This window comes from Arachis stenosperma, chromosome 1 (assembly GCF_014773155.1).
Source record: "Arachis stenosperma cultivar V10309 chromosome 1, arast.V10309.gnm1.PFL2, whole genome shotgun sequence".
NCBI classification, from domain to species: Eukaryota; Viridiplantae; Streptophyta; class Magnoliopsida; order Fabales; family Fabaceae; genus Arachis; species Arachis stenosperma.
Window position 1 is genome coordinate 107,600,792 of NC_080377.1, and position 72,089 is coordinate 107,672,880.

Here is a 72,089-nt window from a genome sequence, read left to right on the forward strand (position 1 = left end):
TTTAGAGACTCATGCCGTCACAAAGTATGTAATTCAAATCTGAAAATGTCATGAGGTACAAGATAAGTCTGTAAAAGTTGTTTAAATAGTAAACTAGTAACCTAGGTTTACAGAAACTGAATAAACTAAGATAATTGGTGCAGAAATCCACTTCTGGGGCCCACTTGGTGTGTGCTGGGGCTGAGACTAATGCTTTCCACGTGTGGAGGCCTTTCCTGGCGTCAAACTCCAGGTTATGACGTGTTTTGGGCGTTCAACTCCGGATCATGACGTTTTTCTGGCGTTTAACTCCAGACAGCAGCATGAACTTGGCGTTTAACGCCAAGTTACGTCGTCTATCCTTGCGCAAAGTATGGACTATTATATATTGCTGGAAAGCCCTGGATGTCTACTTTCCAACGCCGTTGAGAGCGTGCCAATTGGACTCCTGTAGCTCCAGAAAATCCATTTCGAGTGCAGGGAGGTCAGGATCCAACAGCATCAGCAGTCCTTTTTCAGCCTAAGTCAGATTTTTGCTCAACTCCCTCAATTTCAGCCAGAAAATACCTGAAATCACAGAAAAATATACACACTCATAGTAAAGTCCAGAAATATGATTTTTGCCTAAAAACTAATATTATTTAACTAAAAACTAATTAAAACATGCTAAAATCTACATGAAATTACACCCAAAAAGCGTACAAAATATCCGCTCATCAGAAACGACGACCACGATGGGCTCTGCGGCGGCGACACAGCGGTGAACGATAGTGGCTCTGCCGGCGTGCTCTTCCCCCTCTCCTTTCTCTCCTCTTTCTTCTCCCTGTTTCTCTCACTCCCCGATCTCCATTTCCCTTTTCTTCCTTTCTTCAAATCTGTGTGTGAGCGGTGGTGTGTGGGTGCCATTGGAGAGGGTAAGGGAGATGAGGGTGTGTGCGCTGATAGTGAGAGGTGAGTGAGTGTTGTGGCGTGTATCTGGGGAGCGGGTGTGGCGGTGGCTAGTGAATATCAGGGTTAGGGTTGTTTTGGGGGGATTTAAGGTTTTGATTTAGAAATTAGAGTTTTATCTATGAAATTTGGGATTTTGGGTTAATCCGAAATCTAATTAAATTTCTAAAATTATTTTAAAATATTATTTATTATGTCAAAATATTAATTGATTTGAAATCAAATACTCTAATAAATAATATAATTAATTTTTTTATTTATAAAAATATTAGTATTAAATTCCAAAATCTCATTTATTTAAATTAAATTATATAAAATTCTTATTATTTTATATTTGCTAAATTTTATAATTTAAATATAGAAAATAATTCGATAATTATAAAATTAAATAAAACTTTAAATTAGTTTAAACTCAATTAATCAAAATTTGTTTTAATTATCTTTAATAAAATAATTTTTGAAATTAAAGTACTTAATGAATAATTAAGTCAAAATTAGTTCTTAATAAGTTTTTTTAAATTTTGGATCTTACAATAATAACATTTTATATTATTTAAATTTGATTTAATTAAATTATATGTAAATTATGATATTATCCATACTTTTATATAATATATAAAATATAAAATAATGAGCAAATATAATAAAAAATTTACTAGTGGCACATATAAAATAATATGGTATATATAATTATAAACATTACATCTATTGAAGATTCACTTGTCACAATGAGATGGAAACTTTTACTCACTCTCAGGTTCAAGGATTGAACCTTAAAAAGTCACTTTTTGAAGGGGATTCAAATAGATGTTTTTACAGTGATCCACACTTCGCTGGCCTATGTGTGGAGTGTGTGGATCAAGGAGGAAGTGTGGGTTAACTACCTAAATCGAGTCTGATTCACAATAAAACTGTCCGATTTCAACTTTTGACCGCTATTGATTGAGTTAATTGCAAGTCCGATCATAATAATGAACCGAACTGGATAGGACATCAATTCACTATTTTTTCAGTCGAACCAATTGGTCCAATGCGATTCGATTCGGTTATGATAACTATGGCAAAGTCGTTTAGACTTGCATTTTTTACGAGTTTGATTTTAGAGTCAAATATCCATCTTTTACTCATTCTTAGGTTTAAGGATCGAACCTTAGAGATGCCACTTTTGAAGGGGATTCAAATAGATGCTCCTACAACGATCCACACTCCCACCGGTCTACGTGCAAAGCACGCGGGTCAAAGAGGAAGTGCGAGTCATCAACTGCCTAAACTGAGTCCGGTTCGTGACAAAATCATCTGATTTTTAACTATTTGACCGCTATTGACCGAGTCAATTGTAGGTCTGGTTTTAATAATGAAACGAATCGGATAGGATATTGGTTTATTGGTTTTCTGGTCGAACTCGCCGGCCGGTCTGGTTCTGATAACTATGACTAAGTTGTTTAGACTTGCATTTTTACGAGTTTGATTTTAGAGTTAAATATCCATCTATTTAAGCCAAGTAAACAAGCTAATCCAACAGATTTTGCTCATTTTGACAATCCTAATTAATTCAAGAGCTAGCTCAAATTAATCTTTATTGAATGAATTTTAAAATGATTCTAATTAATAATAAAACTTGTACGATCATATAAAAATAAATTCTCATTTATAATAATTTAGTTATCTTATCTATTATATATTTTTCTAGTATATTTTGGGTAAAATACTTAAATAAACCAAATGCATGCAAATATTACTAAAATCATCCAAACCAAGAAATGGTATGTGAATAGGGGTGGCAAACGAGTCTAAATCCGCGGGGCCGTCCCGCGTAACCCGCCAAAAAAGGCAGGCCAATTGCTGAAAAATCGAAACCGCCAAATAGAAAAAATTCGCCTAACCCGCACTGCTTAAACCGTAGGCTTTGGCGGGGCAGGCTTCCCCGCCGGGCTAAAGTAATTTTTAACAAGGGAGTATTTTTATAATTTTTTTGCCAAAATCTAACTTTTCCGAACCTAACTTACATGAGTATGAAGATAAAAATGAAGTGTTTTGGATTATGTTTATGTCACTTTGGAGACAATATTTATAATTATATTTTGGATTATGTTTATTTTATTTTGGAGAGAATATTTATACTTATGTTTTGGATGAAAACTTGGTTTATAATTATATTTATTAGATATTTATAATTACAAAGACTTTAATGTTTGTGAATATAAAAAATATATTTTTTTATGCCATTAGAAATTATAAATTTATTAATATGGTTGTGAAATTGTATATATTATTTAGTAGTTAATAGTAAAAAAAAAATATAGGACCGCCTCACTAGGCGGGGCAGGGCGGGCTTCCCTGCTTGCCACCTCTATATGTGAATCTCCCAAAGGCATTTTGTATATAAATCGAATTAGGGTAATTAGATTTACAAATTTTAGTAGTAAATCAAATTAGACTAAATAGATTTACTAGGTGAACTTTAACTACACATAAATCGAAACAGATAATATCGATTCACACATTCATATATTTTCAAGTAAATTTAACCAGTCTAATTCGATTTATATAGGAGGGAAGACTTTATATAAATCTAGCTGTCCTGTCTCGATTTACATGCCATTGATTTATTAGGGTGATTTGTCCTAACAATAAATTATTATTATTATTAGTATTATTATTATTATTATTATTATTATTATTAGGGTTAGTTTTTTTCTCGGTTTACTTTTTTCTTCGCGAGTGAAAGTTAAAGGGTTGAGTGAGAGTGTGTGTAGCTGAGTGAAAGATAACGAGGGATGAGTGGGGTTAGTAAAATTAGGATTAGAATTAGCTAAAAGAAGAAGTTTAATGTAAAATTTTTTATAAAATTAGAGGTAGAATAGAAATTTTCTTTACGATATATGATCATTTTAATCGGAACGTTTTAATTAATATGGAAGCTAGATGATTTTATTGGGCGATTTTAATTTAAGTCACGTAATTTGAACTGTCCATTTAAACATATAATTTGAAACTATCAATTTAATATTAAAAATTTTGTAAGGTTATTTTTGTATTCTATTATTTGAAAGGTTCAAATTATATCGTTTAATTTATATTAAAATTTTTAAATTTTTTATAATTTTATTTTTTTGAGTACTAATAGATGGTTTCTAGAAAAATAATGTGAAGGCAGTTTTAAATTACATAATCGATCACTACAGTTTAAATAGATAGTTTTAAATTACGCGTTTAAATGGACAGTTTTAAATTACGTGTCTTGAATTAAAACAGTCCATTAAAATCGCATATCTCTCATGTTAACTGAAACTTTCCCATATTAATTTAAAACATTCTCATATACAGAAATAAATAATGAATTATTATAAATATTATTTATGATTATTTTAAAAGAGTACTATATTTAATAAAATTATTGTCTCATAAGTGTTATTGTGTGATATTATTAGATTAATTTTATATTGTATAAATACCATGTTACCAATTAACCTCATCAAACTGGTTAATTTGATTCAGTTTTCAGAACATTGTATATCATAAAAATTAATTTTTATGTTTTTTAAATCATACATTTGAGATAAAAAAAAATTGTAAATAACAAATTATTAATAAATAAAAATAAAAATAAAAAATTTATGAGTTATTTAATTTTTTTTAATGTATAGAATAATGAAATTTGAATTAATTTAAGTATAATATTAAAAACATTCGTTATTATTATAAGTAATAATCAAGATAAAAAATTTATAAATGTTTGTTTATTTGTTATTTTTTCAATTTTATTTAATTTGAAACAGATATAAAAATTTAAATTTAAAGAATTCTTTTTTTGTATAATTTTAATTGTTAAATTTTTTTTTAATTTTAGATTTAATATCTTACATCTTTAGTTTCATTATTCATTCAAATTTTTTAATTTTTATTTTCATTATATTTTTTTATCATCCTCTGTACACATATCTATCATTATTTTTTTCACTAAATATAAGAAAGATAGAAAAGAGTACTACATGTACTCAACAAAATAAGAAAAAAGACAACAAGAATAGAAGTTATGTGTAAAATAAAAAAAAGGTAACTATAAGACAAAGGAAAGAAAATTAACTGATAATTATATTTTTGACCAATTTTTAAGATCACAGTTATATTAATCAGAGACAATAATAATTATACATGTTAAAGAAAAATAAGAGAAAATGATAGTGTATAATATGATGAGATGATAAAATAAAAATAAAAATTAATAATTTTAAAAAATAATAAAATTAAAAAATTAAATATGTTCAGGATAAGATTGAAGAAATATATTTTTTTAGCTATTAGAATTATGGATGGATATAAAGGATAATTTAGATATAAATTTTTAAATTTGTTTCTAATTAAACAGAATTGCGAAAATAAATAAATTTAATAATATTTATAAATAACTAATCTTTAATATTAGTAAGTGTTTATATTGATTTTGTTACACACGATAACAACAAAATATTTTTTAAATCTTGTTTTTTAATTTAATTTTATTTATTTTATATATTTTACATGTTAAATAATTTAAGGTATTTAATCTTTTTTATAATTTATTTTTAATTATTAATATTAAATTTATAATTTTAAAAATAAAAATATAAAATTAATTTTTTAAACTCAATAGAAACGTGGTTGAACAGGCACGTGAACCACTAGTTAAAGTAGTGACGGAATAAGGACTAACGTATTTTCTCACAAATTAGTAGCAACTTGAAATCAGTGAGGAAAGTCTATCAGTTGTTAAGCAGTCGCTAATTCCTCACTAAATAAGCTTTTGATTAGTGACTCAATTGCGACCAATTACTTCTAACATTCTCTCGGTTAACTTTGGATTTGTTATAACTCTGCGACGGATTTCCAACGAGATTAGCGGGTAATTTGCTACAAAATAGGTAGGATATAGCTTTTGCTTTGCAGCAATATTGCCATTGACAAGTCGCTCACTAAATTAAACTTGCGACAACTTAGCGACAAATGTATTTCGCTCGCTAATCAGCGACTTGAAATCAGCGAACGAAGTGTGTCAGTTGTTAAACGGTCGCAAATTTCTCACTACTTACGTCCTAGGCATTCAATATCTATATTTTCTCTTTAGCGACTAATTAGCAAGGAACACTTTCCTAGCTGAATGATTTTCCGTTGCGATGAGTTAGCGACGACTGTTTTCTGTCGCTACCCTAATTTTGAATTTTTTCAATATTATGCGACAAATTAGCGAGAAACTTGTTGCTCGCTAAAAATAAAAACTTTGGTGACAAATTAGCTAGGAATTTGTCCATCGCAAAATGCATTACAACTCTTTGTGACGGATTAGCTAGTAACATTGTTCCTCACTAATTAGCCTTTTCGCACAAAGTTTATTTAGCGACGGAATAGTGACAATAGTATCCCTCGCTATTTTTCTTTTATTCGATTGAACTTCTAAGTGACTGATTTGCTAGAACATTGTCACTCGCTAATTATTTTGTGACAAATTAGCGAAGAAATTTTTCTCACTCTTTTTTTAGCTATGAAACTGAATTTGCGAGAAACAAACTTACTCGTAAATCTCTCGCTAATTAGTCACTTTTCTCAAGTTCAGATATTTTGTGACCGCTCATTAATTTTGTCGTTAGTGCGTCACTATTTCCTCGCAAGTTAGTGATGGATTAGTGATAAAAAATATTTCTCGCAAAAATTCGTCGCTAATCTGTCAAATTCTTGTAGTGATGAGAACGAAAATGGAGACGGAAATGGTGATGACTTGGGAGGTGCTCTAATGACCTTGGCTAGGTTTCTGAAAGTTCACCCACCGACTTTCAGAGGTTCAACCAACCCTACAGAAGCGGATAACTGGTTCTAGGCCATGGAGCGCGCGTTGCAAGCACAGCATGTCCCGAACAACCAATATGTTGAGTTTGCAGCGTATTAGCTTTTGGGAGAGGCTCAGCATGGGTGGCAAGGAGAGTGCCGCTTGCTACAGCTTTAGAATGCCGATATTCCTTGGGATGTATTCCAAACGGCCTTTTATAAGAAGTACTTTCCTGAATCTGTAAGGGAAGCAAAGGAAATGGAACTTATGCAGCTGAAGTAAGGTTCCTTGTTTGTGGCTGACTATACTAGCCAATTTAAGGAGCTCTGTAGGTTCTCTAGGGCTTGTCAGAGTGCCCCGAAAACCTATGAAAGTTGGAAGTGCATCAAGTATCAAAGGGGCTTAAAGGATAACATCATGACTGCTGTGGCTCCTTTGGATATTCGAATTTTCTCTGATCTGGTGAACAAGGCAAGAGTTGTTGAGGAATATGCACAGATGGTAGCCTCGTCAAGGGACACTCGTAGAGGAAATACTAGTAGGAAACATGACGAGTACCTTGAATCAAGGGGATAAAACTTCAAGAGAAATAGTGAAGGGAAGCGGTCAAGAGCTTACTCCCCGGATATGAAATGTCAGGAGTGTGGGAACTACTATCCGAATAAGCCATGCCAGTTGAGTATGAAAGTATGTTACAAGTGTGGCACACCGGGACATTTGGTTAGAGACTGTCCACACCGAGGAACACATGAGGCGGGTCAATTACAACAACGGGGTTGAGGTAATTATGAAGCTGGTAACCGAACCTTAACTTATTTTCATAGTATAGAATATCACCGTTCGTGTTTAAAAGGTTTTAAAGCTTAGAATGATTTTTAATTTTGGTTCGGAACTTTGGTTTAAATGATTTGGTTTTGAAACTAGGTTGGAACTTTTTGATCAAATGATACGTTTTACAAAGAAAAGTGAGTTCTATGATTTCGTTAGCCTGTGATTTTGGTTTGTAAGTTGACTTATCAAAATGGATTCAAATTGAAAGATTCTTATTTAAGGATTTTAATGAATTTGGGAAAATCATACTTCAAAGTGATTGATTTACAAATAAATGATCTTTGACTCTTTTGAGAAGGTTTTAACAATGAACTCATTTGGATTGAACTTGTTTTAAAGGTTTTGAAAAATATCACAAAATTGGTATTTGGTTTTAGGAAAATTTTGGATTCTTAGTGACGATAATCAGAGTGACGCAGCGGAAGTCGAAAGAGAACATCGACACGGTAGGATGATGATGAATAAGATGCTTTGGCAACTTGTTGGGTTGACAACATTGATAGTAGAATGCTTCGTGGAGAATATATATATATATATATATATATATATATATATATATATATATATATATATATATATATATATATTGCGTGATTCAAATTTTTGAGGGTGAAAATTTTATTAGGAGGGGAGAATGTAAGAACCGGAGTTTTCACGTAAAACCGTTTTAGTAAAATAATTTTAGTGCCCGGAATAGATTCAAAATTTAGAAGTTTTAATTTGAAAATAAAAAGGTGAAATTTGATTTCAATGAATTTTTTTGAGTTGGAAAATGTATCTTTTTCGAAAAGATTTTGTAAAACTGTGTACTGGCACTTTAAGCTGGAAGTACCGGCTCTAGTCCGTCCAGTACCGCGTATTTTTGAAAATAAGATTTTGAGAAATTGATTTATTGTTTTGAAATGATAAAAATAATTTAGAATTGAAAACCGAGCGTTAGTTTTAAAGGTTTTGGCCCAAAATGGGCCAAACGGACAAAAAACGCTAACGAATTAGACTAGGCTCAAACCGGGCCCAAGGCCCAACATATATAAGCTCACTAAATGAGCTTTGAGCTCATTTTTTCAGCACAAAGAGAGGGAGAGGCGCAGATTGAGAGAGAGGAGACGGTGGTACTATTCATCATCACCTTCCGGGAGCCATAACTTGAGCTACGGACCTCCGATTGATGAGTCGTTTGCGGCCATACGAAGCTCTCGTCGAGCTCTTAGATTCTATCTAAGAAAACCTGGTAAGAAATTGCATCTAAATCCCCAATTTCCAGCCCTAGAAATCTATATTTTTGAAGTCATGGTTTTGAGTAGATTTTGTGATTTTGCTTGTTTAGGTGATCTCTAGTAGCGGGTAATTGTTGGATTTTACTCCCTAATCTCGTTGGTTAAGATAAGGTTTCACTAAACCCTTGTGTTTAGTTGTTTTGTGTATCTTAGGTTTTGATCTTGGTATATATATGATGTTAGTTTGAGCTTTGGTGGCTTGTTGGTGAGATTGAAAGCTTGTTGGACTCCAATCTTGGTGCGGTGTGCTTTTTGGGGAGTGGCAAGGTATGGTTTCAGTCTCCTCTATGTAATATATAATATTCATGGACACTTAAGCTAATTGACCATAAGATATTGAAAGGTGTGATTATATGGTTAATTCTATATAAATGTATGTTTGATGATGATTATTGATGAGTTGTGTTGGTGGGTGTTGAGATTGGAAGATGGGTATTGATGACGATTTTTTATTGTTGGTTGTTATTGATTATGGTGGTTGATGATTATGGTTGGAAATTATTGGTGTTGATAAGTATTGATGGTGATTGATTATATTGATGACTCATGAGGATTATGAAAATTCATGGTAATATGTAAATGTACAATATTTATGATGGATTGGAATTATGAATATGTGACCTATTAATTGATGAATAGACGGTTGGTGATAATGGAGATTATGATGATGTTGTTGAATTATGATGTTGAATAGTGATGATTGTGTGGAAGAATAACAACTATGATTTGTTGATGTTGCGATTGGATTATTGTGATTATGTGAAATTATGATGAGATAGGGTAGAGGATGCCTATGAGTAGTGGGATTATGTTAAAGTTGATTATGTTGGATTCTTGATGTAAGAATTGTGTAAATTGTTGATGATTGAGAATCTTGATTGAGGATTATGGTTTTGTATTGGTTTAGGGTGAAAATGTTATGTGAATTAGGTTGGATTTAGACTTGTTGAATGGTTTAGGAGGTTGTGTGATTGAGAAAATGGTTGAAGCAATGCTTGGTATGAATTTTGGGTTGGTTTGGTATGGGTGAAAAGTGTTTGAGTTGGTTTTTGGATTGAGAGTTAGCTAAATTTGAGTTTTTAGTGTTTTTGGTAAAAACATATTTTTGGTGAATTTTGACGGATCATAACTCGAGCCTCAGTTTTTAAAATTTTGTTGAAATTTGCTTTAAATTAAAGTTTATTGAAAACTCTTTAAATTGATATAAAGTTTGTAAGAATTGGAATTTTGTAGAAGAAGTTATGATCATTCAAAGTTGGGTGTCAAAATATAAAATTATGCAAAGTTACAGAATTTTGTGATTTCTGGTATGTGCGCATACACAGCTTTGTGCGCACGCACACGTTGGAAGGTGCATTCTATTTAGGGGGTTCACACGCCTTGTGCGGATGAACAGAGTTAAAATTTTTACTACCTGTGCGTATGCACACCTCTATGCGCATGCACACATTTGAAAACTTCCTGGGCGTGCGCGTGCACACCCCTGTGCGTACGCACACACCTTGTTTTTCAAACTTAAGTTTTGTTTTCAACTATTTCACCTTCTCAACAAGATTGTAAGCTTCTGTGACACCATTTTAAGACTCTTGGGCTTATTTTTGGGTATTAAAACATGGGAAAGGTCCTGAGAGGTTTGGTTTGGTATTATTTTGAAAAGTTAGAGAACGGATGCTTAGGTTTCTTGTGTACTGATGATGGGTTTGGTGGAGTGCGAAAGAAGAGAGATCTACGAATTGAGAAAATTAACAAACTTGTGGGTTCGGGATGGAAAGTTATGAATTGATGATGGTTGTGATGAGTTGAAACTTGGAAATGAATGATTATGGTTGATGAAATGAGTATGAGTGGAGGTGTGCTATGAGGAGTGGCCTCTAAGATTGAATACATGATTATGATATGCATTGTTATCCGTCGTAGGTATTGTGGCAGTCTCCCGCCTACGTTCGGAAGTGAGCCTTGAAGTTGGGCTTCTCACTCATATTATTGCTCGAGAGGACGGTGATAGGGCACTCTCCCTCGGAACGTTTCCCTTTGAAAGGAGAAGGTGGTAGGGCACTCTCCCTCAGAATTTTCCTCCTGAGCATCGGTTTCTCTCTGGTTGCAAGGTGGTAGGGCACTAACCCACGAAATGATGCAGCATCCAGAGGAAAGTGGTAGGGCACACTCCCTCAGAACATTTTCCTCTGAAAGGAGAAGGTGGTAGGGCACTTATCCATCGGAATTATTCCTCCTTAGTATGTGCAATAGAGAGACTGATCCGAGAGTTGCCGTCCAGATTTTCTGTCGGGTTTGGCACAATAACCGACATGTGATATCACAGCCAATAGGACAGACATTCATCATATGCATCTTCTTTATGCTTGCTTGCTTTGTTTACTTGAGCTTGCCTAATTGTATAACATGTCTACTTTCTTCTTGAATTACTTGTTATATATATGTATACTATCTGTGCTTTCCTTGCTTGCATTATCTGTGGTTGTTCGGCGTTGAGGAGGTTAGGTAGGCGGCGGCGATGGGATCGCACGAAGGGTAGGTTGGTGAAGGCTGTGGGACAACGGTGGCTAGTTTTAGATAGAAATCCCCTAAGTTTAGATACCTTTACTTATTGGTTACGGTTTAATTTATTTATTTCGTTTAAGCTTAAATATCTGTTTAGTATGAAGCTCTAGGATTGTCTCTGGCATCCCGGGATCTTACGTCTTACATTACTAGGTAGTGTTACCATACTGAGAACCTCCGATTCTCATTCCATACGTTGTTGTTATTTTTCAGATGCAGGTCGCAATCCACCTCAGTGAGTTGTTTGATGGTAACAGAGGGGAGGATCTTATTCTATTTTGTTGCTAGTAAAGTTATTTTGATTTGTACTCTCACTTTTGCTTTGACTTTTGCCTAGAGGCTTACTTTGAGAGGAAAAACTTGTATAAGCTGTTTTAAATCTTCAGATTTTTGTATTGTCTGTATATTTCTAGCCGACTTAAACTCCGCGAGCCGTGGCAAGATTCTTATGCTATTATACTTTTATATTTTGTTATATTATATCTATATCTTATGCGTTAAGTTAGTAGCTTCGTGAGTACGTTTTAAGCTTTTCAAATCCTGTATTTGAGTTATTTTCTTCATCAGGCTTCTAGAATTATTATTCCTTCTATATATGTATTTATGTATGAGCCTTAGAATTATCGTATCCCTTGATTAACTTTTGGTTTATGGCATGAGGTAAGGCTTAGGGTAATTAGGGTGTTACACATAGAACGTTTGTGGTTCGAACTCATAAACATTGTAGTCAACTCCTCTAGAGATAGTGTAACTTCTAATTGCTGTGACGACAGACTTTCTTAAAGTATACTCCATTCCGATCCTGAACTCTCCGTCCTCAGGGTCAGCAACACCTACAGAAACCAGAAATCATCATTCATTGATCCATCCAAAATATAAAAACACAAAAACGTATTATTCACTCATCACGTACCTATGTTTGCATATTCCAGGAATTCCAGTGCATTCATCGCGTCAAGATCCAAGTTACGCATAAAAGGTGGGACGTTCATCGGTTGACTAACTGCGGGATGAACGACTACATTCTCCACTACTGTCTCAACTCCCACATCACCATCCTCGTCTTCATCGCCGGCTTCATAAATGGCTTCAAAGTCCTTTTCACTGTCATTGTTCATTCCTTGGTACACTGCAGCTCTATCATCCTCTATATGTAAATCATTTTGAATCCTATCTACCTCTACGTTTTCAAACTCAACATACAGTTCAATCTGTGGTTGTCGCATCTGAGTCTGCCGGTGAATTTGGAACATATTCTGCATACTCGCTTCATCAATGATCAGCATAATATCAAATTGTATTAGACCACCAAAAACTAATTCCAGTACAAAATACTACTCACTCTCGTCAATATACTGTTCTCCATGCTTTGCCAGAGACCGTTCTGAAGCTCCATTAACGTCATGGTGCATGGAACCACAAATGAAAATGGATTTTGACACACAAACCTCACTCCTTCATGAGTATTCTGTATAATCTCACCATTGCTATACACTACCAAGTTTGCAGTACCCTCCATTACACTAGCAACACACTCAAAGAACACTCTTCCTCGCAATGAAAATGGTACCGAGCTTTGCCGAGTTGAAACCCATTTTGGCCCCTGAAATTTTTGACCGGCCTCAATTTTGACCCCCAAATTTATAGTTACCCAATTAACACCTCCAAATATTGGATTGTGCCCCACGCTTGCCCTATTAACGGAGATCTGATGTGGCACATTAAGTTGACAGAGTGTGTATCCACATGGCACCCAACTTGCTAGAATGGATGTGTGATGAGTGAATGATGTAGCAAAAGTTGAATGAACTCAATTTACAACCCTCTTTTCCCAATGTGTTCGAGACTTTACTAGAGAAATTGAGTTCATTCAACTTTTGCCACGTCATTCACTCATCACACATCCATTCTGGCAAGTTGGGTGCCACGTGGATACACACTTTGTCAACTTAACGTGCCACATCAAATCTCCGTTAACGGAGATAGCTACAGGGGTAAACGTGGGACATAATCTAATATTTGAGAGTGTTAATTGGGTAACTATAAATTTGGGGATCAAAATTGAGGCCGATCGAAAATTTCAGGGGCCAAAATGGGTTTCAACTCGAGCTTTGCCATATATAGGGGAGCATTCAGTACGCCCCCCACGTGCTAACTCAGCACGCTTCCCGCCCCCTTCCCACTTTTTGATTCATCAGCCAATGACAGTTTGCCACGTGTAACACACTCTCTGTGCTGACTCAGCACCTCCTCATATGCTGCAACTCCATGCAACCAAACTTTGCCACATGGTAATTACGGCCCCCACGTGCTGCATTCAATACGCCCCCGCGTGTTTAATCTTTTATCTGACATTTCCACTAATTTGTAATATATACATTACATCTATTTCTAGCTAAAACACCACTAACTATAACCAAGTTCTTTAGCCTCAATTTTGAACTTATAATATTTTCCGCTTTAGGATGCGACGATTAATTGTGATAACGTATTCGTGTGTGATTAACGACTTACAATACTTATTTTCTTTATGAACTTCTAGTTATAATATTATCCTTTTATAATTATATATATATATATGTATGTTTTTTAAGTGTCGTAACATTTTACTATCATTAATTTACGATTAGAACATAAAATTTTGTGTAACACGGTGTTACATTTTTTCACTACCAAAATATCATGGTTGAATAATGAACATAACGATTAATTTGTAGTTGATTATAAGTATTTGAGTACAAAAATTATAGAAAATTTAAAAATTTTTCCATATTTAAAATATATGTTACATTTATACGATTTTAATTGACGATGTCTACTTTTATTTTATTTTTGTCTAAGAAAAAAAAAGGAAAAAGAAGAAGAGAAGGGAAAGAAAGAGAGAGAGGTGAGTGGGTCAGAGGCACACGTTATGAGCAGGCAATTCCATGTGCCCACATGGTTCAGAGAAATAACAAGAAACACCAAAACACACCAATAACCAACTCCTCAAACCTCACATATCTCTCTCTCTTTCTCTCTCTTTCTCTCTCTTTCATTCGCTGCTTGTGATTGTGTTTGAAGAAGAAGAAGATGAAAGAGGGTAGTGAGGGGTTCGTGAGAGCTGATCAGATTGATCTGAAGAGCATAGATGAGCAGCTCGAGAGGCATCTCAACAAGGTCATCACCATGGACAAGAAGAAGAACCTCGACGACGACCTTCACCACCATCACAACCTTCTTCCTCAGCTTCACACAACCACAAGCGCTTCTTCTTCTCCCAAATTCAAGAGTCCCGTTAGTAGTCCTTTCAAGAAGCAGAGGCAGGATTGGGAAATTGACCCTTCCAAGCTCATCATTAAGTCCGTTATAGCGCGTGGCACTTTCGGCACTGTTCACCGTGCTCTCTATGATTCTCAAGATGTTGCTGGTTAGTTTTTATTTTTATTTTATCTGGTTTAGATGTTCAATTCCCCTTTAAATTAACTTACGCAATCGTAGTTTTTTTTGTTCTTGCGATTAAAGATCGATTATTTTTTTGTTTGTTTACTTGTTTTGGTTTTGGTTAATGAACATGAATTGTTGCAATTGTAAAGAATTCTGATTTCTAAGCAAGGTTTTTGCTTCAATTCAACTTCAATTTCGCTTTGTCCCTTGCTCTTTTGAATTCTTCTTGAAAAGAGTTGACTTTTAGTCTAATTGATGGTACTGGGTGCCTTCCTATTGCAGCGTCTAACTTGCAACATGAAGTTAGGTAATTAGGTTCAAATTGTGAAAAAATGTTGGTGATTTCGATGATGATTTCTGTGTCTTACTTTTTCATGTGACCCCCCTTTGGTGGTGGTGTTGGTCTTTAGGTGTGGTGAATCAAATGAATACAGAATCTATTGTTTGGTTGGTTGTTGTTTTGAGCCGATTTTTGCTCATCATAGTTATTTGTGATTACTTGCTCAATGCTCAGTCAAATTGCTGGATTGGGGCGAAGAAGGGCAAAGGACGGAAGCCGAAGTTAATTCTTTGAGGTCAGCCTTTATACAGGAAGTTGCTGTATGGCACAAACTTGACCATCCCAATGTCACAAAGGTTAATTTGAATACCTTTTCTTGTTTTGTGGTGTTTGTGCTGTTGTGTGTAACTTTTTTTGAGCTTGTACATTCCAGTGACGCATATGCTAGTATGATTTGCATATTACGTTTGTATATATCACCTTTCGGTTTTGTGTTTTATTTTGTTGTTGTATTAATTTTTTTTTATAGAGGTGTCAATGGTCAAGTGTTTAGGCCTTTTGTAATTCTTTAACGCCCAAGGACGCCAACTTAGGTAGTTTCAGCTTCTGAGGGATTAGTCTCCATTTCTGTTCTTACCACCTTATCTGCAACCTTTGCCTAAGTTTAACATGAATTTGCTTTCTGTTGTGGAAACAAGTGTCCTTTGTTGCTGTTATTCATGTGATATTTTTTCATTTCTGAAATACAAGAAACTCAATATTACTGAAGCTTATTTGCAACACAGGAGCATGGATGCCCTTGACCTTGATTTTATTTTTTCCTCTTATTCTCCTGGACTAGATTTCTAGTATTTAGTTAGGGTATAGAAGATTGAAATAATTTTGAGGTTTAGGAGAATGTAGGATGAGGTATCCATAAGTTGGAGGAGGATAAACAGATGTGAATAGGCACTTCCTTTTGGCTCAGCATCTCTTTGTTTTGAAATCTACTAATCATGGAAGCTTTTTGTTACGGTCCTACAATTCATGGTGAATTTTTTCTTTGGAACAGTTCACATGTTTAGTAATAATGTAATAGTAACAACTCTTCCCTATATGAAGTTAGTCATTTTCTGATGCAAGCAGAGATATGCTATATATGCATTACATTCAAGTCCATTCACATGCTATGTTGGGTAAGTTGGGGTGTTTCATGGTCTTTGTCCTAGTCGTTCAGTCTTTTGTTGGACAAAAGATGGATGCAAGTACAGAGGACAATGACAATCATAATGCCTCATATGCTCTTTTTTTCTTCTTGAGATCATCTCTTTCCTTCAATCGCATTGCGTGATATTTAATCGTTGATTCTCTATTTCTCTCTCAGACTCTCTTCAAAGTTATTATGCACATTTTTGCAGCCGTTTTTCTTCCCCACCATATTAAACTATTTACTTTTTCATTTTTTAGTTTATAGGTGCAACTATGGGGTCTTCAGAACTACAGATACAAACCGAGAATGGTGTAATTAGCATGCCGAGCAATATCTGTTGTGTTGTTGTTGAGTATCTTCCAGGAGGAACACTTAAATCTTACTTAATAAAGAACAGGAGGAGGAAACTAGCCTTTAAGGTTGTCATCCAGCTGGCACTTGATCTTGCAAGAGGGTATCTATCCATTTTGATTGTGATTTAGCATGTTCTGAATGTAAAACTCTCTCGTAATCTGGAGAATCATCCAAATTGAATTCACTTCGTTCTGCTTTTGCAGGCTGAGTTACCTTCACTCGCAGAAGATTGTCCATAGAGATGTAAAGACAGAAAACATGCTATTGGATAAGACACGTACAGTTAAAATTGCCGATTTTGGGGTTGCACGAGTGGAGGCATCAAATCCTAACGATATGACTGGGGAGACTGGCACTCTTGGTTACATGGCTCCAGAGGTGTGTAGTTAGTACTCTTAGTGCAAAGAATTGCACTTATCCAAATATAATTCATCCAACAGGGAATGGAAATATCTGGCTTCCATGTTTCATCCAAAAATGGGGATGAATGTTTTCAATCTCTGGTTTCATATCATTGGATTCATCAATGATGAAAAATACTGACCTTAATGTCAGCAACTAGCTTGTGAATATGAAGACAAAATGATCTAATGAAAATTTTTTATTTGATAAAAAACAAAGAGACAGCCTACGTAATTGACTGTTCATGGTGGCTTACAGGTTTTAAATGGCAACCCCTATAACAGGAAGTGTGATGTGTACAGTTTTGGAATCTGCTTGTGGGAGATTTATTGTTGTGACATGCCATATCCTGACCTAAGTTTCTCAGAAATTACTTCAGCCGTGGTTCGCCAGGTACATTTTCCTTCTTTATCTGATTCCTTGTCTCATTTATTCTATGTTTGAATCCATTATAATATAATCCATCATTTCCTTTTGTAAATTTAGAATCTGAGACCAGAAATACCAAGATGTTGCCCAAGCTCTCTAGCAAATGTGATGAAGAAATGCTGGGATGCGAGTCCCGATAAGCGGCCAGAGATGGACGAGGTGGTCTCGATGTTGGAGGCCATTGACACATCCAAAGGCGGAGGCATGATTCCCGTTGATCAGCAACAGGGTTGTCTTTGCTTCCGCAAGTACAGAGGTCCTTGAAAGTTTTATTCTTTAGTCCAAGAAAACAATTGGGGTATAGTGATTTTTTCACTATTTGAAGAATGATTTTGTATCTATGGAGAAAACAGAAATTGGAAACCGAAATGAGAGGAATATATATATAGGTAGGAGTTGGTGACATGTCAATGATTTTCTTTTCATATTTTTTTACCTATTCTTGCCCATTTGATTTGGGTTCTGTTGGTATGTATGCTATTAGTTTTCAGCCTGGCCTTGTAACATCCTAGCAGGATATACTGCTGCAAATTTGCAATCATAATTGATGTGATTATATTGGATCCATTTGCTTTTGTATCCTAATCTCTACTCTATGTATCATGTACTCATGTTCACTTGATAACTTCTCATATTTTCCAGAGGAATTTGGATTCGGTAAAGTATAATCTATCATTATTTATTTTATAGATGGGATCAAGAGAAAATATAAGAGAAAATATAAGAGAAAAAGCATTTAATGGTGAGAGATCTTACTTTATTCTCTAAAGTGAAAATATAAAATTTAGAGAATCCAAATTCTTTCTAGAGTGTGTCGGGGAAGCAATGATGTTTCGAATGCTCTACTTGGTATATAATGGAGAAAAATATAATCAAAATAAAAGTTTAATACCATTTCTTTTTGCTCTAGGCTAGTTTAGTTGGTCTGTTCAACGGTTTATAATAGTGGCACTATTTTTATACGGTGATACTACGTATATAAATATTTTTGTAATCAAGTTTAATAAAGTAAGTACAAGTCCATCGAAAAAAACGCATATGCGTTATTGCATCTTTATCTCTGTGCTTCTTCAGCAAAAAAATTTGGTTGTAAAGCACATAAACTTATAAATATAGCACAGGAATTTTTGCATGTAGCACAAATTTATTGATATAATATAAAACTTTTTGCATATAGTATATGAATTTTTGTTGCAAATATAATTTGTTGATTGGGTGAGTTGATCTCTGGACATCAGATGTGGTCTTTTAAAATTTTTTGTAGTGTACTAAAATTTCTGTATGAGAAAAGCTCAAAAGCCAACATAATTTATTATTTTTGGCCAACATTTTAGCAATTAGCCCAGTTTTTTTAGTTTAGCAATATAATAATATACTTTTTACCCACACTTTTAAATATTGTTAAGGAATTGCTTGTAAAAAATAATGAATTTTATTGATCCCCTAACATTTCTTTTGTATTATGCTACTGTACACCAAAATTTAGGTATTGTGCGTATTTTGTTGGTTGTGTGTCAATATTTTAGATATGTAGTTCTTCAAGTATTGTGCATCAAAATTTTTGTGTTGTGTATCTAAATTTATGTGTTGTGTACCGAATTTCTATACTACATATTTTGTTGGTTAGATGTCAATATTCTGAAAATGTAGTTCTTAAAAAATTTTTGTGTTGTATATTAAAATTTATGTAGTATACACCAAAATTTATGTATTATACATCAAAATTTATGTGTTCTAATTTTCGAAATATATATAGAAGATGAAGACGTGAGGAAAATGACGAAGAAATTAAATAACAACAACAATAATAGCAACAGTGCAGTAACAATATTGAAGAAAAAAGCGCACAATAAAAGAAAAAGATGACGACAACTACGATGATAATAAAAAAAAAGGAAAAAGAGGAGGGTGAAAAAAAGCAACAGAAGTAACAACAATAGCATCTGAGTACGGACAAAGAAAAAGAAGTACCGGATGACTTGATTGAAAACTTGGTTTAGAAAATATTTAAACGCCTAGACTTGTTGATTCTTATAAAGATTATATTTTTTCCGAGTAAAGTATCGTTTTTGTCCCCAATGTTTGGGGTAAGTCCTATTTGTGTTCCTAACGTTTAAATCGTCTTATTTGTATCCGTAACGTTTATAAAAGTGATTCAATGTTATCCTGCCGTCAATTACACATCATGAACGCTTTAATTTAAGTTTTAAAAATCTTTTATTTAAGTTAGAATACAAATGTCTAGGATAGAATCGATGATCTACTTCAAAAAATAGCTCATCAAAAGTTGAAACTAATTCCTACAATATTTACACAATTGACTTTTATAGGGACATAATTGAATCTAAACACAAATAGTGGGTATAATATTAAAATCTAACATATTCAAGTGAGACCTAATTAAGAATGAGTACATCCAAGTGAGAATAATTGAAAAATATAATCTGATTTGTTAGTATAATTGATAGTTGGATAACATTGAATCACTTTTACAAACGTTAGGGATAAAAATAAGACGATTTAAACGTTAGGGACACAAATAGGACTTACCCCAAACATTAGGGACAAAAACAATACTTTATTCTATTTTTCCCCCTTCAAACTATAGATTAGTAGTTTGCGTGGCACTATATTTTCTTCAATACTGCTATTATGCTACAAGACAACAAATGCTGCTCTGTTACAACAATCAGATAAAAGGAATAAAGAGAAAACAAATAAATTTATTGCGGTAGAAAATTAATTAACGAATAAAATTAGAATACTAAACAAAATTGCGGCAAAGAAGCAGATAACACTAAACTAGAGTATGCTATCACTATTCACTACATATGTACTAGCAACTGATTGGATGAAAGACACCCAAGAACTTGTTAAAAAAGGGGGAAAATGTAGAATATATTAGCTTAAGCTGAACGACCTAAATAAACAATAAAATTACACAGAATATACATCACAACACAACATTTACACAGAATTACATTTAAAAAAAAAAAAAAAAACTTAAGCTAGAATTCTGTCAATGTATGAGCTTCTTTTTCCCTTCAATTATCTGTGTGTGTTTCTTTTTCTTTTAACTGTGTGTGTCTATTTGCTTTAAATTAAAAGCATGCAGAAACTATACTTCGATTGCGCTTTCTTGGTCCCAGTTAGTTGATCGGTAAAAAACGGCATAGAGAATAAGTTGCACCAATCCTGAAAGTGCTCCTAAGGCATTTGGAATCTACCATTCAAACATTTAATCAGAGCACTCATAATTCATAATAACCTACAGCAATCAAAGCCATATAAAAAAGCTTCCAAGTTCCAACACATTTGTTCATTGTATGATCCCTTAACATATTTGGACGGTTTCAAGAGAAAATGTAACACAATAACAAAAGCTAATACACAATCTCAAATACAATTTAAGTTTAACAAATTATCTAATTTGTTGAATAAATATATGTATCTAGGAGTATCTATATTAATTAGCTTTAGTATATATCTTCTTTAATGTACCCAATGAAAAGTATATACATTTTTTTTAATGTGTTACAGCCAGGAAGCAGGTTTTTGGTAATAACTGAATCGCCTTGTAGCAAAATAGAAGTTCAATAGCTCTATTAGTGAAGTAATTCAAGCAAGAGAAGCATATAATGTAACAAACAATATATAGCTAAAAAATTTAAGTAAATAAAATTAATACTATTAATATTAGATATTTACCAGAATGAAAAGATCCCATTTAAGACATGCATATACCGTCCAGACGACAGCGTTGCAGAAGTTAGCAAGGGAAAGGCAGAAAGGCATGTACTTCACACTTTTGTCTTTGATTACTTGACGCTGTTCAATTTTTTAAAGGAATTACTTCATAAATAAATAAATAATAAATAGGGAAAGTAGTAATGGGTGTTATTTTACTGCTACTCTTTATTTTGAGAACACTATAATATTAATTAATACATTGATAGTAACCAAATTTTCATACTAGCAATGTAGTCAAATTATAGTATTCTTAAGATAAAAAAAAAAAACAATATTTTCTTCTCTTTTTAAAAAAATGAAATAGATATCGCACGTACTATGACGGTCAAGGGTGAAAAGTACATAAGGATGTTGACGAAGATGCATATGAGTCCAACAATTAAGGCTCTTTCCTTCAAGGATTCAACGAAATACAACACAAAAAATACCACCAAAGCAACGAAGATGGCCTCGGCTAAAAGGGCTAGCAGAATCTTCCTCTGAAATTTGTTAAATTTAATAATGATCATCACCAACATGGACCAAGCAAGTAAATATAGAGTTTAATTAATTCTTATGCATTGTAAGAATTAAAAAGAGTTGAATAAAAATTAAGTCCAAATAATTGAGAATTAAGGATTCTCTTGTTTAATTTTAGTTTGTTTCTGACCCTTTTACCCCAAGGTGAGAATGCAAGGAAGATGCCAGTGTAGAAGAGCTCAAGGAAGAAGCCAAAGCCATTGATTGTGAGAACAAGAACGTTATTTTTGGTCACGAATGGCATTCCATAGAATGACCACATTGCACAATTCAGTACTGTCACTACATAAGGATCTGGCTTGAAATCTTGCACTGATTTTGCTTTGCATATTTGCACAAATGTAGGCCTGCAATTCATAATTATATTTGATTTCATTATCATATTATTATTAAAAAAGAAAGAGATATATATTATATAGAGATAAGAGATTTACATTGGTGACATGAATAAGCAAAAAGAGATGACATTTCCTGCAAATTTAATATCAATCAAGCACATATTATTAGAAACTTTCCATGATCAAACATAAATGGCTATATAAAATGCATGGCTTCTTTTGAGGTTTTATTAATGGAATTCGTTCCATTTTATTCTCATTTTCGTTATTAAATTGCATACATTTCATTATTACTGACTTAAAAACATTTTCTGAAAATTAAACAAGTGTTGTTTATACATTCACATATTTGTTCTTTTCTATGCAGTGAAAAAAAAAAAAGAATATAATCAATCAAATTAAGATGGAATTGTGGGAAATGAAAAGTGGAAGAAAAAGGAAAAACATGGAGGATTTCTTGTACCAACCAATTATTCCGATAATTAGTCTTGCTAGATTAAGGTCAGCCATATCTGAAGTATTGAAAGAACAAACTGAAGGAAGAAGGGCGAAGGGTGAAAGGGTGAAAACACTAGGAAGAAAGCAAATATGTGACCACTAAGTAAACTTTAATTATTTGTAACAATAATTCATGATATGCGATAAATAGGTAATCAATCATATATAACACAACTAATTTGGGATAAAAAAGTGGTCTAAATCTTAACCGCAACATATAAACAGGTTGAAGAGTTGACCTCTGAACTCTCATCAGTCCTAGCCACAAGTAGCCTCTCTTTCTTCGGAATAACACTGTCTAAAAATAACAACAGACATAAAATCCTCAGACGTATTGATTATTTATAGACTTTGCTTTGAAATGATTTTGACCCGGTTGTAACATTATATCAAACATGAGGATATGATTTCTTCAATAACTAATTTCACACCATTTCAAATTGATATATACAAAACTTGTAACGTAAACTAGAGAGGCTTACTTATTGAAATTTAGCTCCTGGAGTAAAAAAGTACAAGGAGCTAATTTCACAAATCTAAAAATATGACATCAGCAACCAATGTTGCAATATTTACACAACAAAAGTGCAGGGACTTGATCTTTTTTCCCCCTTAAAAAATTTAAAAATAATGTGCTTTCTAAATTCTAATAGCACACTTGATTCACCAAACAGGAAGCGATGGTTCCTGCGGAACAGAGGAACCCTTGAAACCCGAAGCTCTGGTTTCACTGAAATCCTGCAGAACTTTGATGAGGAACCTTGCTTTCTTCGCCGCGTGGGAAGTACCTTCCGTGAGAAGCGAGTAAAGCAGAGGCATCACCGAAGGGTCCTTGGCCAAAACCGCCACAACCTCAGCACCAATGTTAACACAAAGCGAAAGCAAAATCGAAGCACAGTGCTCTTTCCCCACGCGCAACGACGCCGTTTGGAGCATCCCAGTAATTAACGACAGAGCCGAAGTGCGCAAAATCGCGTTCGCTCCTTCCACATTCTCAGCTAAAACGGCTAAAACCGCCAAACATTCAGTTACAAGCTCGTCCTTCTCGGACGATCCTAACACGCCAACGAGCGCGTGAACGACACCCGCTTCGATTGCTCGTTTCTGGTTCCTTGGAACAAGAACCAAACCATAAATCGCAACCACTGCATTCCTCTTCCCGCACGTGGTTCCTTCATTCACCAACTCCACCAGAGAAGGAACCACCTCAGGGTTTTCCCCTACCACCTTTCTATACTCTCTCACTGACGAAAGGTAGAAAACAGTAGCCGCCGCAACTTGCCGCGCTTCGAGGCTGAGCCCTTTCTTTAAAACTGTTAGAATCGGTTTCAGACCGTTAGAATCCATGATGTGCTGGGGCCCAGTGGCATGCTTAGAAAGCTTCATCAACGCGGAAATTGCGTTTTCCTGTGTGGATTTCTCGTCCGTGCAGAGAAGAAGATCAAGCAGAGGCGGAATTGTTCCAACTTGGATCAAGCACGCTCTGTTGAACAGATTGGACCTAGCAAGTAACCGAATCTCGTAAGCGGCTTTGGATTTCTGTTTGTCCGTACCGAAGGCGAGCATCCGTGTGAGGAACCATGAGACGAACTGCATGGCGTGAGCGTTGGCCGCACTGCCTGGTAATATTGTATTGGCTAAATCGCGGTTACGGTTGGTTGATTTTGAGAGGGAAATGCCGTTATCATTGCAGAACTGTTGGATGAGTCTCTTGAGGGTTGTGTTTGGGACGAGTTCCGTGTTTGAGAGATTCTCCCCTGTTTTAGGGCATATGGTGTTCCCTGCTTTCAGCCATTTCTTGATGGAAGCTCTGTCGTACGTTTGTCCAGTTGTAACCGTCACGGGATCCGTCATCATCTCCAGAGATATTGGGCAGCGAAAGTCCTCTGGATTGACGGACGTTATCATTTCCGTGCTCATTCTCGTTTCTGATTTCTCTCTGTTATTGCTAATTTCTAGTGTTTCGAATATCACTACCCTGCAGTAGCTCATCAACCCTAACAAGCTACTCAATAGAGGAGCGTCTCGCTCATGCTCTCGCTCGTTGCAGTTACTGCATTCTAAAGCGATTTCTTCTTCTAAAAGATTTATCTCTCTGTTACACTCGTTCCACGTCTTGATTTCTAGGTACTCGATGATCTCTTTCAATGCATTCTTATCCACTTCGATTCCTTTTTCCAACTGTTTTAGAATTGAATGAACACTCTTGCTCATGTGCTCGTCTTTAGGCTCGTGCTCCATCTTTGCTTTCCTCGCTTGCTTCGCCAGCAGCTCCACCAGCTCCCTCACCTCGCCGGATACCTCGATTTCGTGGAGAGGAAGAACGTCGAGGGAAGTCGCCACTGCGCGAACTAGGGATTGAAACAGGGAGGCCACGTGGTTGGACTTGGCGAGAAGCAAGAGGCGCGCGCCTTGAAGTACGCAATCTTGCAGCAAGAAGTGGATCTTCTGAAACGTGAAGTGAAGTTCCGAGAGGCTGAGGACGGTGGATTGAGGGATTGGTAAGCTTCGTTCTTGAATTTCGAGAAGGAAGAAGAGGATGATACTGACTTGGCGGATTGCTTCTCTTGCGTTTCGTCTCTGTGTTGCGAAGAAGCTGTGTTGGTAGTTGCATATGTTCTGGGAGAGGGTAACAAGGGAGGAAATGAGGGTGTTCGGAGATATCCCTTCGCAAGGGTGCACCGCCGGTAGTGATAGCACACGGCGGTCCCTTTGATGAATGAGATTATTACTATTGTTATGATTCATTTATCTAAGTAGTAAATGGAATAATAACCAATTTTCTAGTGTTTATTACTCTCTCCGACTGTTTTGGGAGTTGGATTCAAGTTCCAACCCGAATTATTATAGGAAGGGATATAGTCGCATTTTGTGCTGAGTGCTGACTGGATTATCTTGTGGACACGTGGCGTGTATCTGTGAAGGAGATCTGCTGTGAGTTGACTAGGATGAAGAGTAGGGAAGGCAGAAAGAGATTCATCTGATTTTTGGAGGAAAAGGGACACGTGGATAGGTGAGTTTTATTTTTTTTTATTATTTTTTTTGTTGTGAATGTTTGGTTAATGGTTGCTTAGAAGGTGGGAAAGTAAAGATAGCAAATGCGTAAGCGGATTGGGATTTAGGTTTGGGAGGGGAGAAGAACTAAGAAGTGATGGCTTGTGGGACCCATGAACCGACCTGACAGGTGGAGTAATCGACTGCCGACGTGTGCTGCAGGGAAGGTCTTGAACGTTACTTTCGCAGTTTCACTTTCTCTCACTCTGCTGTTAACTTGCTGGCCTTGATTCATTAACTAAATGTTAGTTACGTCCAATTGAGGTTCAATCATGGTTTACGAATAACAACAACCATGCTTAGTTAAATACTGCCACGTTTATGTCTTTTTTTTTCAAAATTGTACGCTTGCAAATCAATATTGATTATTAATTCTTATGGTTTAGGGTCAGTTGTGCATGCAATGCATGAACAGATTGCACGGCCGCAGTACAAGGTAATAATTAAGGAGACACGGAGTTTAATTAGTGGTTTCAGGTAATTTTTGTTAACCCATTTGTTCGTGCTCGAAGGGATGTCACAATTTGAAGAAGTAGAGACAAAAAATTCTAACTTCGTTAAATGCAGAATCAGATTAGATAAGCAACAAGATACTCTAATGAGTTAATAATCAAATTCGTCTCCGAAAGTGTCTTCGATCTCCATTTTCATCTTCGAAAATCAAAATTAATAAAAAACGTCCTCGAAAGATATCCGTGTTGATCACGTTCGTCCTTCCGTCTTCTCGGTTGATGAGATGGCAAACGGCCGCTTATGTGACATATTAACTGCCAAGCTGACCAACGCCAGGGTGTAAGATGTTGTTGCTGACAAGATAAGTTTCGTTTAAGCCATCAAATTAGTCCTTCGAGTTTATAAACCCTAATCCCAAAACAAACGATAAATACTTCGAGGTGATCACTTTCGGTGACAGTAGAGATAACTAGGAGGCGTAATCCCTGGCTGGCTGCGTGGATGGAGAGAGGAGATGGTGGTTGTGGTGGCGGTTTGTCACATGCATCGCACGACAGTCATGGATCCAGTATTTCGATGCGAAGGAGGAGGGTGAATGCTCATGATGGATCATGTTTATGTGGGCTGAAGACTGTGATTAAGAAATCTGGGACAGCGGAGAATCCGAATAGATTGTTCCATGCATGTCCAAGGTACCGGGTGAGTGATGGTAAAGGAAGTTAAAGCTTTTTCATGTTCTTATCCTCTGTTGGGTGTTCTCTGATTTTTTTGTTTACTCCCATATGAAATTACAGAAGGGTAGTCACTGTAATTATTTTAAGTGGGTTGATGATGATGAATTTGAAGCAGTGGGTGTGTGTGGTACAAAGAAAGATGCAGGAGCTGATATGGAGGTTGAAGGTGAGTATGATGAATGGAGGGTGAAGGTGGCATGGAAGTTGGGCACTGTGGAAGCTGAAGTTAGAATTTTTCATGTTCTTATTCTCTGTTGAAGGCTTGTGTTCTTTCAGAAAACTCATTGCAAGCCTTGTTTCTCCAAACCATGATGATGTGCCTCCTGTTACTTGCATAGTTTCTGATGGTGTTATGTGGTTCACTTTGAAAGTTGCTCAAGAGTTCCACATCCCTCACTTTGTGTTTTTCACTCCCAGTGCCTGTGGCATGCTGGGATACATTAACTTTGAAGAGATTCGAAAAAGAGGTTATTTCCCATTGAAAGGTACTCTCTTGTATTATATTTTGACAAGTTTTTATTTGTATCATACAATTTTTTAATAGAATAAAATAAAAATTTATTTTTTTCAGAAGAGAAGAATCTGCTTGATGGATATCTTGATACTGAAGTTGATTGGATTCCAGCAATGAAAGGAGCAAGACTAAAAGACCTTCCCACATTTTTTAGGACTACTAATCCTTCTGATGTAATGTTCAATTACAACATAGTAAAAGTGAACACTGCTATGGATGCCAAAGGGGTTATCCTTAACACCTTTGAAGACTTAGAATCAGAGGTTTTGGATGCCATCAGAGCCAAATACTCCAATGTCTACTCCATTGGTCCATTATCAATGCTATTCAAACAGCTCTCAAACTCAAATACTCAATTGGAGTCGATTGATCTGAATCTGTGGAAGGAAGACAACAAATGCTTGGAATGGTTGGATAAAAGAGACAGAGGTTCTGTTGTGTATGTGAACTTTGGTAGCTTAGTGATTATGACACCAAAGCAACTAAGTAAATTTGCTTGGGGTTTGGTTAATAGCAAGTACCATTTCTTGTGGGTCATAAGGCCTAATCTTGTGCATGATAATAATAATAATAATGGTGATGGGAAATTAAGTGATGAATATGTGAATGTGATTGAAAGATGTGAGAGGGGATTGGTATTGAGGTGGTGCCAACAAGAGAAAGTTCTGTGTCATGCATCAATTGGCGGATTTCTAACACATTGTGGGTGGAACTCAACATTGGAGAGCATATGTGAGGGAGTTCCAATGGCATGTTGGCCTTTCTTTGCAGAACAACAAACAAACAGCTTCTATGCATGCAAGAAATGGGGGATTGGGATGGAGATTGAGTGTGATGTTAAGAGAGAGCAGGTTGAGGGGCTTGTGAGGGAACTCATGGAGGGGCAAAAAGGGAAAGAAATTAAGGTTTATAAATTCGAAGGACTAATTTGATGGCTTAAACGAAACTTATCTTGTCAGCAACAACATCCTACACTCTGGCGTTGGCCAGCTTGGCAGTTAACGTGCCACGTAAGCGGCCGTTTGCCATCTCATCAACCGAGAAGACGGAAGGATGAACGTGATCAACACGGGTATCTTTCGAGGACGTTTTTGATTAATTTTGACTTTCGGGGATGAAAATGGAGATCGAGACACTTTCGAGGACGAAATTGACTATTAACTCATACTCTAATGCTAAAATTAATAGTGTATTAGATAATAAAATAAATTTTATTTACTTGTTAGTTGTTTCTCTTTTTTAGTCTGTTTTTTAGATTTTTTTTGCAATTAGTGTTTATTGTAGCACATTATTGCCGAGATTCGACAATTATAGAATTTAGTAGCGTAATCATTATGGTATCTAACCTTATTCCGTGAAGTCAGTTTATAGCCTTGATTGCTTCGTATGCTTCATCCATTATCTTCTCTTTTGTCTAGAACAATGCTCCCAACACGGATTCTTATACCCGAGTCTTAGGATCGTGGGTATTCGAGTTTACAAAGTCATGCCGATTTTAGATAAGAATTTTGTGGAGTTTATTGAAGGAATCGAACAGTTTTTTTAATTTCAAAAGCATTTCTAATTCCCTCATTCCACAAATCGTTAGTTCTCTCTCTCTCTCTCTCTCTCTCTCTCTCTCTCTCTCTCTCTCTCTCTCTCTCTCTCTCTCTCTCTCTCTCTCTCTCTCTCTCTCTCTCTCTCTCTCTCTCTCTCTCTCTCTCTCTCTCTCTCTGTATGTGTGTGTAATAATGCAACTTTAGTTTAAAATTAAATAGCCTTTTATTGTTTTTTCTTTAACTTTTATTTCTATCTTTTATCAAAATCTTTCATTTTCATCTTTTACCAAAGCTCTCCCATTCGTGCGAACAGTGTCCTCTTCTTTTTTATACACGAGTAGTTTCTTTTCTTCCTATACTTCTCCCTCGTCAAGTTCATTGTCGCCGACACTCCTTCTATCACATTTTCAAGATTAGTGATTCTGATATCTCTCTGTTCTTGCATGCGATTTTTTCTTTTTAAAATTTTTTCCTGTACATGAGTTTTTATGCATTCTTCATGTTTGTTGATGTTATTTTGGTGTTGTTTTAAAGTTTTTCTCGCATTTGCTTTGTTTATTTTTTTTATTTAGGCCAAATATAGTTGGAGAACCATTATTTGAGTTTTTCTCAAATCATTGATGATTTTGCTTGTCCCCACTGTTTATGCTTTTCTGGATTTGTTTTGTATCTTTGAGATATCCAAAATTTTGTAGTGCTTAGAATTTTTGCTTTCTGGTAGTGGTAGTGACGTAGTGGTGGTGCCCTTGTAGGTGATGGCTAGGAAAAAGGTTATTGCGACTCGTGGGCGTGGCGGTGCCGATTTGCCGAGGCCCTGACCTGCTCCTATTCAAATGATGAATAGCAAACTCGAGGTTGACATCTATGTTTGGGTGTCCGAGGAGATTCAAACCACTCCTTCCACTATCACTCAAGAAGAGTTTGATAATCTCCGAGAAGCTCGAATTATTTTTTATTCTGATATTAGCAACTTGTATATTTTTTCTGTTCCAAGATCTGGGAACCATCTGCGCCACATAAATGAGCACGTCAGTACTGTCCTAGATTGGTTATGGATGTATGAAACTTTGTTCTCGTGGATTGGGATTTGCTTGCCCTTTTTCGATTTCCAGGTGAACGTTTTGACTCACACGGGGTGTGCCCTTCGCAACTCTATCCTAATACTTGAGCGATTATCCGAGGCTTTGAGCTCCTGTGCTCATTCTTGGATATCAAACCCACACTTAGGGTCTTTTTCTACTTTTTTGACTTTGACAATTCCGTCTAGGTCTCAGGGTCGCGGCTTCATCTCTTTTCAAGGTGTTTGGAATAGAAGAATTTTTACTTTATTTGAAGAATTCTATCATGGATTTAAGGAAAAAAATTTTAAGATTGAGGGGGTAGAGGGCACCACTCCTTTTTCCTAACTTTGGAAGGTGCTAAGAGATTCAATCTCTATTGGAATTATAATGTCCTTACACCAAAAATTCGACTATCCAGCGTGAATGTTGATGAACTCCTCAGCATCAATTTGTTAATAATGCTATGAAATGAGTGTCCGATAATTCTAAGGGACATCCTAATAAAGGAGCAAGCTGCTCGGAACGCCATCAGTAAGCCTTCACTTCTTCGCAGCTTTATTTTATTTTTAACTTCTTCATCTCACAAGTTACTTTTTTGCCTTCATTTCCCAGTTGACATGGCAGGGGGACTCGCTGCTATCACTGAGATGAAGAAAAGGCTAGCGACACAACCTCCAATCACAGCTTGTGGCGATAGAGTTTCTTCCTCTGCCACTGTTAGTCGTCAAGCACAACCTCGGAAGGTCGAAGCGACTGGGGAGGGGCAAGGTCCCGAGATTCACGTTGTCGAGGAGGATTCTCCTACCAACTCCCATCCAGAAAACTGCCTAAAATGTTGTTCAGGATGACGCTGCTGTTTCTATACCCCCGTCTTCAGGCATGTATTGGACGAGGGATTCTATGCTCCCGAATTCGTGGACAAGCACTTTATGGATAAAGACACTAGGGCAGTTCTTGCTAAGATACCTCTGGAGGACACTCTTTCCCGGGTTTAAAGGATGCTCTTGCGTTTCGTGACTAATGTCCGAGACGTAGAGGTGGAGATCATGAGCCTCCGCTCAAATTTCCTTGCCAAGGACAATATGATTTTTGAGGCCACCACGCAGATCTAGAATCTCAATAGCTCGGTTACCACTCTTCAAAGCAAGCAGACTTCCTTGCAAAATGAGGTGAAAGATTTGAAGTCGGCCCAAGTTGCTTCCAACTTAAATGAGGGGCCTTGAAGAAGCAGGTTGCCAAACTTATGAAAAAGATTGAAGAACTTGATTTGTCAATTAGGAAGGCTAAGCAGACTGTGGTTGACGGCGTTTTTGATGCTGAGAAAAATATTTTATTACCTCGGTGTTTGTGACACTTTTGTAGTATCTTTCCCATTTTTTTCTTTCGGGACTTAACATTTATTTATTCCCGTTATGTTTAGGATTGACTTATTGAATGCTTAGCGTTTCATTTTGTATCATTTATCGTATGTCTTTTTCTTCGTTAAATTATTTTGCTTCAAACTTTAGTTTTAGTTCAATTTCAATTTTAAACGAGTATAGTAATGGTTTTTTTTGTAATCATCGGATTCATAGTAAGACTCAAAAGACTTTTAAACAATTCAAATATTCAAGTAGAAGATTGCAAAAAAGAGTTTTCGAATAATATAAGTGGGACCTCGTTAAAAACTTACTTTTCTAGGAAAAGAGTGCCCTTTATTTAACAAAGTAAAAGAAAGTTACTTGAAATTGCTATCATCTTCTAAGAAAAGTACTTCTTTAAATTGGTTGCATTTCAAGTTCTTAGTGTCTCGGTGCCGTCTAAAGTTTCCAGCTTGTATGCTCCTTTCTCTAACGTTTTCTTCACTCTAAAGGGTCCTTTCCATGTTGAAGCTAGCTTACTTCGTGTTCCCGGTACCCTAGCATTATCTTGCCTTAGAACCGAGTCCCCTACCCAAAAACTTCTAGGTCATACTTAATAGAGTCCCCAATTACCATATCTTTCCTTTTGGTTAGGATGAGGCTTGCTCTGCCATATCGGACATTGGAAGCTCCATCTACGTGAAGCTCCCATACCGGTATGTCGGAATCTAGGTGTGTCATTTCAGCTAGAAAATCGGCTATCGTTTGAGATTTAATGGCTCATGATGAATGGAAAATTGATGGTTTAAAATTTCACAATAGAATCTCGTTGCAAGTATATTTTCTAAACCAACAAACAATCCTTTCATACAAAAAAATATTTGTCACAAGTAACAAACCCCTAAAATTAATAACCGAAGTATTCAAACCTCGGGTCATCTCTCAAAGGAATTGCAGGGAAGTATTCTTGTTATTGGTTATGAGATGTATATTTTTGGGTTTTGGATTAAGGACAAGAAAAGTAAATTGCAAGAATAAAACTAAGAGTAAAGGACAAATTCGTCTCTGACCTTTTTTACCGCGGACATTTTCGTCCCCAAAGATTTGGAAATACTTAAATGTCCCTAACCCCGTTAAAAACTGGACATTTTTACCCTCCATTTGAGTTTCTCCATTTGCCTTGACGGAAAACGGTGACGTGGCTCCCGTGGCGCTAAGCTGGACGTAACGGGCTGCCACGTCGGATGGGCTTTCCAAAAGAGGACAAATTTGTCCCCAGAGTCGAAAACGCTGCCGTTTCTACCCAACCTTTCAAAACTGACCTTAACTCACATACGCAACACCCATAACACCAAAATGATCAAAGTTTTCTCCTGTTTCTCCCTCCAAAAACTGCACTACGTAGAAGAGCAATCGGCGTGCAGTGGAGTTGCTGTCGGTGGTAGGAAAGAAGGTTACTGGCGAGGTCAGCACTGCCGTCTTCCTGTCAAGGTAAGATCGCCTTCCTTACCCCTGAAGTTTCTGTAGTTCATGTTTGTACTAAGGGTGAAGTCATCATGTGTGCATGTTGACGCTGTGTAACACTGGTGTAATGAGGGCTAAAAATGGATTTTAGAGCATGGTGTGTAGAAGTAGTAGCAGGAAGTATTGTGTTAGGGCAAGGGGGTTCTGAAATAAATTTTCAATGTATCCCAGTACTGACACAAAGTTGTTTCTTGGTGAATTTCAGATGGTGGATGTTTTTGTAGTGCCAGTTTTTCACCACGAATGCAACTTCATGAGAAGTAGTGATGGTGTCCTTGTATATGAAAATGGTAAGGAGGAGAGGTTCCCAAAGATGGACCTAGATTTTGTAAACTTCGGGGACCTTGTAACCTTATTTAAGGGTTTGGGATACCAGTCACATTGTTAGGGATGCCATGCACACATGCACTTGCTGTTATACTGAAGAGGCGTGTCAGGGCAGAAGATTATGTGCACCCCTGGTTCTGTATGGAATCAATCAAGAGGATTTATTCACACTGCATCAAACCAGTCTCCAGTACAGAATTTTGGCCCCGAACTGAGTACTCGCAACCAGAATCCCCCATCATCAAGAGACCTATTGGCCGGCCAAAAGTTCACAACAGACAGAAAGATCCTGCTGGGCCATTGATGCAAGGGACAAAATTGAAGAAGTCATTCTCGGTGGCTTACAGTAAGTGTGGTGAAAAGGGCCACAACTACAAAACCTGCAAGGGAGCTCCATCAAACTCCAATTGGAAGCCGAAAACAAAGAAGCCTAAGAAGAAAGAAGGAAGCAGCTCTCAACAACTGGTTGAGCTTCCTTTATCACTGTGAGCTCCAACTCCTGGGGTAAGTTTGCATTCTCTATTTCTGGTTTGAATTACACACTCCTGGATAATTGCTGATTTAGAAATAACTTTGTCAAGGACTGATCTGTCTTACTGCCACATAGGTTACGGGTTAATGAGTATTAATATAGAATTCCTAAAGGATCAGTATGTCTTAGTATAGAAAACTTAAGGGACTAATCTGTCTTACTATCATACTGATAGATCATGTTTTTTAACTCTCCAGGATTATTCAAGTAGCCAACCAAGTAACACAACACCCCTGCAACAACCAACTACTGTAACTATTTAATTTCTCGTCTTTGTGATCAATTTCATATATGACTGGTTTCAACCCACTTGATGTGCTTTATTTTTTCCCATGGGTTGGTCTGCTCCTGTGTGCAGGTTATGAGTGCAGCTGCACCAAATCCTGCAACTGTTGCACCAGCTCCATCCAGGTTTACTAGATCCACACTTGTGATACCACCTCCGGGAGCAAGAGTCACTCCATTCAGGCCACCAGCCCCAACTACAACCCCTCCAAGAAAAAATCCAGGCAAGGTTCCATCGATGGTTAACAGCACTTCTCACCCAAAACCATCAAAATTTAGACCAAAGCAGAAGATCTTCAGGCCACTGGCACCACTGGTTCAAGGACAATCTAGCACACCGCAAGTAGCACCAGCTCAGGAAGTCTCCCAAACAACAACACCAACTGACCCAACATCTAAGGAATCAACATGAGTAAAGGCTGACGATATTATGCTTTTTTTTTGGTTTAGGTGTGACCCAATGTAACTGAACCACAAATTCTAGATACTATTTCCTTTTTTTAGTTTGGGTCTTTATTTTGGTTCAAAATTTACTTGTGAAGTAAGAAGATGTTAATGGTAGCAAGACATACTACTTTCCTTTTATTTTGATGTCAGTTTACATGATGAATGTATAGTTTCACATCTAAATATTAGTGGTTGAAACTTTGATTTCCTGTAACTTTGCCAATTTTCTTTTCATACATACATAATCACAAACATGACCCAAAGTGATACCAGATACATAAATGATTAATACATTTCATTTTCAATATTTCGCATGTCTTACATCATTTCTTACAAATAAATAAAGCAAATATCAGGACAACAAACATCACACATATGCTCCACCCAAATGGATTTTTTTAACCTCTAACGCTTCTATCCTCTTCTCCATCAATATTATCCTGTTTTCCATGTCTTTGTTCTAGTGATGCTCTTCACCATGCAAAATTTGCTCCTGCCCCAGGTACCTTGTAACACCAACACCAAGACCAGCTATGTGCTCGTCCAGCCACAGAAAATACTTGCAACATGGTTGTCTAACCTACACAAAATCAATCCTCAAAGCTCAAAAAATCAGGAATTGAGGATAAATCCTAACACAAACGGAGTTACACAGATTTCCTTTGCATACCTTATAAAAGGGACATCCCAGAAACAATCTTTTCGGATTGTTGGTCGTCCTCGACATGAACAGGATTGCATTTTCTCCACAGAAACACCTTGGCGACACGCCCTCTTTTCCATCATTGCCGGTCAGAACTGGGCCTCTTCTCGAGTTTGAGGACACACCTTCGGATGCCATGGTCAAAATGCTCCCTTTCTTCTTTCTCTCGCTTCACCCTTAGAATGCATTCGAAGAATTAGGGCTCCAGGATTTCATACATTGGAGATGGGGGAGAAACGGCAGCGTTTTCAACTCTGGGGACAAATTTGTCCTCTTTTGGAAAGCCCATCCGACGTGGCAGCCCGTTATGGCCAGCTCAGCGCCACGGGAGCCACGTCACCGTTTTCCGTCAAGGCAAATAGAGACACTCAAACGGAGGGGTAAAAATGTCCAATTTTTAATGGGGTCAGGGACATTTAAGTATTTTCTAATTCTCGGGGACGAAAATGTTCGCGGTAAAAAAGGTTAGGGACGAATTTGTCCTTTACTCTAAAACTAATAGCTAAGAGAGCTCTTGGCAAGGAATGAGAATTGGAAATCCTGTCCTCATTATCATCATCAATTGTGATCAGAATTGTCCATTGCTCCCACTTAGTCAACCTCTAACTATGAAAGAAAGTCAAGTAGATAAATCAAATTGATTCCTCAAGTCCTAGCCAACTCCTAAGGAAAGACTAGCTTTAGTGGAATTCAAATCAATTAGCAACTTCTAATTATCAATCAACAAGAGACCTTGATAACTCAAGAGTCACCAATTACTCAACCTAAGCCAAGAGGAAAAAATTCTACTCTAGCATTCTTTCAAGCATTTAATCAAATACTTGGAAGGTATAAAAAGAAAGCATAGTAAAATGACAACAAGAATGAAATCTAACAACTACTAAATGCAAAGAATTAACAACAACAATCAAAGAAGGCACAATTAACATGAATTACCTCAAATTGCATTAAAATAAAATAAAAGGAACAAGAGTGTATCAACTACAAAGTGAACAAAATAAAGGAAATTACAACAAAAGAATAAAAGAATAAGATGTATCAACAAGAAATTGAGAAGGAGAAGTAGATGAGAAGAAGAATTAAAGCCTAGATCTAGAGAAGAATTAAACCTAATCCTAATCCTAATTCTAGAGAGAAGAGAGAGATTCTCTCTCTAAAAACTAACTCTAAACTACTTCTCAAACTAAACTATAACTAATTGGTTAACTAGATAATTCATCCCCCTTCATTTCTTGGATTTAATAGCATCAGAAATGAGTTGGATTTAGGTCTGGGAAGCCCAGAAATCGCTCCCAGTAGATTCACTTTAATGAGGTCACGTGCGAGCATCGACGCGTACACGTCGCTTGGCAATTTTTCATCCACGTGTACGCGTCATGTACGCGTACACGTTGCCATGCGACTTCAACTCCACGCGTGTGCGTCAGCTGCGCTTGTGCATTGATTTCAGCATCCCAAATCCTTGGTTTCCTATGATTTCTTCACTTGCATGCTTTTCCTCTTCATTCCTTTGATCCATCCCTAGCATTTTTAACCTAAATCCACTTAACAAACACATCAAGGCATCTAGTGGAATCAAAGGTGAATCAAAACCAATCAATTAAAGGCCTAAAAAGCATGTTTTCACACTTAAGCACAAATTAGGAGAAAATTATAAAACCATGCCATTTCATTGGATAAATGTGGGTAAAGTGGATAAAATTCACCTAAATTAAGCACAAAATGTACCACGAAATAGTGGTACATCAAATCAGTGTGGTTCATAACGCACATCAAATTGGGATAACTCAATGGACCAGTTCATCATCCAACCTGCTAGGTCAGGCTTTGGCAGAAACATCTTAATTGGTTAGTTGGTTCACACTATTATTAAGTAGCTTTGAAAGTATTGGCGTAACCGATGTGCTGATATGAGTAATGCAAAAGCAATTTTTCAATTTTCGAGTATCATAGCTCGGGTCCTTGAAGAAACTTGCTAACAAAATACACTGGACATTGATGCTTATCCTGGTCTTTCAAGACCAAGGCTGAGGCCAGGGTCTCTTCAGTCATGGATAAATATAGGTATAGAAGCTGGCCGTGCTTAGGTTTTGCCAAAATGGGAGAAGATGAGAGTAAGTTTTTAAAATGTTGAAAAGCAGCCTCACATTCTTTCGTCCAAGCAAAGTCAATATCTTTTCTCATTAAATTAAAAAATGGTTTGGGCATAGTGATGGAAGCTCCCAAAAACCTTGATAGAGCAGCCAACCAACCTATCGGCCTTGGAACCTCTTTGAAATTCCGAGGACTCGACATATCCAAGATTGCTTGGCACTTCTTGGGATTATCCTCTATACCCCTTTGGGTAACCATGAACCCCAAGAATTTACCTCTCCAAACTCCAAAGACACACTTTGCGGGGTTCAACCTCATCCTATGAAGTCGGAGACAATCAAACACTTCTTTGAGGTCTTTGATCTGGTTGGAATCTTCGTTGGTTTTTATCATTATATCATCAATGTATACTTTCATATTCCTCCCGATCTGGTTCTTGAAAACCTTTACCATTAGCCTTTGGTATATTGCTCCTGCATTTTTTAATCCGAAAGGCATTATAGTATAGCATTAAATCCCCTCAGGGGTAATGAAAGCTATTTTATCCTCGTCGGCTCTGTGCATCAGAATTTGGTTATAACCACGATAAGCATCTAGGAAGCTTAGTATCTGATATCCCGAGGATGAGTCGATCATGTTATCTATGTTAGGTAGAGGAAAATAGTCCTTTGGACATGCTTTGTTTAAATCCGTGTAGTCTATACACATTCGCCATTTCTCATTAGACTTTTTCACCATTGCCACATTTGATAACCAAGTTGAATAATTCAATTCTCGGATGAACCCGGCATCCAATAGTCCCTGAACTTGGCTTTTGACCTCGGCCGCTCGGTCGGGTAACATCTTTCGATGTCGTTGCACAATGGTGCGCGAAATTGTGATCACTACACAACTTTGCACAACTAACCAGCAAGTGCACTGGGTCGTCCAAGTAATAAACCTTACGCGAGTAAGGGTCGATCCCACGGAGATTGTTGGTATGAAGCAAGCTATGGTCACCTTGTAAATCTCAGTCAGGCAGACTCAAATGGGTATAATGATATACGAGTAAAGCATAAAGATAAGGATAGAGATACTTATGTAATTCATTGGTAGGAACTTCAGATAAGCGTATGAAGATGCCTTCCCTTCCGTCTCTCTGCTTTCCTACTGTCTTCATCCAATCCTTCTTACTCATTCCATGGCAAGCTCATGTAGGGTTTCACCGTTGTCAGTGGCTACCTCCCATCTCTCAGTGAAAATGTTCCTATGCTCTGTCACAGCATATGGCTAATCAGCTGTCGGTTCTCGGTCAGGCCGGAATAGAATCCATTGATTCTTTTGCGTCTGTCACTAACGCCCCGCCTGCTAGGAGTTTGAAGCACGTCACAGTCATTCAATCATTGAATCCTACTCAGAATACCACAGACAAGGTTAGACCTTCCGGATTCTCTTGAATGCCGCCATCAGTTCTCGCCTATACCACGAAGACTCTGATCTCACGGAATGGCTGGCTCGTTTGTCAGGCGAGCACTCGGTTGTCAGGCGATCAACCATGCATCGTGTATCAGGAATCCAAGAGATAAACACTAGAGCCTTGGTTGCTTGTAGAACAAAAGTGGTTGTCAGTCACCTTGTTCATAAGTGAGAATGATGATGAGTGTCACAGATCATCACATTCATCAAGTTGAAGAACAAGTGATATCTTGGACAAAGAACAAGCGGAATTGAATAGAAGAACAATAGTAATTGCATTAATACTCGAGGTACAGCAGAGCTCCACACCTTAATCTATGGTGTGTAGAAACTCCACCGTTGAAAATACATAAGAACAAGGTCTAGGCATGGCCGAATGGCCAGCCTCCCAATGATCTAAGAACTAGATGTCCAAAGATGATCAAAGGATCTAAAATAATCCAAAGATGAAAATACAATAGTAAAAGGTCCTATATAAAAACTAGTAGCCTAGGGTGTACAGAGATGAGTAAATGACATAAAAATCCACTTCCGGGCCACTTGGGTGTGCTTGGGCTGAGCAATGAAGCATTTCGTGTAGAGACTCTCCTTGGAGTTAAACGCCAGCTTTTATGCCAGTTTGGGCGTTTAACTCCCATTTAGGTGCCAGTTCCGGCGTTTAACGCTGGAATTTCTGAGGGTGACTTTGAACGCCGGTTTGGGCCATCAAATCTTGGGCAAAGTATGGACTATCATATATTGCTGGAAAGCCCAGGATGTCTACTTTCCAACGCCGTTGAGAGCGCGCTAATTGGGCGTCTGTAGCTCCAGAAAATCCACTTCGAGTGCAGGGAGGTCAGAATCCAACAGCATCTGCAGTCCTTTTCAGTCTCTGGATCAGATTTTGCTCAGGTCCCTCAATTTTAGCCAGAAAATACCTGAAATCACAGAAAAATACACAAACTCATAGTAAAGTCCAGAAAGTGAATTTTAACTAAAAACTAATAAAAATATACTAAAAACTAACTAGATCATACTAAAAATATACTAAAAACAATGCCAAAAAGAGTACAAATTATCCGCTCATCACACAACCGGTTTGAAGGCGGGATCAATAGCCAGTTGATGGACATGAATGCAATGTCTATTCCGGTCATATCACCAGGCTCCCAAGCAAATGGATCTATATTACCTCTCAAGAAATTCTAAAGCTCCGATTTCAAGGGGTAAGGCAATTCTTTATTAATCATGGTGTATTTTCTGTCTTGTCCCAAATCTAAAATTTTTCAAGCTCTCCGTTTGGCTCTGGCCTCGGGTTCTCTTGAACTCAAGGGTCCAAGTTAACAAGGAGGATTCCAGTAGACTCTTTGGCCTTATCTCGAAGTGTAAGAATAGCTTTGTTGCATTTGACTGCAGACACCCGATCTCCTCAGATCATTGCAACCCGATTTTTTGCTGTTAGGAACTTCATGACCAAAAACTTGGTCGAGATTAACGTGCACAAATCATTAAGTGTTTTTTCTTCCCAGAATTATATTGTAGGTGGTAGAATCTTGAAGGACAACGAACTCAGCCTGTACTACCCTAATGTTCATGCCCTCCCCTATGGTAAAAAAGAGGCCTACAGCTCCATCCGGCTTGATATAATGATCTCCCAAGCCAACAACCCCTGGGAGGTGAGGTTTTAAGTGTTGATCCTAGGACATCAAATGAAGTTTAAAGAGAAGATTTGATTCTGTGCTGGTATCGACGAAAATCCTCTTCACAATGCCATTACCCAATCTGGCCGCAATGACTAGGGGTTCGTCCTCATCCAATGTGGCAATCTGGAAGTCTTCTGTTGTGAACTATACTGCTGGAATGCTAGTTACTTTGAGGACTTCTGAGGTCGCGACTTTAACATCTTTTGACAGCATTGTTAGATCTTGGCAAACTATTCCTTCCAACCACCACATTGACCACGACCTGGGTTGTGTCTTCCATGCTATCCATGGGTCTAGAATTATGTGGGTTCCTGGTTTCCTGATATCTATCCTCAAAGGCGGTCGTACTGGTTGGACCACTTGCTCCAAAGCATATTTTAAATCAATACAGTCCTCAGTCTTGTGACCATAGGACTTGTGGTAGTCGTAATATTGAGACTTGTTCAATGAGAACCTGGGTTGGATCAGCTTCGCTTTTGGCAGTATGCCTCGGGGGGAGACTTGCTGATAAACCTCAACAAGAGATACTACTAAACGGGTGTAGGAGGCAAACTTTTTTATCCGTGGGATTGGAGGTTTTGGAGATGAGGTTTGTCCCGAAGTCCCACATTTCTAAGGAGACGGCGCTGAGTTCTTTCTTTTAGTAGAAACCACCTTCGAAACGTCCTCATCTCACATGTATTTCAAAGTGATCTGGTGAATTTCTTCTATAGACCTTACATTTCTGGAAGTTAAGTGCCTACGGAAGTCCCTTTCCAACAACCCAATAATCAAACACAAGCATATGATCTCTGGGGTTCACGTGTTCACTTCTAAAAGTGTCTTATTGAACCGATCAAGTTAATCTCGGATACTCTCACTCACCCTTTGTTCCACTCCCAATAGAGAGATTGGGTGTTTGCCTGAGTCATTCTGGTGGTGAAGTGAGCCAGAAATTCGAACTTGATGACAACAAAAGAAGATATCGATCCAAAAGGTAAATATTAAACCACACAATTACTAGTCCTGACAATGTTATCGGAAAGGCTTGTCAAAATACTTTGGCAATCGAACTTGAAGAACATGGGAGGCAAATGGAGTCTGACCCATGATGATGTGTTTTCGAGATTCCTTATGCCTTTTAGGTATTGGACTCCACAGTCCACCTTCTTTTAGACTGGATAGATCGTGATTCTTCTCTTGCCCGAGAATCGCTGTGCCGTCGGGCGACCTTCTCTTGTCTCTACAGCGTGGGGGAGAAGGTAAAGTCCTCTAAAGTTTTCGCCTTTATTTATGAGTTCCGGGATGAGGTTCTTCTCGTTTCCTGGTCGGGCGACTCTGAGAACGGGACTGCTTGAATAATGAATACTCAGCCAACTGTTGTTGAAGCTCTAATTGGTAGCGTTCTAATTCTTACATCCTGTGTCGCATTTATTGCATGGCATGATGATATTCATCTCTGAAACCAGTGATATGACGGGTTTTGGGTTAATAAGTTCATGATTTTCGTAACGGGAAGGGACTTTCTCGTGATTTGGTGTGACATCCGTCTCATATCCATCCTCCTGTTGTTGACTTTTCAACGGCGTTCTTAAATTGACGGTGGAATGAATCTGTTGTTTGACCATGATTCTTGCTTAAAGCGGGATCCCCATAGACGGCGCCAAATGTTCGTGCTCGAAGCGAGGTCACAATCTAAAGAGGTGGAGACAAGGGATCCCAACTTTGTCAAGTGTAAAACCAGGCCAGGTGGGCACGTAACCTGCAAGACACTCCGATACTAAAATTAGTAGTGTGCTAGATAGTAAAGTGAATTTCTCTTGTGTTTACCTATTGGTCACTTATCCCTTTTTTCGTCTTTGCTCTTGGAGCTGCCGTTTTTTTCGACATTTAGTACTTGTTGTAACACATATTGCCGAGATTCAGCGGTTATAGAATTTGGTGACATAGCTGTTGTGGTATCTGGCTGTTACCCATAAAATTAGTTATAGCCTTAATTGTTTCATCAGTTATATTCTCTTTATCCAGAATAATATCATAATTTATTCATATATATACAGTACTTTAATAATTAAATAACATCTACTCAAATAAAAATGTCAAAATCATCTTTTCATAAAAATATTTCGTTTAAAAATATAATTTATTTATCACATTTTAAATAATGACAATATTTTTATAACAATAAATTCTAATTTTTTAATTTATTATCCAATAATATATATAAATATATATATATATATATATATATTTATATGAAATTTTGATTGGAATATCCACCTAATTAAATTTTAATATAATACTTGTACTACAACTAATTGGAATTTTCTCGTAATTTCATCAGCATTTAAGAAGCATTGCCATGGAGTTCTAGTCTTGGAAATTGGAATCTTCTTATTATTATTATTACATAGTCAAAGTAACTGGCAGAGGAACTCCAATGGGCCCTTATCACATTACTTCAAATTTATATCATTACCTATTCCATAGTCCGTATTTTCACATTGTTAATCTTATTTTTGTGGCCACAATCCCATGCAATGGCTTCTTGAATAATTTGCTAATCTAATTATGATATTGATGAAAATCTCAACCTTGACGTGGACCAATCCCGTGATGCCCCATCTTACGCGTTTGCAACTTAGATCACAATTATTTTGACGGAAAAAAGTAATAAGATCTGATTACTACATGACAAGAAAAATCTGACTCTATATATGTTAACTAAAATAATGGAGAAATAAATTACAATTTACAAGTCATAGTCATTTTTGGTTGTGAGACGCTATAGCACAAAGAAAGGGACAATAAATTCAACCCAAGTAAAATATTCTCTTTTTTTTGTTTGTTTCTTTATACATCATCAACTACCAAATTAAAATATTTTGTGTTTTGACCGATGACAAAAGGAATAAATAAAATAGCACTACCAAGTTAGATCCACACTGGACACAGGTTAATTACTCAGATACAAATTAAAACCAAAGCTAGTAAACTCTCTTAATTTCAGAAGGGACTTGTATTGTTTCATTGGATACACACACGAACAAAAATTATCTTTATTACTCAAAAGTTACTATGTATTTATCCTAAATTTAGATATTTAATACCTGATTTGGCCTCCTTTGAAAAAACAAAAGAACCAAAAACATGCATTAGATACATTTAAAGTTGGAAAATCATAGATTCACAATAAGCAGTGTCGTTTTCATGCCATGTCTATTCTTACGCGTTGATTAATATTATTTAGCAAACATTCTTCCAGGCTTAGCTTCTTGTATTGCCACGACGACACGAAACTAAGGATTATAATATGGATTTAACTACTTAAATATACCACCAGCCTTTCACACTTAGACACACTTTGATGAAAAGGTTTTAAAATAATGACAGTGTTTATCTGATTGATCACTTTTTCTTTTAAATGTTCTTAATTAGATTGAATAATAAACAAAAATTTAATTTCTATGTATCAACAATTTTGCACTAGCAATCAAAAAGAGTTTAGAATAATAAAAATAAATAAGGGGGAAGGAATACATATCAGCTGACACTACCGTGTATGTGTAAAGCTCTTCCTTCCTTCGGTAGTATACAGTGTCTATAGGTATACAATAACAATGTTGTACCCCCATAATATCCATTATTTGTTTGAATGTAGCGTGAAAACTATTCTCATGCATTTGAAATGAAAAGTTTTCCTTTTGAAAAGCAAATAATTATTGAAAACTTTATTGTAGTTACAAAGTTTTGGATATTGGATGTGGTTACAAAGTTTTCCTTTTGAAAAGATTTTGTAAATTTTTTATTGTTACGGCCCAGCCTAGTTGGCAGATTGATCAATCTGGACCACGAAAAATCCAATCTGACCGGATAGATTGTCGGGCGTAATCCGTCTGAATTACGACCTGGATACCTGTACCCCTGCTGTCAATCATATGACAGCTGTGGGAAAGGAAGCTTTCTATCCCCAATATTGATGCCCTAGTTGACGCGGCCGCGAGATACCGGTATCTGAGCTTCATTGACGCATATTCTGGTTATAACCAGATACCGATGCACCACCAGATGAAGAAAAGACGGCGTTCATAACACCAGGGGGAACATACTGCTACAAAGTGATGCCGTTCAGATTGAAGAACGCAGGAGCTACGTACCAAAGGCTGATGAACAAGATATTTCGTGATCTTATCGACAAGACGGTGGAGGTTTATGTAGACGACATCCTAGTAAAGCCCACCAAAGCCGAAGACCTCATTGGTAATCTGGAAAGTGTGTTCGCAGCTCTTCGGCGGCATGGTATGAGGCTCAACCCACTCAAGTGTGCCTTCGCCATGGAGGCCAGGAAATTCTTGGGCTTTATGATAACCCAAAGGGGGGTGGATGCCAACCCGGAGAAATGCGAAGCAATCATGTGAATGACAAGCCCGGGTGCGTAAAAGACGTGCAGAGACTAGCAGGAAGGCTAACCACGCTATCTCGATTCCGCGGCGCGTTGGCTGCCAAGGCCCTACCCTTTTTCAACTTGATGAAAAAAGGGATAGCGTTCGAATGGACCCCGGCTTGCGAGGAAGCCTTCAATCACTTTAAGAGCATCATCTCCTCACCACCTGTCCTCAGTAAACCCAAGAATGGAGAAGTGCTATTTTTGTACCTGGCAGTAACGAATGAGGCTTTGGCAGCCGTTCTGGAGCGGGAAGAAGGGAAGGTTCAATAATCGGTCTACTTCGTAGGCAAGGCGCTGCAGGGGGCAGAGCTGAGATATAGCAAATTAAAGAAGCTGGCTTATGCACTCCTGACCTCTTCCCGCAGGCTCTGGCAATATTTCCAAGGACACCAGATAATCGTCAGAATGGACCAGGCAATCCGCCAAGTACTCTAGAAACCCAATTTGGCGGGCAGGATGATGACCTGAGCAATCGAACTATCCTAATATGACTTGCAATACGAACCCAGGCATGCGATCAAGGCCCAAGCTATGGCTGACTTCCTGGTCGAAGTAACGGGAAGCCTTCTCGAGGAACCGAGCACACGGTGGATGCTCCATATAGATGGAGCCTCCAACCAGACGTTCGGAGAGTAGGGATCATCCTGGAAACTCCAACCGCATATATATGAGCAATCGGTCAAGTTTGAGTTTTCGGTGTCCAACAACCAAGCAGAATATGAGGCCCTTCTTGGTGGCCTAGTCCTGGCAAGAGAGGTCGCGGCTACCAGAGTAGAAGTGTGTAGTGACTCCCAGGTCATCACATCGCAGATTAATGGAACATACCAGGCCAGAGATTCACTATTATAGAAGTATTTGGAGAAGGTCAAGAAGCTGAGCCAGGAGTTTGATGAGGTCACGGTGCAGTACGTTCCGAGAGAGAGGAACACCCGGGTTGACCTCTTATCAAAGCTGGCAACCACGAAGTCAAGAACAGGTAACCGATCTCTGATAGAAGGTTTAGTGAAGGAACCAGCGGTGGCCCTGTGGTGCGCGAAATTGTGAACAATACTTTTTCACAACTCTCATAATCCCCGGTCATGAACTCCAAAAACTTGGTAGCTCAATTCCATGGCATTACACAACTTCGCACAACTAACCAGCAAGTGCACTGGGTCGTCCAAGTAATAAACCTTACGCGAGTAAGGGTCGATCCCACGGAGATTATTAGTATGAAGCAAGCTATGGTCATCTTGTAAATCTTAGTCAGGCAGACTCAAATGGATATGGTGATGAACGAAAATAACATAAAAGATAAAGATAGAGATACTTATGTAATTCATTGGTAGGAACTTCAGATAAGCGCATGAAGATGCCTTCCCTTCCGTCTCTCTGCTTTCCTACTGTCTTCATCCAATCCTTCTTATTCCTTTCCATGGCAAGCTTGTGTAGGGTCTCACCGTTGTCAATGGCTACCTCCCATCCTCTCAGTGAAAACGATTGCATATGCTCTGTCACAGCACGCGGAATTCAGCTGTCGGTTCTCGGTCAGGCCGGAATAGAATCCATCGATTCTTTTGCGTCTGTCACTAACGCCCCGCCTGCTAGGAGTTTGAAGCACGTCACAGTCATTCAATCATTGAATCTACTCAGAATACCACAGACAAGGTTAGACCTTCCGGATTCTCTTGAATGCTGCCATCAGTTCTCGCCTATACCACGAAGACTCTGATCTCACGGAATGGTTGGCTCGTTTGTCAGGCGAGCACTCGGTTGTCAGGCGATCAACCATGCATCGTGCAATCAGGAATCCAAGAGATATTCACTAGAGCCTTGGTTGCTTGTAGAACAAAAGTGGTTGTCAGTCACCTTGTTCATAAGTGAGAATGATGATGAGTGTCACGGATCATCACATTCATCAAGTTGAAGAACAAGTGATATCTTAGAACAAGAACAAGCGGAATTGAATGGAACAATAGTAATTGCATTAATACTCGAGGTACAGCAGAGCTCCACACCTTAATCTATGGTGTGTAGAAACTCCACCGTTGAAAATACATAAGCATAAGGTCTAGGCATGGCCGAATGGCCAGCCTCCCAGTGATCTAAGATAGCATAAAACACGAAGATAGCTACCCCCATATCTCAATACAATAGTAAAAGGTCCTACTTATAGAAAACTAGTAGCCTAGGGTACAGAGATGAGTAAATGACATAAAATCCACTTCCGGCCCACTTGGTGTGTGCTTGGGCTGAGCAATGAAGCATTTTCGTGTAGAGACTCTTCTTGGAGTTAAACGCCAGCTTTTATGCCAGTTTGGGCGTTTAACTCCCATTTGGGTGCCAGTTCCAGCGTTTAACGCTGGGATTCCTGAGGGTGACTTTGAACGCCGGTTTGGGCCATCAAATCTTGGGCAAAGTATAGACTATCATATATTGCTGGAAAGCCCAGGATGTCTACTTTCCAAAGCCGTTGAGAGCGCGCCAATTGGGCTTCTGTAGCTCCAGAAAATCCACTTCGAGTGCAGGGAGGTCAGAATCCAACAGCATCTGCAGTCCTTTTCAGTCTCTGAATCAGATTTTTGCTCAGGTCCCTCAATTTCAGCCAGAAAATACCTGAAATCACAGAAAAACACACAAACTCATAGTAAAGTCCAGAAAAGTGATTTTTAACTAAAAACTAATAAAAATATACTAAAAACTAACTAGATCATACCAAAAACATACTAAAAACAATGCCAAAAAGTGTATAAATTATCCGCTCATCACAACACCAAACTTAAATTGTTGCTTGTCCTCAAGCAACTAAAAATCAAATAAGATAAAAAGAAGAGAATATGCAATGAATTCCAAAAACATCTATGAAGATCAGTATTAATTAGATGAGCGGGGCTTTTAGCTTTTTGCCTCTGAACAGTTTTGGCATCTCACTCTATCCTTTGCAACTCAGAATGATTGGCTTCTTTAGGAACTCAGAATCCAGATAGTGTTATTGATTCTCCTAGTTAAGTATGATGATTCTTGAACACAGCTACTTTATGAGTCTTGGCCGTGGCCCAAAGCACTCTGTCTTCCAGTATTACCACCGGATACATACATGCCACAGACACATAATTGGGTGAACCTTTTCAGATTGTGACTCAGCTTTGCTAAAATCCCCAATTAGAGGTGTCCAGGGTTCTTAAGCACACTCTTTTTGCCTTGGATCACAACTTTATTCTTTCTTTTTCTTTCTTTTTCTCTTTCCCCCCTTTTTTTTCGTTTTTTTTTGTATTCACTGCTTTTTCTTGCTTCAAGAATCATTTTTATGATTTTTCAGATCCTCAGTAACATGTCTCCTTTTTCATCATTCTTTCAAGAGCCAACATTCATGAACCACAAATTCAAGATACATATGCACTGTTTAAGCATACATTCAGAGAACAAGAGTATTGCCACCACATCAAAATAATTAAACTGTTATAAAATTTAAAATTCATGCAATTCTTTTTCTTTTTCAATTTAAGAACATTTGTTTATTTAAGAAAGGTGATGGATTCATAGGACATTCATAACTTTAAGGCATAGACACTAAGACACTAATGATCACAAGACACAAACATGGATAAACATAAGCATAAAATTCAAAAAACAGAAGAATAAAGAACAAGGAAATCAAAGAACGGGTCCACCTTAGTGATGGCGGCTCTTTCTTCCTCTTGAAGATCCTATGGAGTGCTTGAGCTCCTCAATATCTCTTCCTTGTCTTTGTTGCTCCTCTCTCATGATTCTTTGATCTTCTCTAATTTCATGGAGGATGATGGAGTGTTCTTGATGCTCCACCCTTAGTTGTCCCATGTTGGAACTCAGTTCTCCTAGGGAGGTGTTCAGTTGCTCCCAATAGTTTTGTGGAGGAAAGTGCATCCCTTGAGGTGAATCTCTCCATCTCCCATGACTCGGAGGTGGAAGCTTTTGCCTTCTCTTTCCTCTTTCTAGAGGTTTCTCCGGCCTTGGATGCCATAAATGGTTATGGAAAAACGAAAAAGCAACGCTTTTACCACACCAAACTTAAAATGTTTGCTCGTCCTCGAGCAAAGAAGAAAGAAGAGAGTAGAAGAAGAAGAAATGAGGAGAAAGGGAATGGCTTTGTATTCGGCCAAGGGGAGAGATATGGTGTTTAAGGTGTGTGAAGGAGTGAAGGAGGGTTTATAGGAGAGAGGGAGAGGGATGTTCGGCCATTTGAGGGTGGGTTTGGGTGTTAAAGTGGTTTGAATTTGAATGGTGGGGTAGTTGGGGTTAACTAAAGGATGGATGTGAGTGGTGAAGAGAAAGAAGGGATTTGATAGGTGAGGGGTTTTTGGGAAGAGGTGTTGAGGTGATTGGTGAAGAGAGAGAGAGTGGTAGGGTATGTGGGGATCCTGTGGGGTCCACAGATCCTGAGGTGTCAAGGAAAAGTCATCCCTGCACCAAATGGCATGCAAAATCACGTTTTGTGCCTTTTCTGGCGTTTAACGCCAGTATGGTGCCCCTTTCTGGCGTTAAACGCCCAGAATGGTGCCAGACTGGGCGTTAAACGCCCAACAGCTAACCTCACTGGCGTTTAAACGCCAGTAGGTGCGTCCTCCAGGGTGTGCTGTTTTTCTTCCTGTTTTTCATTCTTTTTTTGCTTTTTTCATTAATTTTGTGACTTCTTATGATCATCAACCTACAAAAGACATAAAATAACAAAAAAATAGTTAATTATAAAACATTGGGTTGCCTCCCAACAAGCGCTTCTTTAATGTCATTAGCTTGACAGAGGACTCTCATGGAGCCTCACAGATTCTTAGAGCCATGTTGGGACCTCCCAACACCAAACTTAGAGTTTGAATGTGGGGGTTCAACACCAAACTTAGAGTTGGTTGTGGCCTCCCAACACCAAACTTAGAGTTTGACTGTGGGGGCTCTGTTTGGCTCTGCTTTGAAAGAAGCTCTTCATGTTTCTTCTCCATGGTGATAGAGGGATATCCTTGGCTTTAAACACCAAGGATTCTTCATTCCTTGAATGATCAACTCTCCTCTATCAACATCAATCACAGCCTTTGTTGTGGCTAGGAAGGGTCTGCCAAGGATGATGGTTTCATCCATGCACTTCCCAGTCTCTAGGACTATGAAATCAGTAGGGATGTAATGGTCTTCAACTTTAACCAGAACATCCTCTACAAGTCCATAGGCTTGTTTTCTTGAGTTGTCTGCCATCTCTAGTGAGATTTTTGCAGCTTGCACCTCAAAGATCCCTAGCTTCTCATTACAGAGAGGGGCATGAGGTTTACACTTGACCCTAAGTCACACAAGGCCTTCTTGAAGGTCATGGTGCCTATAGTACAAGGTATTGAAAACTTCCCAGGATCCTGCCTCTTTTGAGGCAGTTTCTGCCTAGACAAGTCATCCAGTTCTTGGTGAGCAAATGAGGTTCATTCTCCCAAGTCTCATTTCCAAATAACTTGTCATTTAGCTTCATGATTGCTCCAAGGTATTTAGCAACTTGCTCTTCTGACATACTCATCCTCTTCAGAGGAAGAATACTCATCAGAGCTCATGAATGGCAGAAGTAATTCCAATGGAACCTCTATGGTCTCATTTTGAGCCTCAGATTCCCATGGTTCCTCATTGGGGAACTCATTGGAGGCCAGTGGACGTCTAGTGAGGCCTTCCTCAGTGGCGTTCACTGCCTCTTCTTCCTCCCAGAATTCGGCCATGTTAATGGCTTTGCACTCTCCTTTGGATTTTCTTCAGTATTGCTTGGGAGAGTACTAGGAGGGAGTTCAGTGATTTTCTTGCTCAGCTGACCCACTTGTCCTTCCAAGTTTCTAATGGAGGACCTTGTTTCATCATGAAACTTTGAGTGGTTTGATTAGATCAGAGACCATGGTTGCTAAGTCAGAGGTATTCTGCTTAGAACTCTCTGTCTGTTGCTGAGAAGATGATGGAAAAGGCTTGCTATTGCTAAACCTATTTCTTCCACCATTATTGTTGTGAAACCTTGTTGAGGTCTCTGTTGATCCTTTCATGAGAAATTTGGGTGATTTCTCCATGAAGAATTATAGGTGTTTCATAGGATTCTCCTAGGTAATTCACCTCTTCCATTGAAGGGTTCTCAGGAGCATAGGCTTCTTCCTCAGATGACTTCCTTAGTACTGCTTGGTGCATTTTGCATTCCAGACAGGCTTTGAGAATCAAATTGACTTGTTGAGTCAATATCTTGTTCTGAGCCAGAATGGCATTCAGAGCATCAATCTCACAACTCCTTTCTTCTGATTAGTCCCTTTGTTCACAGGATTCCTTTCAGAAGTGTACATGAATTGGTTATTTGCAACCATTTCAATCAGCTCTTGAGCTTCTGTAGGCGTCTTCTTCAAATGAAGAGATCCTCCAGCAGAGCAATCCAAAGACATTGGATAGTTCAGAGAGACCATCATAGAAAATACCTATGATGCCATTCAGAAAGCATGTCAGATGGACATTTTCTGATCAATGTTTGTATCTTTCCAAGCTTCATAGAGGGATTCTCCATCCTTCTGTCTGAAGGTTTGGACTTCCACTCTAAGCTTACTCAATTTTGAGGTGGAAAGAACTTTGCCAAGAAGGCATTGACTAGCTTTTCCCAAGAGTCCAGACTTTCTTTAGGTTGAGAGTCCAACCATGTTCTAGCTGTCTCTTACAGCAAAAGGGAATAGCATAAGTCTGTAGACCTCAGGGTCAACCCCATTAGTCTTGACAGTGTCACAGATTTGCAAGAATTCAGCTAAAAAACTGATGGGGATCTTCCAATGGAAGTCCATGAAACTTGCAATTCTGTTGCATTAGAGAAACTAATTGAGGCTTAAGCTCAAAGTTGTTTGCTCCAATGGCAGGGATAGAGATGCTTCTCCCATAGAAGTCGGGAGTAGGTGCAGTAAAGTCACCCAGCACCTTCCTTGCATTGTTGGCATTGTTGTTCTCGGCTGCCATGTGTTCTTCTTCTTTGAAGAATTCGGTCAGGTCCTTTAAAGAGGGTTGGCTTGGCTTCTCTTAGCTTTCTCTCAAGGTCCTTTCAGGTTCAGGATCAGGCTCAACAAGAAGCTTTGTCTTTGCTCCTGCTCATAAGAAAGAGAAGGGAACAGAAATGTGGAATCCTCTATGTCACAGTATAGAGATCTTGAAGTGTCAGAGGAAAAGAAGGAGTAGAAGACAGAAGTGGAAAATTCGAACTTATCAAAGGAGATGGAGTTCGAATTTGCATTAAGGAATAGTGTTAGTCCGTAATAGAAGGATGTGAGGAGAAGGGAAGTAATTTTCGAAAATTAGTGAAAGATTTTGAAAACATTTTGAAAAACATTACTTAATTTTCGAAAATGAAGTGGGGAGAGAAATAAATGATTTTTGAAAAAGATTTTGAAATTAGAAATCAAAAAGATTTGATTGAAAAACTATTTTGAAAAGATGGGTTAAGAAGATATGATTGGTTTTTTTTTTTTTTAAAAATGTGATTGAGAAAATATGATTTGAAAACAATTTTAAAAAGATTTGATTTTAGAAATTAATAACTTGGCTATCAAGAAAAGATATGATTCAAACATTAAACCTTTCTCAACAGAAAAGGCAACATACTTGAGATGTTGAATCAAATCATTAATTGATAGCAAGTATCTTTAAAAATGGAAAGAAATTGATTTTGAAAAAGATTTGATTGAAAATTGATTTGAAAAAGATTTGATTTTGAAAAGATTCTGAAAACTTAAAAAAAAATTTGAATTGAAAACACAAATCTTCCCCTTTAGCCATCCTGGCGTTAAACGCCCAGAATGGTGCACATTCTGGCGTTTAACGCCCAAAACTATACCTTTTGGGCGTTAAACGCCCAACCAGGCACCCTGGCTGGCGTTTAAACGCCAGTCTGTCCTTCTTCACTGGGCGTTTGAACGCCCAGCTTTTCTGTGCAATTCCTCTGCTATATGTTCTGAATCTTCAATTCTCTGTATTATTGACTTGAAAAGACACAAATTAAAAATATTTTTGGATTTTTAATAATAAAGAATAATCAAAATGCAACTAAAATCAAAATAACAATGCATGCAAGACACCAACTTAGTTTATATACTGACACTAATGAGAATGCATATGAGACACACAAAACACTTCAAGTCAATAGAATTCAAAGATCAGAGCACGGAAATCATCAAGAACATCTTGAAGATCACTAAGACACATGAATGAATGCATGCAATTGACACCAAACTTAAGATGAGACACTAGACCCAAACAAGAAACTTTTGGGTTTTATGATTTTTTTTTTATTTTTTTTTGTGTTTTTCGAAAATTAAGTGGAAAAAGGTATCAAAATTCTTAATGAGAATTCCAGGAATCAGTGCAATGCTAGTCTAAGACTCCGGTCCAGGAATTAGACATGGCTTCACAGCCAGCCAAGCTTTCAAAGAAAGCTTCGGTCCAAAACACTAGACATGGCCAAAGGCCAGCAAAGCCTTAGCAGATCACTGCTCCAAAAGCAAGATTGATAAAAATCAACAAGCTCTTGTGATGATAAGTTGAAACCTCGGTCCAATGAGATTAGACATGGCTTCTCAGCCAGCCAGACTTCAACAAATCATCATGAAACTCTAGAATTCATCTTCAAGAATTTCGAAAAAAAAATACCTAATCTAAGCAACAAGATGAACCGTCAGTTGTCCAAACTGAACAATCCCCGGCAACGGCGCCAAAACTTGGTGCTGTTGCCGGATTTTGGCACTGATGTTACCGGACAAAGAGCTTGCTCAAAACTTGAACAATCCCCGGCAACGGCGCCAAAAACTTGGTGCGCGAAATGTGAACAATACTTTTTCACAACTCTCATAATCCCCGGTCATGAACTCCAAAAACTTGGTAGCTCAATTCCATGGCATTACACAACTTCGCACAACTAACCAGCAAGTGCACTGGGTCGTCCAAGTAATAAACCTTACGCGAGTAAGGGTCGATCCCACGGAGATTGTTAGTATGAAGCAAGCTATGGTCATCTTGTAAATCTTAGTCAGGCAGACTCAAATGGATATGGTGATGAACGAAAATAACATAAAAGATAAAGATAGAGATACTTATGTAATTCATTGGTAGGAACTTCAGATAAGCGCATGAAGATGCCTTCCCTTCCGTCTCTCTGCTTTCCTACTGTCTTCATCCAATCCTTCTTATTCCTTTCCATGGCAAGCTTGTGTAGGGTTTCACCGTTGTCAATGGCTACCTCCCATCCTCTCAGTGAAAACGATTGCATATGCTCTGTCACAGCACGCGGAATTCAGCTGTCGGTTCTCGGTCATGCCGGAATAGAATCCATCGATTCTTTTGCGTCTATCACTAACGCCCCGCCTGCTAGGAGTTTGAAGCACGTCACAGTCATTCAATCATTGAATCCTACTCAAAATACCACAGACAAAGTTTAGACCTTCCGGATTCTCTTGAATGCCGCCATCTGTTCTCGCCTATACCACGAAGACTCTGATCTCACGGAATGGTTGGCTCGTTTGTCAGGCGAGCACTCGGTTGTCAGGCGATCAACCATGCATCATGCAATCAGGAATCCAAGAGATATTCACTAGAGCCTTGGTTGCTTGTAGAACAAAAGTGGTTGTCAGTCACCTTGTTCATAAGTGAGAATGATGATGAGTGTCACGGATCATCACATTCATCAAGTTGAAGAACAAGTGATATCTTAGAACAAGAACAAGCGGAATTGAATGGAAGAACAATAGTAATTGCATTAATACTCGAGGTACTGCAGAGCTCCACACCTTAATCTATGATGTGTAGAAACTCCACCGTTGAAAATACATAAGCATAAGGTCTAGGCATGGCCGAATGGCCAGCCTCCCAATGATCTAAGATAGCATAAAACACGAAGATAGCTACCCAGATATCTCAATACAATAGTAAAAGGTCCTACTTATAGAAAACTAGTAGCCTAGGGTGTACAGAGATGAGTAAATGACATAAAAATCCACTTCCGGGCCCACTTGGTGTGTGCTTGGGCTGAGCAATGAAGCATTTTCGTGTAGAGACTCTTCCTGGAGTTAAACGCCAGCTTTTATGCCAGTTTGGGCGTTTAACTCCCATTTGGGTGCCAGTTCCAGCGTTTAACGCTGGGATTCCTGAGGGTGACTTTGAACACCGGTTTGGGCCATCAAATCTTGGGCAAAGTATGGACTATCATATATTGCTGGAAAGCCCAGGATGTCTACTTTCCAACGCCGTTAAGAGCGCGCCAATTGGGCTTCTGTAGCTCCAGAAAATCCACTTCGAGTGCAGGGAGGTCAGAATCCAACAGCATCTGCAATCCTTTTCAGTCTCTGAATCAGATTTTTGCTCAGGTCCCTCAATTTCAGCCAGAAAATACCTGAAATCACAGAAAAACACACAAACTCATAGTAAAGTCCAGAAAAGTGATTTTTAACTAAAAACTAATAAAAATATACTAAAAACTAACTAGATCATACCAAAAACATACTAAAAACAATGCCAAAAAGTGTATAAATTATCCGCTCATCACAACACCAAACTTAAATTGTTGCTTGTCCTCAAGCAACTAAAAATCAAATAAGATAAAAAGAAGAGAATATGCAATGAATTCCAAAAACGTCTATGAAGATCAGTATTAATTAGATGAGCGGGGCTTTTAGCTTTTTACCTCTGAACAGTTTTGGCATCTCACTCTATCCTTTGCAACTCAGAATGATTGGCTTCTTTAGGAACTCAGAATCCAGATAGTGTTTTTGATTCTCCTAGTTAAGTATGATGATTCTTGAACACAGCTACTTATTGAGTCTTGGCCGTGGCCCAAAGCACTCTGTCTTCCAGTATTACCACCGGATACATACATGCCACAGACACATAATTGGGTGAACCTTTTCAGATTGTGACTCAGCTTTGCTAAAGTTCCCAATTAGAGGTGTCCAGGGTTCTTAAGCACACTCTTTTGCCTTGGATCACAACTTTATTCTTTCTTTTCTTTCTTTTCTCTTTCTCCCTTTTTTTTTTTCGTTTTTTTTTGTATTCACTGCTTTTCTTGCTTCAAGAATCATTTTTATGATTTTTTCAGATCCTCAGTAACATGTCTCCTTTTTCATCATTCTTTCAAGAGCCAACATTCATGAACCACAAATTCAAGATACATATGCACTTTAAGCATACATTCAGAGAACAAGAGTATTGCCACCACATCAAAATAATTAAACTATTATAAAATTCAAAATTCATGCAATTCTTTCTTTGTTTTTCAATTAAGCACGTTTTATTCAAGAAAGGTGATGGATTCATAGGACATTCATAACTTTAAGGCATAGACACTAAGACACTAATGATCACAAGACACAAACATGGATAAACATAAGCATAAAATTCGAAAAACAGAAGAATAAAGAACAAGGAAATCAAAGAACGGGTCCACCTTAGTGATGGCGGCTCTTTCTTCCTCTTGAAGATCCTATGGAGTGCTGAGCTCCTCAATATCTCTTCCTTGTCTTTGTTGCTCCTCCCTCATGATTCTTTGGTCTTCTCTAATTTCATGAAGGATGATGGAGTGTTCTTGATGCTCCACCCTTAGTTGTCCATGTTGGAACTCAACTCTCCTAGGGAGGTGTTTAGTTGCTCCCAATAGTTTTGTGGAGGAAAGTGCATCCCTTGAGGCATCTCAGGGATCTCATGATGAGTGGGGTCTCTTGTGTGCTCCATCCTTTTCTTAGTGATGGGCTTGTCTTCATCAATGGGGGTGTCTCCCTCTATGTCAACTCCTACTGAATAACAGAGGTGACAAATGAGATGAGGAAAGGCTAACCTTGCCAAGGTAGAGGACTTGTCCGCCACCTTGTAGAGTTCTTGGGCTATAACCTCATAAACCTCTATTTCTTCTCCAATCATGATGCTATGGATCATGATAGCCCGGTCTATGGTAACTTCGGACCGGTTGCTAGTGGGAATGATTGAGCGTTGTATAAACTCTAACCATCCTCTAGCCACGGGCTTGAGGTCATGCCTTCTCAATTGAACCGGCTTTCCTCTTGAATCTCTCTTCCATTGGGCGCCCTCTTCACATATGACTGTGAGGACTTGGTCCAACCTTTGATCAAAGTTGACCCTTCTAGTGTAAGGATGTTCATCTCCTTGCATTATAGGCAAGTTGAACGCCAACCTCACATTCTCCGGACTAAAATCCAAGTATTTTCCCCGAACCATAGTAAGATAATTCTTTGGATTTGGGTTCACACTTTGGTCATGGTTCTTGGTGATCCATGCATTGGCATAGAACTCTTGAACCATCAAGATTCTGACTTGTTGAATGGGGTTGGTAAGGACTTCCCAACCTCTTCTTCGGATCTCATGTCGGATCTCCGGATATTCACCCTTTTTGAGTGAAAAAGGGACCTCGGGGATCACCTTCTTCAAGGCCACAACTTCATAGAAGTGGTCTTGATGCACCCTTGAGATGAATCTCTCCATCTCCCATGACTCGGAGGTGGAAGCTTTTGCCTTCCCTTTCCTCTTTCTAGAGGTTTCTCCGGCCTTGGATGCCATAAATGGTTATGGTAAAACGAAAAAGCAACGCTTTTACCACACCAAACTTAAAATGTTTGCTCGTCCTCGAGCAAAAGAGGAAAGAAGAGAGTAGAAGAAGAAGAAATGAGGAGAAAGGGAATGGCTTGTATTCGGCCAAAGGGGAGAGAGATGGTGTTTAAGGTGTGTGAAAATGAAGGAGTGAAGGAGGGTTTATATAGGAGAGGGGGAGAGGGTTGTTCGGCCATTTGAGGGTGGGTTTGGGTGGGAAAGTGGTTTGAATTTGAATGGTGGGGTAGGTGGGGTTTTATGAAGGATGGATGTGAGTGGTGAAGAGAAAGAAGGGATTTGATAGGTGAGGGGTTTTTGGGGAAGAGGTGTTGAGGTGATTGGTGAAGAAGAGAGAGAGAGTGGTAGGGTAGGTGGGGATCCTGTGGGGTCCACAATCCTGAGGTGTCAAGGAAAAGTCATCCCTGCACCAAATGGCATGCAAAATCACGTTTTGTGCCTTTTCTGGCGTTAAACGCCGGGCTGGTGCCATTCCTGGCGTTTAACGCCAGGTTTTTGCCCTTTTCTGGCGTTTAACGCCAGTCTGGTGCCCCTTTCTGGCGTTAAACGCCCAGAATGGTGCCAGACTGGGCGTTAAACGCCCAACAGCTAACCTCACTGGCGTTTAAACGCAGTAGGTGCGTCCTCCAGGGTGTGCTATTTTTCTTCCTGTTTTTCATTCTGTTTTTGCTTTTTTCATTAATTTTGTGACTTCTTATGATCATCAACCTACAAAAGACATAAAATAACAAAAGAAAATAGTTAATTATAAAACATTGGGTTGCCTCCCAACAAGCGCTTCTTTAATGTCATTAGCTTGACAGAGGACTCTCATGGAGCCTCACAGATACTTAGAGCCATGTTGGGACCTCCCAACACCAAACTTAGAGTTTGAATGTGGGGGTTCAACACCAAACTTAGAGTTTGGTTGTGGCCTCCCAACACCAAACTTAGAGTTTGACTGTGGGGGCTCTGTTTGGCTCTGCTTTGAAAGAAGCTCTTCATGCTTCTTCTCCATGGTGATAGAGGGATATCCTTGGGCCTTAAACACCAAGGATTCTTCATTCACTTGAATGATCAACTCTCCTCTATCAACATCAATCACAGCCTTTGCTGTGGCTAGGAAGGGTCTACCAAGGATGATGGATTCATCCATGCACTTCCCAGTCTCTAGGACTATGAAATCAGTAGGGATGTAATGGTCTTCAACTTTAACCAGAACATCTCTACAAGTCCATAGGCTTGTTTTCTTGAGTTGTCTGCCATCTCTAGTGAGATTTTTGCAGCTTGCACCTCAAAGATCCCTAGCTTCTCCATTACAGAGGGGGGCATGAGGTTTACACTTGACCCTAAGTCACACAAGGCCTTCTTGAAGGTCATGGTGCCTATAGTACAAGGTATTGAAAACTTCCCAGGATCCTGCCTCTTTTGAGGCAGTTTCTGCCTAGACAAGTCATCCAGTTCTTTGGTGAGCAAAGGAGGTTCATTCTCCCAAGTCTCATTTCCAAATAACTTGTCATTTAGCTTCATGATTGCTCCAAGGTATTTAGCAACTTGCTCTTCAGTGACATACTCATCCTCTTCAGAGGAAGAATACTCATCAGAGCTCATGAATGGCAGAAGTAATTCCAATGGAACCTCTATGGTCTCATTTTGAGCCTCAGATTCCCATGGTTCCTCATTGGGGAACTCATTGGAGGCCAGTGGACGTCCAGTGAGGCCTTCCTCAGTGGTGTTCACTGCCTCTTCTTCCTCCCAGAATTCGGCCATGTTAATGGCTTTGCACTCTCCTTTTGGATTTTCTTCAGTATTGCTTGGGAGAGTACTAGGAGGGAGTTCAGTGATTTTCTTGCTCAGCTGACCCACTTGTCCTTCCAAGTTTCTAATGGAGGACCTTATTTCAGTCATAAAACTTTGAGTGGTTTTGATTAGATCAGAGACCATGGTTGCTAAGTCAGAGGTATTCTGCTTAGAACTCTCTGTCTGTTGCTGAGAAGATGATGGAAAAGGCTTGCTATTGCTAAACCTATTTCTTCCACCATTATTGTTGTTGAAACCTTGTTGAGGTCTCTGTTGATCCTTCCATGAGAAATTTGGGTGATTTCTCCATGAAGAATTATAGGTGTTTCCATAGGGTTCTCCTAGGTAATTCACCTCTTCCATTGAAGGGTTCTCAGGATCATAGGCTTCTTCCTCAGATGAAGCTTCCTTAGTACTGCCAGGTGCATTTTGCATTCCAGACAGACTTTGAGAAATCAGATTGACTTGTTGAATCAATATTTTATTCTGAGCTAGAATGGCATTCAGAGCATCAATCTCAAGAACTCCTTTCTTCTGATTAGTCCCATTGTTCACAGGATTCCTTTCAGAAGTGTACATGAATTGGTTATTTGCAACCATTTCAATCAGCTCTTGAGCTTCTGTAGGCGTCTTCTTCAAATGAAGAGATCCTCCAGCAGAGCAATCCAAAGACATCTTGGATAGTTCAGAGAGACCATCATAGAAAATACCTATGATGCTCCATTCAGAAAGCATGTCAGATGGACATTTTCTGATCAATTGTTTGTATCTTTTCCAAGCTTCATAGAGGGATTCTCCATCCTTCTGTCTGAAGGTTTGGACTTCCACTCTAAGCTTACTCAATTTTTGAGGTGGAAAGAACTTTGCCAAGAAGGCATTGACTAGCTTTTCCCAAGAGTCCAGACTTTCTTTAGGTTGAGAGTCCAACCATGTTCTAGCTCTGTCTCTTACAGCAAAAGGGAATAGCATAAGTCTGTAGACCTCAGGGTCAACCCCATTAGTCTTGACAGTGTCACAGATTTGCAAGAATTCAGCTAAAAACTGATGGGGATCTTCCAATGGAAGTCCATGAAACTTGCAATTCTGTTGCATTAGAGAAACTAATTGAGGCTTAAGCTCAAAGTTGTTTGCTCCAATGGCAGGGATAGAGATGCTTCTCCCATAGAAGTCGGGAGTAGGTGCAGTAAAGTCACCCAGCACCTTCCTTGCATTGTTGGCATTGTTGTTCTCGGCTGCCATGTGTTCTTCTTCTTTGAAGAATTCGGTCAGGTCCTTTAAAGAGGGTTGTGCTTTGGCTTCTCTTAGCTTTCTCTTCAAGGTCCTTTCAGGTTCAGGATCAGGCTCAACAAGAATGCTTTTGTCTTTGCTCCTGCTCATAAGAAAGAGAAGGGAACAAGAAAATGTGGAATCCTCTATGTCACAGTATAGAGATTCCTTGAAGTGTCAGAGGAAAAGAAGAGTAGAAGACAGAAGTGGAAAATTCGAACTTATCAAAGGAGATGGAGTTCGAATTTTGCATTAAGGAATAGTGTTAGTCCGTAATAGAAGGATGTGAGGAGAAGGAAGTAATTTTCGAAAATTAAGTGAAAGATTTTGAAAACATTTTTGAAAAACATTACTTAATTTTCGAAAATGAAAGTGGGAGAGAAATAAAATGATTTTTGAAAAAGATTTTGAAATTAGAAATCAAAAAGATTTGATTGAAAACTATTTTGAAAAAGATGTGGTTAAGAAGATATGATTGGTTTTTTTTTTTTTTTAAAAATGTGATGAGAAAATATGATTTGAAAACAATTTTAAAAAGATTGATTTTAGAAATTAATAACTTGGCTATCAAGAAAAGATATGATTCAAACATTAAACCTTTCTCAACAGAAAAGGCAACATACTTGAGATGTTGAATCAAATCATTAATTGATAGCAAGTATCTTTAAAAATGGAAAGAAATTGATTTTGAAAAGATTTGATTGAAAAATTGATTTGAAAAAGATTTGATTTTGAAAAGATTCTGAAAACTTAAAAAAAAATTTGAATTGAAAACAAAATCTTCCCCCTTTAGCCATCTGGCGTTAAACGCCCAGAATGGTGCACATTCTGGCGTTTAACGCCCAAAACTATACCCTTTTGGGCGTTAAACGCCCAACCAGGCACCCTGGCTGGCGTTTAAACGCCAGTCTGTCCTTCTTCACTGGGCGTTTTGAACGCCCAGCTTTTTCTGTGCAATTCCTCTGCTGTATGTTCTGAATCTTCAATTCTCTGTATTATTGACTTGAAAAGACACAAATTAAAAATATTTTTGGATTTTTAATAATAAAGAATAATCAAAATGCAACTAAAATCAAATAACAATGCATGCAAGACACCAAACTTAGTAGTTTATATACTACTGACACTAATGAGAATGCATATGAGACACACAAAACACTTCAAGTCAATAGAATTCAAAGATCAGAGCACGGAAATCATCAAGAACATCTTGAAGATCACTAAGACACATGAATGAATGCATGCAATTGACACCAAACTTAAGATGTGACACTAGACTCAAACAAGAAATTTTTGGGTTTTATGATTTTTTTTTATTTTTTTTTGTGTTTTTCAAAAATTAAGTGGAAAAAGGTATCAAAATTCTTAATGAGAATTCCAGGAATCAGTGCAATGCTAGTCTAAGACTCCGGTCCAGGAATTAGACATGGCTTCACAGACAGCCAAGCTTTCAAAGAAAGCTTCGGTCCAAAACACTAGACATGGCCAAAGGCCAGCCAAGCCTTAGCAGATCACTGCTCCAAAAGCAAGATTGATAAAAATCAACAAGCTCTTGTGATGATAAGTTGAAACCTCGGTCCAATGAGATTAGACATGGCTTCTCAGCCAGCCAGACTTCAACAAATCATCATGAAACTCTAGAATTCATCTTCAAGAATTTCGAAAAAAAATACCTAATCTAAGCAACAAGATGAACCGTCAGTTGTCCAAACTGAACAATCCCCGGCAACGGCGCCAAAAACTTGGTGTTGTTGCCGAATTTTGGCATTGATGTTACCGGACAAAGAGCTTGCTCAAAACTTGAACAATCCCCGGCAACGGCGCCAAAAACTTGGTGCGCGAAATTGTGAACAATACTTTTTCATAACTCTCATAATCCCCGGTCATGAACTCCAAAAACTTGGTAGCTCAATTCCATGGCATTACACAACTTCGCACAACTAACCAGCAAGTGCACTGGGTCGTCCAAGTAATAAACCTTACGCGAGTAAGGGTCGATCCCACGAAGATTGTTAGTATGAAGCAAGCTATGGTCATCTTGTAAATCTTAGTCAGGCAGACTCAAATGGATATGGTGATGAACGAAAATAACATAAAAGATAAAGATAGAGATACTTATGTAATTCATTGGTAGGAACTTCAGATAAGCGCATGAAGATGCCTTCCCTTCCGTCTCTCTGCTTTCCTACTGTCTTCATCCAATCCTTCTTATTCCTTTCCATGGCAAGCTTGTGTAGGGTTTCACCGTTGTCAATGGCTACCTCCCATCCTCTCAGTGAAAACGATTGCATATGCTCTGTCACAGCACGCGGAATTCAGCTGTCGGTTCTCGGTCAGGCCGGAATAGAATCCATCGATTCTTTTGCGTCTGTCACTAACGCCCCGCCTGCTAGGAGTTTGAAGCACGTCACAGTCATTCAATCATTGAATCCTACTCAGAATACCACAGACAAGGTTTAGACCTTCCGGATTCTCTTGAATGCCGCCATCTGTTCTCGCCTATACCACGAAGACTCTGATCTCACGGAATGGTTGGCTCGTTTGTCAGGCGAGCACTCGGTTGTCAGGCGATCAACCATGCATCGTGCAATCAGGAATCCAAGAGATATTCACTAGAGCCTTGGTTGCTTGTAGAACAAAAGTGGTTGTCAGTCACCTTATTCATAAGTGAGAATGATGATGAGTGTCACGGATCATCACATTCATCAAGTTGAAGAACAAGTGATATCTTAGAACAAGAACAAGCGGAATTGAATGGAAGAACAATAGTAATTGCATTAATACTCGAGGTACAGCAGAGCTCCACACCTTAATCTATGATGTGTAGAAACTCCACCGTTGAAAATACATAAGCATAAGGTCTAGGCATGGCCGAATGGACACCAAACTTAAAAATTGACACAAAACTCAAACAAGAAACACAAAATATTTTTTATTTTTATGATTTCATGATTTTTTTGTATTTTTATTATTTTTTTTTTGAAAATATAGTTTTGAAAAACGAAAAATAAAAAGAAAATTTTGAAAAGATTTTTGAAAAGAAAATTACCTAATCTGAGCAACAAGATGAACCGTCAGTTGTCCATACTCGAACAATCCCCGGCAACGGCGCCAAAAACTTGGTGGACGAAATTGTGATCCATGCTCTTTGTACTTGTATGAAATTTAATAATTGGCTCTATTTGAATTCACAACTCCGTTCAACTAACCAGCAAGTGTACTGGGTCGTCCAAGTAATAAACCTTACGCGAGTAAGGGTCGATCCCACAGAGATTGTTGGTATGAAGCAAGCTATGGTCACCTTGTAAATCTCAGTTAGGCAGATTAAATAGTTTTGGTTTTCGAAAATCAATAATAAAAAGAAAATAAAAGGGATAGAAATACTTATGTAAATCAAGAGTGGGAATTTCAGATAGGCGTATGGAGATGCTGTGCTCCTCTTGAAACTCTACTTCACTACTCGCTCTTCCAATCCTTCTTACTCCTTTCCATGGCAAGCTGTATGTAGGGCATCACCATCAATGGCTACTTTTAATCCTCTCGGGAAAATGGTCCTATGCGCTGTCACTGCACGGCTAATCGTCTGGAGGCATCACCCTTGTTGATAGCTACATCCCATCCTCTCAGTGAAAATGGTCCAAATGCTCTGTCACAGCACGGCTAATCATCTGTCGGTTCTCAATCAGGTTGGAGTAGAATCCATAGATTCTTTTGCGTCTGTCACTAATGCCCAGCCTTCAGGAGTTTGAAGCTCGTCACAGTCATTCAATACCGGAATCCTACTCGGAATACCACAGACAAGGTTAAACTTTCCGGATCCCCATGAATGCCGCCATCTATCTAGCTTATACCACGAAGATTCTGTTGGGGAATCTAAGAGATATGCGCCCGGCCTAAGGTAGAACGGAAGTGGTTGTCAATCACGTGCGTTCATAAGTGAGAATGATGATGAGTGTCACGGATCATCACATTCATCAAAGTGTTGTGCAACGTATATCTTGGAATAAGAATAAAAGAGAATTGAATAGAAAGTAATAGTAATTGTATTGAAACTTGAGGTACAGCAGAGCTCCACACCCTTAATCTATGGTGTGCAGAAACTCCACTGTTGAAAATACATAAGTGAAAAGGTTCAGGCATGGCCGAATGGCCAGCTCCCTTGAAGGTGATCAAAAGACCGAATGGTCAAGAGATGATTAATACATTAGTAAAAAGTTCTATTTATAATAAACTAGCTCCTAGGGTTTACATGAGTAAGTAATTGATGCATAAATCCACTTCCGGGGCCCACTTGGTGTATGTTTGGGCTGAGCTTGATCTATCCACGAGCTGAGGCTTTTCTTGGAGTTGAACTCCAAGTTATGACGTGTTTTGGGCGTTCAACTCCGGATCATGACGTTTTTCTGGCGTTTAACTCTAGACAGCAGCATGTACTTGGCGTTCAACGTCAAGTTACGTCATCAATTTCCGAATAAAGTATGGACTATTATATATTTCTAGAAAGCTCTGGATGTCTACTTTCCAACGCCGTTGAGAGCGCGCCAATTGGAGTTCTGTAGCTCTAGAAAATCCATTTCGAGTGCAGGGAGGTCAGATTCCAACAGCATCAGCAGTCCTTTTGTCAGCCTTTTTCAGAGTTTTGCTCAAGTCCCTCAATTTCAGCCAGAAATTACCTGAAATCACAGAAAAACACAAAAACCCATAGTAAAGTCCAGAAATGTGAATTTAACATAAAAACTAATGAAAACATCCCTAAAAGTAGCTTGAACTTACTAAAAACTACCTAAAAACAATGCCAAAAAGCGTATAAATTATCCGCTAATCAAAGAACAGAAAGAAAAGGAAGGAAGTGATGGTGCGGTGCGGGAACCTACTGCCATCAACCTCTGGCTGCCGTCGCCCTCAGTGTGCCCCTCATTCTTCTTCTCATTCTTTTCTTCTTCCTCTTTCTTCCAACTGCCACCCACCGTCGCGGTCTGTCGAAAGCCAACAGCCACTACAAGTGCCGCCTCTCCCTTCCCAGAACACGTCACACCGCCGCCAAGTCGGGAATTCGAAGCTAAAGACGACGAACTCGAAGACGCTTCTATCTATCCAACCACTATCCGCTCTCCACCTTCCCAACTTCTCATAACTGACCTCACTCCTTTTAACCCCATCGATCCCCAACCCGATCCCAAACCCGCATCCTCTGATCTCTCGGAACTACCGCCCACCAGCTTCGATTTCTGGACGAGAATGAGTTCGAAGGCCTCCCCATCGAACACCCCTCCTCCGATCTCAATGCTTTCTAGTTTCCACTCCAATTCCACTTTTCCTTTCACCCCTTTAAATGCTCTCTGCATCTTTTGTTTTTTATTTTTATTTTATAATTTTTTTAGTCAAAAGTAATTTGGTGAGGGAGAGTAGAAGTCTGAAAAAAAAGAAAGAGAGAAAGAGGTTCGGTGATGATAATGATTGATGAAGGGGGTTGGGTTAATGGGGGGTTGGGGGGAGGGTTCTTTTTAAGGGTAAAATCATGATAAAAATATTATTTATGGACAAAAGAACGATTTTATAATGTTTTGTAATGTTGAGGATGATTTTAATATGAAAAAAAGGTCGGGGACGATTTTGATTTTGGCCTCATACCTTAATGACAAAAAAAAATACTTAACCCTGATTAATATAAGTACTTATTGTAACCATGGCTTGAACAGTATTAAAACAGATACAAATAAACACAAGAGGCAATAATAAAATTTTGGATTTAACTAACATGTGCTCTAATGATACAAGTTAAAATTATTAATTAAAAAATTCATTTTAAAAAATTGTATAATAAAAAATATAATTAAAATTAGTGTAAAAATATTGAGAATTTTAAATTTACAAAAAAAATGAGAACAAACTGATGAAGGGACTAATTTGGTGCACGACATTCAATTTTTGGGACTGAAATGAGTTATTTGATGCAAAGTAAGGGACCAATTTTGTGCATATGTAATAATACATTGTGGATGACACATAGATAAATAACATTTGACACGTGGCATAATCTGACACACGACAAAATAGCATTGTGACACGTGGCATAACCATCCACGTCAGCATGCCACGTGTCGCTGACCGACACGTCATCATACCGTTATACGTGGCCAAACCATGAGGTTACACGTGTCCCCAAAGATCCACGCCATCAAGCCACGTCAGCGAGTCGTTAACGAAAAACGGGTCAGGGACTAACATGGTGCAATTTTTCTAATCTCAGAGACGTAATTGGTGCAATTGGAATCTCAGGGATGATTTTGGTACACGGCGTCAATCTCAGGGACCACTTTGGGGATTTAGTCTCAACAATTCACACTTATCCTAAGGTCCACTAGTCTATGTTTCACAAAACATACATTACATATCACATAAAGAAAACCAAAATCATACATTGATCGATTTTCAATATGCACAAAAATTACCAATTGATCACAACCAAGCTCAATCAAGCCACTAATTCAACTCCAATTGCTCCCAATTACTACACCCTTGATAACTGAAACTCCAAATTCAATTCAATTTAATTTGTATTGATGGCTTCCATTAAAAGTTTCTCTCTTCTTTCTCCTCTCTCTCCTTCCGTCACGTTTATCATCTTTCAAGAAAGAAAGAAAGAAAATAGAATGCACAGAGAGTGGGTTATGACCAAAGGCCACAAGCTCCATACAAAAGCTATTCTCTCTTCTCTCTCCTTCAGTCACATCTATCCATCAGAGAAGAAGATTGAAGAAAAGTGAAGCCTCTGAAGAAAATCCTATGAAGAAAGGTTAAGAAAGATTGTTTCTATAGAAGGAAAGATTTGGAGAAAGGCTTCAAAATTTTGTTACCAAGAAAGGAAGAGATCGGCCTCGGTCAGGAAGCAGATCTACCTTGGTAAAAAGTTTATTTCCATTTTTGTTCCACCAAGAAGAAGATAGCCTCTGAGTCTCAAGTTGGAAGAAGCAAAAAAGGAAAGCTTGAAGCTAGTCTGGGTCAGACGCTCATCAACGATTAGAATCAAGACTTAGAGCCATAGCAAAGTTCAACGGCTCAGATTCAAGATGCACGAAGAAAAAGGCTGAAAGAGAAGATTGAAGGTAGGGTTGCATATTTGATTTAGTCACTGCTTCTACCCTCTCTCTCCTCTGTCACGTTGCTGCTGCATATGTATTGGGAGAACATAACCAATGTGTTGAAGAAGGTTTCAAGCACTGGAAGTTTCACTCCTCTATAATAGGGGTGAACGACCAAGGATTGAAGCAAGGAGTGAGAGCACACGTTTTGGTTCCTATAGCTCTTTGAGCTGTTCATTCTTCTCCTTCATGGCTTTCATTGAATATTTTTTTTTCTCAGTTTATTCTATCTGTGTTTCATTGGTAAAAGACAAAATGTGAGGTTTTGTAAGAAAAAGTCAATAAAGGCAAAAAGTTAAAGAAAAAGCCATAGTTATCACAGAAATTCTTTGTATGTATTTTTGTTTTGTTGTCATCATCCTGAGGGGATTCCCTTACAAGTTGAGTTAGCACTTTGTGGTTGAAAGTTAGGTTTGAGTCCTAGTCAAGTTCAGGTTAGGTTAGAATCTGGACTTGTTCTCTTACAAGTTAGGTGAGCACTTTGCTGTTGAAAGCTAGGGTGAAACCTAGTCAAGTTCAGGTTGGGTTAGAATCTGAACTTGTCCCAAATAGGATTTGGTAGATCCTAGGGAGAATTGGTGAATGTAATTTTGTTGAAAGATAGTGAAATTCTGTCACTGTTGTGATGAAAATTGGATGTAGGCTGCATTGCACTTAGCAGCTGAACCAGAATATATCTGGTGTTACTTCTTCTTCTCTACTCCTTTCTCTGTTTCTGTTTATCAGGAGACAAAAACAAAAGTGTCTCCCAACTCGGCATGAGACAACAAAAGTGTCTCTCAACTCAGCACGAGACAAAAGCAGAAAAATCTCTTGAAATTCTTTTGAAAAATCAGAAATTAATATTCAGCAAAAAGGGGTTAAGATTCAACCCCCTTCTTTTAGCCACTGATTATCATCAATTGGTATCAGAGCTTGGTCTTAAAGAGATCAAGCTTCACAGCTTGGAAGAAAGATCCTGATGGCGAACTGATGATTGGATTTTTGACGGTTTAGAATTTCACTAATAAAGTCTCGTTGTAAAGTATAGTTTCTAAACCAAACAATAATCCTTTCATACAAAAAGTTGTTTGTCACTAGTACAAACCCCTAAAATTTATAAACCGAAGTATTCAAACCTCGGGTCGTTCTCCCTAGGAATTACAATAAAGTGTCTTGTTATTGGTTATGAGTTATTTTGGGGTTTTGGATAAGAAGCATGAAAAGTAAATGGCAATGAAAATAAACTAACAACTAACAAAGCTCTTGGCAAGATGTGAGAACTAGAAATCCTATCCTAGTTACCTTTCTCAATTGTGATGAGAATTGTTCATTGCTACCACTTAGTTAACCTCTAACTATGGAGGGAAGTCAAGTGGATGAATCAATTTGATTCCTCAAGCCCTAGTCATCTCCTAAAGGAATGACTAGCTTTAGAGATATTCAAATTAATTAGCAACTTCTAATTATCAATCAACAAAAGAATTAGATAACTCAAGAGTCACTAATTACTCTCCCTAGGCCAAGAGGGACAAAACCTACACTATATCTAGAAGAGATATTCCATCAAACACATAGAGTGCAACACAAGTAAACATTATTAAATGTAAGAATTAAAGGAATCTACAACTACAAAAACAAGAGATCAACAATAGAAAAGCAATGAAGAACAATTATTATGAATTACCTCTTATTGAATTGGAAGAAAATGGAAGTAGCAATAGTAGATCTACAACAAAGTATAAGAGCAATATAAAGGAAATTACAACAAAGGAGTAGAAGAATGATGAATGTAACAACAATGAATTGGGAAGTAGAAGTAGAAGGAAACTAAGATAAAAACCTAGATCTAAGAACTAAACCTAATCCTAATTCTAGAGAGAAGTGAGAGCTTCTCTCTAAAACTCTAAACTAATCCTAAGTATATTCTATATGACTTAGATGATTGATTCCTTCATTGATTAATTGATGCCTTCCCCTTAATCCTTCATCCTTTATTCCTTTCCCTTAGCAATTGGCGCCAAAAATGGGTTTAGAAACCCTCTCAAATCGCCAGGCACGTGTTGCATTAATGAGGTCATGTGCTGTCATCGACGCGTGCGCGCACGGTACGCGTGCGCGTCCCTGGCTTGTTTCGCAATGTGCGCGCGAGTGCCTTGTGCGCGTGCGTGTGCATGGCCTAGATCAATTCTTTGGCTTTTTGTGCTTCTCTCCACTTGCATGCTTTCTTCCTCGCTCCCTTGATCCATGCCTAACCTATTTCATCCTGAGATTACTAACAAACACATCAAGGCATCTTATGGAATCAAAGAGGAACTAGAATTCATCAAAATAAGGCTTAAAAAAGCATGTTTTTACACTTAAGCACAAATACGGGAGAGATTACAAAACCATGCCAATTCATAGGTTAAATGCGAGAAAAGGTTATCAAAATACTCTAAATTCAATACAAGATGAACCCTAAAAATGGAGTTTATCAACCTCCCCACACTTAAACCTTAGCATGTCCTCATGCTAAAATAAGAAGGAACTAAGGGGTATGACATTTATTGAATGCAACTAAACTATATGAATCCTGTCTAAATGCAATTATCTAAGCAAATGGAAATGCTTAGTTCAAACAAGTCAATTCCCAAGAGAGCATGTGTAAGCACAAGAGCTAGGCAATAGGAATTAAGTCCAAACCACAATTGTATTGAATTATCAAAAAGAGTTCAAGCTTGCAAGAATATAGATAATATGGGTGAACACATGTGATTGAACTTTTGAACCCTCACCGGATGTGTATCCGCTCTATTCACTCAAGTGTTTAAGGGTTAATCCACTCAATTCTCTTCTAATCATGTTTTCCAAAATTTGATTTTCTTCTAACAAAACATTATTCAATGCATGCATACATTCATCATGAGGTCTTTCAATTAGGTTGTAATGGGGTTAGGGTCAAGGTAGGATCATTTATGGTTAAGTGGGCTAGGATTTGAATCTTTGATTAGCACAGACTCTCCCATCTAACTATATAATGACCTATACAAGTTCAAACTATTCTAACTACCCATTTTTCACTTTTGTTCTTACATATTCGTGCATTCTATTCTTTAGTTCATAACTTATGCATTGATTCCTTTTTATTGAACTTCACCTTGGGGCATTTTGTCCCCTTTTTATTATTTTTTCTTTTTTTTTCTTTCTTTTCTATATTATATTTTTTCTTTTTCTATTTTTTGTTTTCTCATTTTCACTTTTATTTTTTTTTCCTTTTCATTTTTTCTTTCTTTTTCTTTCAAACTATACATAAGAACATCAATGCATAAGGTCTATACATTTAATCAATACATGAGTATGTACCCAATTCCTAAACATGAAAGTGTACTACCTTTTTTATCCCATCCAATGTTCCCAAGCCTCACCAACTTTGAATAATAAAAACACTCCCTAGCCTAGGCTAATCAAAGATCCAAACAAGGACTTTTCATTGGTTTTCCGCCTTGGGCTTGTAATGTGCTAAAATAAGAATAAGTTGGTTAAGCATAGGCTCAAAATTGGCTAACAAAGGAATATAAAAGGGTTGGCTATTTGGATAAGTGAGCTAATGAAATGATGGCCTTAATCATATAAATGCATAAATACAAGAAAAATGGACATATAGAATCAAGCAAATCAAGGATCATAATCATAGAAAGAGAACAATTTCACACAAGAATGGAAGATAAGTGGTTATAAAATGTAACCACATCAATAGGCTCAAGTCTCACAAGCTTGTGTTCTCAATTCAATACATGCTTCACAAAGTATGAAATTCAAGCAAGTTTCACCAAAAAATTTTAAATTTTCTTTCAATCAATTGGGTTAATGCCCTATATTTAAACTTCTTGAAAAATCTCAATGTTTGACTAAGCATTGTTGTGATTGAAAAATCCAAAATTTTCTTAGTTTACCCTTTCCTTTTGCTTAAAACCAATTTCTTATGCAAAAAGGGTGACTAAGTTTTTGCAATTCAAGTATGATTTCTAATCACAACCACAAACTAAAAAGAAAGATATGCAAAAATGTATAAAGAAAAAAATCCAACTAAAAGTATGAAATAAAGATATCCACAAGCATCAAAAGCATCAAAATATCTAAAATCCAAAATAAGCAGTAAAGGTGTCCAAAATAAACTCAAAATGCATCAAAATATACAATAGGTATGCAAAATAAGATAACTAGGAGAGTAGCCGAAAAGTTCACCGGTCCCCAAATAATGCTACCGGTGCCCTCCCCACACTTAAGATCAAGCATCGTCCTCGATGCTAAACCGGAGGATCAGTGGGAGGTACAACGGTAGGCTTTGGCTCTGGCTGTGGCTGTGGGACTGGCGCATGAGTCTGAGCTGTCTCTGTGGTTTGGGGCATCTGGAGGGGTATCTGAGTCGGTGCCTCCGCATCCTCCTCCTGATGATCCTGCTCATCGGAGGCCGGAGTATCGGGAAGCGGAGGTAACTCAGCACCCAGAGAAATAAGCGCCTGGTCCATCCGATCCAATCGGCGTCGGACATGGAGTCTCTCTCGCTCTAAAAACCGAAATAGGCGCTGGACCAGTAAATAAGTA

At 38.1% G+C, this 72,089-nt stretch overlaps 4 protein-coding genes across 4 annotated transcripts; 2 read left to right on the top strand and 2 right to left on the bottom strand.

Annotated features, from left to right (window-relative positions):
• Positions 1-14,289: 14,289 nt before the first annotated feature.
• LOC130970280 (serine/threonine-protein kinase STY13-like) lies at positions 14,290-18,041 on the top strand. Its single transcript, XM_057896315.1, has 6 exons — positions 14,290-14,803; positions 15,335-15,456; positions 16,547-16,743; positions 16,847-17,021; positions 17,304-17,438; positions 17,532-18,041. Exons 1-6 carry the CDS (start codon positions 14,467-14,469, stop codon positions 17,736-17,738), a joined length of 1,173 nt encoding a protein of 390 aa, XP_057752298.1. The 5' UTR covers positions 14,290-14,466; the 3' UTR covers positions 17,739-18,041.
• Positions 18,042-20,497: 2,456 nt separating this feature from the next.
• Positions 20,498-22,591, bottom strand: LOC130963858 (bidirectional sugar transporter SWEET5). The gene is made up of 6 exons (XM_057889847.1): positions 22,549-22,591; positions 22,178-22,214; positions 21,874-22,090; positions 21,542-21,703; positions 21,183-21,302; positions 20,498-20,697 (listed from the first exon to the last, which is right to left on the bottom strand). Exons 1-6 carry the CDS (start codon positions 22,589-22,591, stop codon positions 20,593-20,595), a joined length of 684 nt encoding a protein of 227 aa, XP_057745830.1. The 3' UTR covers positions 20,498-20,592.
• A 303-nt stretch (positions 22,592-22,894) lies between these two features.
• LOC130977181 (U-box domain-containing protein 19-like) lies at positions 22,895-25,389 on the bottom strand. The gene has a single exon (XM_057902193.1). It carries the CDS (start codon positions 25,325-25,327, stop codon positions 23,243-23,245), a length of 2,085 nt encoding a protein of 694 aa, XP_057758176.1. The 5' UTR covers positions 25,328-25,389; the 3' UTR covers positions 22,895-23,242.
• Positions 25,390-26,587: 1,198 nt separating this feature from the next.
• On the top strand, positions 26,588-28,266 carry LOC130983251 (7-deoxyloganetin glucosyltransferase-like). The gene is made up of 4 exons (XM_057907460.1): positions 26,588-26,785; positions 26,881-26,986; positions 27,081-27,305; positions 27,392-28,266. The coding sequence occupies exons 1-4, from the start codon at positions 26,588-26,590 to the stop codon at positions 28,264-28,266; spliced, it is 1,404 nt and encodes a 467-aa protein (XP_057763443.1).
• Positions 28,267-72,089: the final 43,823 nt, after the last annotated feature.

Excerpts from the sequence above, each read along its gene's own strand:
- LOC130963858 (XM_057889847.1), bottom strand. The coding sequence starts at position 22,591 with ATGGCTGACCTTAATCTAGCAAGACTAATTATCGGAATAATTG. Across the intron at positions 22,215-22,548 it reads ACTAATTATCGGAATAATTG|GAAATGTCATCTCTTTTTGC; the intron begins GTTGGTACAAGA and ends TTAAATTTGCAG. Across the intron at positions 20,698-21,182 it reads AATGGGATCTTTTCATTCTG|ATTCCAAATGCCTTAGGAGC; the intron begins GTAAATATCTAA and ends TTTGAATGGTAG.
- LOC130977181 (XM_057902193.1), bottom strand. The coding sequence starts at position 25,327 with ATGAATCATAACAATAGTAATAATCTCATTCATCAAAGGGACCGCCGT.
- LOC130983251 (XM_057907460.1), top strand. The coding sequence starts at position 26,588 with ATGGAGAGAGGAGATGGTGGTTGTGGTGGCGGTTTGTCACATGCATCG. Across the intron at positions 26,987-27,080 it reads AGCTGATATGGAGGTTGAAG|GCTTGTGTTCTTTCAGAAAA; the intron begins GTGAGTATGATG and ends TCTCTGTTGAAG. Across the intron at positions 27,306-27,391 it reads AGGTTATTTCCCATTGAAAG|AAGAGAAGAATCTGCTTGAT; the intron begins GTACTCTCTTGT and ends TATTTTTTTCAG.
- LOC130970280 (XM_057896315.1), top strand. The coding sequence starts at position 14,467 with ATGAAAGAGGGTAGTGAGGGGTTCGTGAGAGCTGATCAGATTGATCTG. Across the intron at positions 14,804-15,334 it reads TGATTCTCAAGATGTTGCTG|TCAAATTGCTGGATTGGGGC; the intron begins GTTAGTTTTTAT and ends CTCAATGCTCAG. Across the intron at positions 16,744-16,846 it reads GCACTTGATCTTGCAAGAGG|GCTGAGTTACCTTCACTCGC; the intron begins GTATCTATCCAT and ends CTGCTTTTGCAG.